General features: G+C 44.5%; 1 protein-coding gene across 1 annotated transcript; it reads right to left on the bottom strand.

Annotated features, from left to right (window-relative positions):
- Positions 1-16,551: 16,551 nt before the first annotated feature.
- Positions 16,552-68,108, bottom strand: LOC136612853 (intercellular adhesion molecule 5-like). The gene is made up of 7 exons (XM_066593570.1): positions 68,044-68,108; positions 61,216-61,303; positions 38,820-39,110; positions 26,206-26,439; positions 23,686-23,943; positions 21,395-21,655; positions 16,552-16,752 (listed from the first exon to the last, which is right to left on the bottom strand). The coding sequence occupies exons 2-7, from the start codon at positions 61,274-61,276 to the stop codon at positions 16,661-16,663; spliced, it is 1,197 nt and encodes a 398-aa protein (XP_066449667.1). The 5' UTR covers positions 61,277-61,303; positions 68,044-68,108; the 3' UTR covers positions 16,552-16,660.
- Between the last annotated feature and the right edge of the window lie 1,511 nt (positions 68,109-69,619).

The raw sequence follows: 69,619 nt of genomic DNA, 5'->3' as shown, positions 1-69,619 counted from the left end.
GATGTTGTGCACCCTTTTCTGTTGGGAGAGCCCCAAAAGGCCTATTACGACCTAAGTGAATTGGACTCCTGTAACTACGCCAAACTGAAGGCCGAAATCCTGGCACGACTGGGAGTGACCATTCAGTTGCGTGCAGGCCAGGTACATGCCTGGAGGTACTCGGAGAGCCTACCACCGCGGTCCCAAATGCATGACTTAATACACCTTGTCTCCATGTGGCTTCAGCCAGAGAACTGCCTTCCTGCTCAAATGTTAGAGAGGATCGTTTTGGATATCTTCCACCGTTCCTTGCCACCTGCGGGGCAGCGTTGGGTGGGACAGGCAGGGCCAACTGACGCCAACCACCTTGTGAATCTAGTTGAGAGGTACTGTGCCACGGAGGAACTGTTAAAAGCATCTACCAGAGGAAGTCGCGATAGAGAGGCTAAGGGCTCCCGTCGAGTTGGTAAGACTATGCCATGTTCTACTCCCAGTGGGCCTATGTGGAAGAAGGGAGGGGGCTCAGGGGGCGAGCCAGTGGTTGGTCCACATCAGGGCGCTCGAGAGCGGGACTCCAGACGCCTACAGTGCTGGCGGTGCCATCAATGGGGTCATGTTGCGGCACACTGCCCCCTAGGCTCCGAGCTCATGCACTGCAGCTCCGGGCGGAAGGTCTCCCTGTACACACGCCTCGCACTAGCCGCCAAAAACCTGTCCGGGGATGAGCCGCAGGTATGTTCAGTGAACATTGGGGACTTTGTGGTACAGGCTTTGCTGGACTCCGGAAGCCTTGTGACACTAGTGCATGGTTCGTTGGTTAACTCAGCGTCTTACAATGGAGGCCAAGTGGGTGTACTGTGCATCCACGGGGACACTCGGGAATACCCCACCACTACCGTACAAATAGCCACCCCTTGTAGCACAGCTACCCACGAGGTAGGAGTGGTTAAGTCCCTAATGCATGAGGCCATTATCGGAAGGGACTTTCCACTGTTCTGGGCCATGTGGAGGAAAAGGACTTTGGACAATAAGAATGTTGCTAATAATGTTGTGTGTCTGGAGGTAAGCCCTGAGCCATATGACCCAGACACTGCCGTGCCCGCAGTAGGGATGACCACAAATTACGATGTTGATTGTCCCCTAGCTGGACTGGTTGGTGACATTGAAAGCCCGGCAGAAGTTCCTGGTGTTGCGTGCAAATTTTGGGTCTGCTCAGTTGAAAGACCCAACATTGACCCGGGCCCGTGAGGCTGTAAAAAAAATTAACGGTGTACCTCAAACTTCAGGTGGGAGTGAGGCCTACCCTTATATGGCTGTTAACAATGATATGTTGTACAGGGTGGATAAGGTGTGCGGGGAAGAACTGGTGGTACCCCAACCATATTGCCGGGTAGTTCTCGACCTGGTTCATAAACATGTGCTGGAGGTCATCTGGGGAGTGAAAAAACTTGCGAACGAGTGTTGCAAAGGTTCTATTGGTCCGGGGTATACGAGGAGGTTAAGCGGTATTGCACCTCATGTCCTATATGTCAATTAACTGCCCCTAAATCTCAATTCAGGTACCATTTGACCGGATTGCCATGGATTTAGTCGGTTCAGTAGTGAAGTCCGCTAGGGGACATCAATATATACTGGTCATCCTAGACAATGCCACGCGGTATCCGGAGGCAATCCCTCTGAGAAACACCTCCTCCAAACTCATTGCCCGAGAGCTGTTCCAGATGTTCTCCCGCATCGGTATTCCCAAAGAGATCCTTACCGATCAGGGGATTTTGTTTATGTCAAAAGTAATGAGAGAGATGTGCAAACTTCTAAAGATTAAACAACTGCGTACCTCAGTATATCACCCGCAAACTGACGGCCTGTATGAAAGGTTTAATAAAACTTTGAAGAGTATGTTAAAAAGGGTGGTTAGCCAAGATTAGAAGGATTGGGATTGTTTGTTGCCAGCCTTGATGTTCGCAATACGTGAGGTTCCCCAATCCTCTACAGGGTTTTCTCCGTTTGAACTGCTGTATGGTAGACACCCACGCGGTCTCCTCGACCTCGCCAAAGAAATTTGGGAAAGTGAACACACCCCCTACAAAAGTGTTGTAGAACATATTTTAGTGATGCAGGACAGAATAGCAGCTGTCATGCCCATCGTGAAGGAACACTTGGAACAGGCACAAGTGGCACAGAGTCGAGTCTATAACAGGTCGGCCAAAGTCAGAACCTTTTGCCCGGGAGATAAGGTGTTAGTTTTGGTGCCTACAGTAGAGAGCAAGTTCTTGTCCAAATGGCAGGGGCCCTACGAGATGCTTGAGGGCATAGGAGAAGTCAATTATAAAGTGTACCAACCTGGCAGGAGGAGGCCGGGGCAGGTATACCATGTGAATTTGCTTAAACCCTGGAAAGAACAAAAGTCTCTGGCAGCTGTGAATGCGCCAAGCACCCAGGTTTTTGTGAAGTCCATGGACAAAGATCCTGAAGGGGCCATCTCAGGGTCCTTATCTAGGGTGCAAAAACAGGAGGCAAAGGAGTTTGTGCTTCGAAACACGGATGTGTTTTCGGAACTACCGGGACGTACGTCGGTGATCAAACATGACATTGTCACGGAACCTTACGCACGGGTCCGGGTAAAGCCATACAGAATTCCTGAAGCTCGTAGACAGGCTATATCAAAGGAAGTAAAAAAGATGTTGGACCTAGGGGTCATTGAAGTGTCAAAAAGTGATTGGTCTAGTCCCATTGTCCTGATTCCTAAGCCCGATGGCACCTTAAGGGTTTTGCAACGACTTCAGGAAGTTGAACGAAGTCTCGAAGTTTGACTCCTACCCGATGCCACGAGTAGATGAGCTAATAGAAAGGCTAGGTTCTTCTCTACCTTGGACCTGACTAAAGGGTATTGGCAGGTACCACTTACCAACGAGGCCAAAGAAAAGACTGCCTTTGCTACTCCTGAGGAACTCTTCCAGTATGTCTGCCTACCTTTTGGGTTACATGGAACACCGGCTACTTTCCAAAGAATGATGGATATCATCATAAAGCCTCACCGTTGGTATGCCTCCGCCTATCTGGATGACATCAGTGGGCTTTAGAGTCCCTACGGTATTATCTGCTAGGAAGACATTTCAGATTTGTGACAGACCACTCCCCTCCCACCTGGATGAGTCAGGCCAAAGAGCGAAACGCTCGGGTGACGAGGTGGTTCCTTACTTTACAAAACTTTAAATTTAGAGCACAGGGCGGGGAAGTTACAAGGCAATGCTGATGCATTATCCCGAACTCACTGCTTGGTTAGTAAAAATGTTCGCCCCTACGGGTTCGAGCAGAGGGGGAGGGTATGTGAGGTACTGAGGGGCGTGATAGTGGATGGTCGCTACGTCGCCCCTAGGTTCCGTTATTATGCCTAGTGGGGCTGGAGGAAGTGCATGTCCCGTTATTAGAGACATGAAACTCCAGGAGGGCAATGTAATCTCAAGCAACTACTTTAAAAATATTTGGGCCTGGATTTTTGGAATGGATGGAAGGTTGATAGTGGAGCCATCCATTCCACTTCCTCCACTCCGGGGTAAGTGCAAGGTTAAGCAGCACAGGTGCTGAGGGTGGGCCAGGAAAAGGTGTATATAAATAGCAGTGTGCACTGACACAGGGAGAGACTGGATGGCTGCTGGATCCAGGCAGCCTGATATACCTGCTGGAGGTAAAAGCCCTGCTGTGTGGTGCACCTGCAGAATGTGACCTGTACCAGCAGGGACTGCCTATTATCCTGGACTATTGTTTTCTTGCCTGAAGCTAAGGCTGGATTTGTTTGATTTTTCTGGACTAAAATTAAAAGCAGGTCACGCCTGTACTTGGACTTTAAATACTTGTCTCTATCTCTGCCGAAAACCCGCACTCTATCGAGCTGTCTTCCCACATAGTGTATATATATATATATATATATATATATATATATATATATATATATATATATATATATATATATATATATATATATATATATATATATGTGATTGTTCTCAGCAAGAGAAACCAAGTAATCTTGTAGATATGATACCTTTTAATGGCTAACAAAAATACATGATGTAATAATAGCGAGCTTCCGAACCAACGCAGGGTTCTCCTTCAGGCTTAATGGATTGGATCTGAAGAGGCATGGATATTTATGTACACTTATGACACAGATACTTATGACAAGGCACAGATATAGATGTGATTGGTTCGCACTTAAAAGGAATTCTGCAACAGCAAACAAACTTTTTTTGTTTAGGCACTGATAGCGGAGTGAAAGTTTTATGGTCCCTAAATTACTGTTTGGGGGCGGGGGGAAGGTCGGGCAGGCTAGAAATGCTACAAGAGGTACACAAACATTTTTAGCTAAACACTGATAAGGGAGTGAAAGTTTATGGTCCCTGAATTACTGTTGATGGGGGTCTTAACTGTATAATGTCTCACACTTCCCATTCACGCATAAATCCTGGGGAATAATTTAACCCAGTATTCAGCGTGTCAAAGGTTGTTATCAATTTATATTCCCAAATGCTTCTGTGGTTTTGTGACTTGAAACCACTCTTCAATATCAAAACTCTCATATCTCCTATGTTATGTCCATGGTTAGAGAAGTGCTCGGCCACAGGTAATTCCCTTTTTCTGTGTTTAATTGTGTAGCGATGGGATCTCATCCTTGCTTTCAGTTTTTGTCCTGTTTCTCCAACATAAAGACCCCCAACAGGACATTTACTGCACATGATCAGGTACACAACATTGGAAGTTCGACCGGATGGCTTTTGAGCAAATTGTGAGCGATAATTGTTGTGTCTAAATGGGGCTTAAGTTAGTGGCTCTTTAATGCAAATCTGTGTCCATGTTTCAAAGTTATGACACTCCCCAATGGGTGTTTAGTTTAGACCCATTACTGTATATTGTGGGCCCTTTCTCCCAGGAATTACTGAGGTCTCAGTGTATTGACTCCCGCCAACATACAGCCCATATAACCAGGCCTTATAAATGTAAACTTAGACTTTAAAATGTGGACAGTCACTTTAAGTTGGAGAAAAATTTCACATACATCAACGTAGAAGTCTTAAGATGAAGATAAGGTGAAGCTCCTTGCATCGTGATATCACAAACAGGTACAGAAGGTTCGGAAGCAGATGTTCATGTTTTTTTAAGCAGTTCTGAAATCTTTTCTCATGTTCCTGCTTTGATTTATGATGGTCTTATGTTTAGGCACCATGATCTCGCCTACACATTTTTTACTGTCTTAACAATTATTTCTATCCTATGATGGTCTAGATTGACCAAACTGTTCTCAGTTACATTTAACCCCTTTTCACTAAATGATGTATATGTACACACTTTGTAAAAAAATCCCACCCCTAGAAGAAACTGTCATTTTGTGCAAAACTCAGCATGCAGTTCCATCTCAGGCAGATCTGTAAATAATGAGTTGTGGTGATTAGATGAACGGTTTTGCCACCTGCAGCCCTAAATGTGGTTCCACCTTGGCCTATAAAATGCTCTCAGAGGCTCCTTGTGTGTAGTGACCTCTTCTTCCGCTTGTGTAGAGCTTTTTGACTACTAGACGCCTCTACGGCGCAGAGAAGAGATTTCACCCCATTACCAGAGTCTGAGAGGGGCGCATTATTGGGATGTAAGAAGCTGGATGATCGTATCAATGAATTGTCCCCCACCGGGCCGTTCTGACCAGACTGTTAGGAGGTGTTGGGACCAGTGGATGTGTGAGGGCACACAAGGTGACCGGGCTCAGGACCACGACAGACCACCAGTAGAGAGGAGCATCTTACCAGACTGTTAGGAGGTGTTGGGACCAGTGGATGCATGAGGGCACACAAGGTGACCGGGCTCAGGAGGCCCCGACAGACCACCAGTAGAGAGGAGCGTCTGACCAGACTGTTAGGCGGTGTTGGGACCAGTGGCTGTGTGAGAGCACACAAGGTGACCGGGCTCAGGATTCCCTACAGACCACCAGTTGAGAGGATCGTCTGACCAGACTGTTAGGGGGTATTAGGGCCAGTGGATGTGTGAGGGCACACAAGGTGACCGGGATCAGGACGCCCCCTACAGACCACCAGTAGAGAGGGGCATCTGACCATACTGTTCAGAGGTGTTGGGACTAGTGGATGCGTGAAGGCACACAAGGAGACCAGGCTCAGGACGCCCCCTACAGACCACCAGTAGAGAGGAGCATCTGACCAGACTGTTAGGGGGTGTTGGGACCAGTGGATGTGTGAGGGCACACAAGGTGACCAGGCTCAGGAGGCCCTGACAGACTACCAGTAGAGAGGAGCATCTGACCAGACTGTTAGGCGGTGTTGGGACCAGTGGCTGTGTGAGAGCACACAAGGTGACCGGGCTCAGGACGCCCCCTACAGACCACCAGTAGAGAGGGGTGTCTGACCATACTGTTAGGAGGTCTTGGGACTAGTGGATGCGTGAGGGCACACAAGGAGACCGGCCTCAGGACGCCCTCTACAGACCACCATCTGATCGCCCGACAAGTACCAGCAGCTCCAACTGTTTCATTGTCTGCCATCCAGAGACAGGTGGTGCCATCGTTACACCCCTGTGTCTGTCAGAACCATTTCCAAGCACTCAGCTGAAGGACATTGGGACTAATGGCACCCATTACATGTACGGCTTCTGACACCCACCATCATCTTGGTTTGCAGTGGTGCTGTGAACTATGGAACTGGAGTGCTACAGGGTGGAACCGGGTTGACTTCAGCAACGAATCCAGGTTTTGTTCAGTCACTGAAGACGGCCATGATTATGTCTGGAGACCTAGGGTCTCAATCCTGCCTTTGCTGTGGAGTGGCACACTGCCCCCTGCTGGTGTTATGGTCCAGAGGGGCCATCACATACGACAGTCGGTCCCCACTAGTAGTGGTACGAGGAACAATGACAGCTCAGCGATATGTTCAGGACATCCTGCAGCCACATGTGTTCCTCTCATGGCGGCTTCCAGAAGGATAATGCTCGGCCAAACACACAAGAGGGTCACAGGAAGCCCCCACAACATTGTCACACTTCTGTGGCTGCCTGGGCACCAGATTTATCACCAATAGGACATGTATGGGAACATCTGGAATTCCAACTTTCACAGCCTAAGAGTTTGCACGATCTAGAGGCTCAGTTACAGCAAATATGGAGCAATATATCACAGGATGATATCATGTGGAACCTGTATGCATCTATGCCTGCCCATATCACATCTTTTATCTAAGCTAGAGGTGGCTCAACAGGGTACTAGAGCTTCCATGTACATCTTATATCCAAGCTAGAGGCGGTACGACAGGGTACAAGAGCCTCCATAACTGCCTGTATCACATCTTGTATCCAAGCTAGAGGCAGCCCACCAGGGTACTAGAGCCTCCATGCCTCCCGTATCACATCCTGTATCCAAGCTAGAGGCAGTACAGCAGGATACTAGAGCCTCCATGCCCACTCATATGATGTATTGAATCCAAGCTAGAGGTGGTACAACAGGGTACTAGAGCCTCCATGCCTCTCGCATCACATCTTGTATTTAAGCTAGAGGCATCCCAGCAGGGTTCTACAGCCTCCGTGCCTGTCCATATCACATTTTGTATTTAAGCTAAAGGCATCCCAGCAGGGTTCTAAAGCCTCCTTGCAGGCCATTATCACATCTTGTATCTGCAGTGACTAACCCAGTAGTAGGAGGTATTGAGCAGCAAGGGGAAAAATGAGATGGTAGTCACGGTGGCTCCTCCTGGCAGAGTGGACAAAATGCCAGTCTTTGGGTCAGACCACGGCAATGGTAAAAATACTAAATAAACTAGTTGTTGTAACCTGCTACCCACGGAGTCGGATAGGGTAAGATGTTAGTTTGTCATGACGCCAGTCCGTATATAGGTAAGGACCCATTCCGGACAAAAACTAAAAATATAAAAAGTGGATAACTAAACAATGATGGGAGTAGTAGTCTTTGCCCTCCTGTAGTGTCGTGTGGTACCTTAGTGCAATATATAGATGATGGGAAGGAACTCCAGGAAGCAGACTTTAGATGGTAAACCAACGTTTAACTCTTTTTTGTAGGGAGAGAGGGACATGTAAATCTTGCGGTAAATAAACACAATTTGCATTCACTTACAATAGCTGGCGACATTGAAGTGAGGTAGTTGAAGATTTGGAATTACATTAGTAGATATTGCATGGAAACACTTTCTCAGGGGCTGTGGGAACACATTGCAGTAAAACACTTCCAGTTTTCATCCCTGGCTTTGACTAATGCTTTGCAGATAAAATACTGACTTGCTTCTTTCTCCTTTACCCTTTTGCTTCTCTTCTCATCATCTATCTCTCTCTCTCTTCTAATTCTCAGACAACGTGATTTGTAGTACTCACACTTAGATGTTCTAGCTGCCCATCACACTGACTGGTGTTTACTCCTTCACCCTGGTCTCCATCAGGCTCCTGGATGTTAGCTAACCTTGAAAGACTACTACAATTGACTAACTAACCACGCCCACTCTCTACCTTTTATACTCTCCCCTCTAACTAACTAGCCAACCCTGAACTCACTAGGGATAACTGACAGGTATTAGAGCAGATTAGGGTGGATTCTGCATATTCATACAGTGCTAGGTAGTGAGAACACCAACAATTAACCCCTTGCTGACTCTGAAGTCACAACCACATAATTATACACATTTATACATATATTTATACATTTACATTACTTAGTGCTAGTAATGCTGTCGGACCGCAACTCTGGGGTACTACATGTTCAAGCTAGTGGTGGTACAACAGAGTACTAGAATCTCCCTTCAAGGTGTCAGTTCTTCACAATAAATGAGTTTTTCGCTCTGATATTGTAATCACTTACTTATATCAACGTTACAATCACACAGAGAAAGTTTCATTCGATTCCAACAACTTCTTCTGTATTAGTGTACCTTGACACCACCAGGAAGCTAGGGGTTTGAGAGGACTTGCATGCAGGCAAGCCCCTGTCATACCCCTAGCTCCTGATTGGCTAGTTTTCAAAGGTTCTAGCAGCACAGTGTTTAGTACATGCTAGGCGTACAAGATACACCACCCACACTTCAGGTGGCGTCAAGATACACTAATACCAGGGGAGGGCAGAGGTCAGTGCAGCAGTGCTGCAGGGAACCACGGTGCCGACGCAGGGGAGAGTCACAGCGGGAAGAGTGACAGGGAGAAGCTGGCGGGGGCACACAATGAGTGTATATCATTGATGGGACACAGTTCAGTGCAATGCCATACATCACCAGTAGGAGTATGCCTTTCTCTGGAGCTGGAGTCAAAGTGCAACGCATTGTCCCAGAGTGCTGCTGACGGTTGCAGAGACTATGTAACATAGCATGAGCCTGCTTGACTGACACCGATCCCGGGAACCAGAATCCAAATAGTTTACAATGCAGCAAGTGACAACGCTCTGGTGTACAGTCCTTAAAGTTGTTCGAGCATCATCCCTGTGTGAGTGTATCACTATGTGGTCCAATCCCTGTAAATCGGACTCCTCCAGGGAGCTGTCTGTCTCAGGCTGCATGCAGACATATTTTTCTTGAACCGCAATTAAAAATGTAAAAAAAAATCAGTCCGCCTTAGGCTACATTTACACTTGGCGTTATGAGCTGCAATTAAAACCGCATTTTAAAAAAAACGGTGTTTTTCAAAAAATGCATGCGTTTAAAAATTTAAGAAGCATGTGTTTTTAAAAAGCCGCATGTGTTCTTTAGAAATCGCATGCAGTTTTTAATAATACTTGTGGTTTTTAGAAACAAGCACAAGCATTCTTTCAAAAAATGCATCCGTTTTTTGATGCAGTATTTAATTGTAGTTCAAAAACGCAACAAAAAATGCCACGAGTGATCGCAGCCCAGGCCGGCTTTACACCAGCGCATGGGTATTTGCAGAATGAACAATGCTTTTTTGCGTGCACATCGGTGTTTTTTACTGTACTTTTGCGCCTGCAAGGCATGTACATATGCGCACAGTAAAAAAAGACGCACCGATTGAAATGGCTAATTAGTCTTAATGTGTTCCAGATGTGTACTTTTTCCTAAACAATTACGCAGTGTTTCACGCATGTCCTTGCATATGTACATGTCCATGCACGTACATTTGCGCACCCCCCTTTAACAAGTCATTAAAACTTTATGCATTGCAATCAGTACTAATTATGGTGAGGAGGAAGAGCACCCAATGGGGAATGCTGGCAGCCTTTGCCCTCTCTTGGTCCGCGTAAAGGTCCCTAAGACTGTCTAGTATTAATGATTGTTAGAGAGTACCTTAGCTATGTGCACAAGCAGTAATGTGCTGGTCACATTACTGCTGGGACCCTGGTTGAGAATGCACTTGCACTGCGGTCGTACATTGAAGAGATATGGGCGACTAGGGACAAAAACGATTAATCCTAAATAAAGTTACATCGCAATAAAAAAAATTGCGATATTAAAAAATACAAAAATCATATTACAAAAATACAAAAAACACAAAAATCCATTTTATTTTGCATGAATGTGACCTAACCACCCCATCAGGGACATCAATTCAAGAAAGTTGCACCTGTACAATTTCAGGTGTAACTTTATTCAATGCGATGGCTGTTATTCGGTTTATCGAGTGCTGCAGTGATTGGCTGAGCCGTGGTGCTCGAGAACCAATACGAGCCAGCGCCTCCTGGAGGCGGGATTTTTTGAACCCCCTGACCAGGAAGCGGATGACTGAAGACTACAAACAAGTGCCGTGAAACTGCCGGAGGAGAAGTGCGGTGGAGTGGACCGTGCCTGTTAGGTGATGTATTGTTTTTTTTTTCAATTCAGCTAGGGATTATTTTCAGGGTAGGGCTTATATTTCAAGCCCCCCCCCCAAAAAAAATCTTGGCAAAAGAGCGCTACAAAGTCGCATGACTTCAGGCACAAACCAGCCAATTTTTCGAATGTAACCCCATAACGTCCCTTTGTCTTTTAAAGTCAGTGATGAAATTCTGACTTTTCTATGTCAGATATTTGTTGATTTACTGCAGGCGTATTTATCGCCATTGCATAAAACTGTAGGAGAAATAGAATGCTCTGAACTTTGGGCCATTTCTGAAGTTCTGTAATTTTTTGTGCCACAGTTTTTTTTGCATGTTTCTCACATCACCGATGGAGGGAAAGAGGAGTGATGGCTCCTAGCCAGAGAGGACATTCCAACACGAGGAGTCACTGCATTTTATCCGATTCCTACCCAGTTATGGATCTGTAGTCACGAGCACCGAGTCCAGACCTGGGAGCAGCGTTCCTTCCCTGAACTTACTTATCTGGAAATTCTATGATTTAGTGGAAAGCGTCTACACATAATAAAGCATTCTGCACTCCAGCTATGGGTAACTAACTTGTAACACTTCCCCGGAATCGTAGGAACACAGGATCTGCAGCGGCATAGCAGTGGTACTGTACGACTTCATTATTTATGTGCTTATATCAAGGCACTTAAGCCTGGTTTACACGGCCCGATGATCGTTCAAACGACAGTTTGAGTGACAGCTTTGAGCGATCATTTTGCATAAAGTATTCAGTAGCTACTCAGCTACTTAAATACCAATTAGGTGTGCAAATAAAGCCTTAGGGTGAAGTCACACGAACGTATATCGGCTCGGTTTTCATGCCGAGCCGATATACGTTGTCCTCGTGTGCAGGGGGGGGGGGAGGATGGAAGAGCCAGAAGCAGGAACTGAGCTCCCGCCCCCCTCTCTGCCTCCTCTCCGCACCTCTGCACTATTTGCAATGGGGAAAGTTGGGATGGGGGCGGGGCTAATTCTCAGAATTTAGCCCCGCCCCACCTCTTCCCTTTACAAATAGTGCAGAGGGGCGGAGAGGAGGCCGAGAGGGGGCCGGGAGCTCAGTTCCTGCTTCTGGCTCTTCCATCCTCCCCTCCCTGCACACAAGGACAATGTATATAGGCTCGGCGTAAAAACCGAGCCGATATACGTTCGTTTGACTTCACCCTTAACTGAAGGCCTGATGCTTTGTTTTCCAAGGGGAAACAATGCTATCAGCACTCCCCGTGGAGAACTACCAGGATTTTTAGGTTAGGTTGAATTTAAGGATCAGCTAGCAGTGCCCGAAAATCGGACAATAGGCGCACATTTACACGCACCGATTATCGCTAAAACGATCGCTGATTAGTGATCATCAGCTGGTGTAAATGCATCAGGCTCAGGCTCACCCACAGAGGAATAGGTGAGTCTCCCAGTGGGCCACAAGCCGTGAGTAGGCCCAACACTTACTAAACTTCATACATTTAGGCAACATCTCAGCCAGTCTCTATGCCCAGATAATTAACTGGCTTGTTTATCTATTTACATAGACACATAAGCTGGTGTTGTCTTCCTGACAACATTCTGGTGGCTCCTACCATTAATCATCTTGCAGCCTGCAGCCTAGTGCTAAATGAGCACATAGACCTGCCTCATAGATTGGACATTCAACCTAGAGCATTATTATGGAGTGCGAGCCTATATGAGGCATTATTACTGAGTAGGAGCATATATGTGGCATTATTAGTGAATGAGGGCCTATAGGAGATTTGCTTACCCCTACCTACTTGTATTCGCCCCACTTGTTGCCAGTTTGCACCCAGCTACTACATGGGATGACCTTATAATTTTTTTCCTGGGCCACTTCGATTTCCCAATCCACCCCTGCTTATAAAGCTGAGAAGCCACTAGTGCAAGGCAAGAGACAGGCAGCGGGATACTGAGGGGCTCCCAGGAACAGTTTAACCCCTTAGTGACGGCCCCATCAGGATTCTACGTCCCGACCTGCTGGGCTTTATTCCTAGAGGACGTAGAAATATGCATCCTCTAGGAATGAAAGCCCTGCAGGCTCAGGACGTGATAGCTCCATGCTGCCGGTTACCGGAGGTAGCCGACAGCATGGAGCTGTCATCCAGGGCCGCGGGACCCCACCCCCGGTCAAGCGATCGCCGAAATCCACTGGAAACCGGCGATCACGTTAAAGTCAATGTAAAGTAAAAAAAAGGTAAGATTTCAGCTCCCCTTACGGATCGGATTCGTAAGGGGAGCTGAGAGTACTCACCCCCGGTCCTCCTTCAGTCTTCTCCCGAACCCTGCCGCCGGCGTCTGCGCATGCGTGCCAGACACATTACGTCACGCGCATGCGCAGAGAGCCGGGAGGCCCGGGAAATTTAAAAACTCCCTGCTCCCGGCTTGTATAAGTAGCCGAGAGCAGGGAGCTGTCACCAGGAGCCGCTGTATGCGGTTCCCGGTCACATGATCGCTGCTATCCAATGTAAAAGTTAAAAAAAAGTTTAAAAAGTGTAAAAAAAAAAGATAAAAAGTTTGTTTCATCTTCCCTCATGGATCATATCCATGAGGGGAGATGAAATTAGCTACCTTAAGCCCCCAGATTTATCCACGGACCTTGCCTGGCTACTGCGCACGCGTCCGTCGCCAAAATGGCGGACGCAGGCGCAAAAGCCGCAGATTGGCGGGGTAATTTAAAATCTCCCCGCACCTGGCTACTAAATGTAGCCAAGAGCCTGGAGATTTCATGGGGTGCCATGGTACGCTTTTTCCAGTCACGTGATCGCCGTTATCCAATGGATAACGGCGATCACGTAAAAGTAAAAAAAAGCTAAATTTTCATCTCCCGTCACGGATCGGATCCGTGAGGGGAGGTGAAATTACATAAATAAGGCCACCGGCGAGGTCCCCTGATGGGATCCTTATCCGTTTTGGCACCTACGACCATCGCCAAAATGGCGGACGCAAGCGCAGAAGCTGGGGAGGGCAAGAGAAAATTTTAAATCTCCTTGCTCCTGGCTACTAAAGTTAGCCAAGAGCTTAGAGATGTCACGGGGGGCTGCGGTGAGCGGTCTTCGGTCACGTGATCACCATTATCCAAGGGATAATGGCGATCATGTAAAAGTCAAAAGTTTGACGCTCCATTCAGTTTGGGCCTCGTTGTGCATCCAGACAGAAAATTAGGCCCACAATGGGTATGTTTCTGAATACAGGACAAATGGGGGTATACATTTTGGGGTGAACGTCTTCATTCCTATGTATGCTGTACAAAAAAACTATTTTTAAAATGACATAATTGCCAAAAAAACTAAAATTGTAATTTTTTCCATCTGCTTTGCTTTGATTCATTTAAAAACTGTTGGGTCAATATCTGCAGTACACCCGTAGATTAATGCGCTAAGAGGTCTAGTTTCCAAAATGAGGTCATTTGTGGGGGTCCTCCGCGTTTTGGCTGCTCGAGGGGTCTACAAGTGAGCAATGGGGCCTAAAATGCCTTCAAGCAAAATGTCTGATCTGAAAGCCACCGGCTGCTCCTTTCGCTTTTGGCCCCGTTATACATACGGACAGAAGACTAGGGCCACAATGGGTATGTTTCTGAACACAGGACAAGCGGGGGTATGCATTTTGAGGTGTAAATCCTCATTTTCATGTGCACTATAGAAAAAATTCCTGTGTTAAAAATTATGTATTAGCAAAAATATTACATTTTATTTTTTCTACTCTAAATTGCATTTATTCCTGAAAAGAAACTCTGGGGTCAAAATACTCCTGCCCCCCTCAGTGAATACACTAAGGGGTGTAGTTTTTAAAATGGGGTCATTTGTGGGGTTATCTATAATTCTGACACCTATGAGCCTTTGCAATCTTGGCTTGGTGCCGGAAAATAAAGTGTTCCTCAAAATGTTGATAATTGATGTTAAATTTGTACGTCTCCTAAATGGTTAAAAAAAAACGAAAGTTTTTCAAACGTGCGTCCAGAATAAAGTGAACAGATGGAAATATATATCTGAATTTAAATTTATACAGTATTTGTGCACACATTTGAGATATTACAGTTGAAAATGTGAAAAAATGAGAATTTTTTCAAAATTTTCCCATTTTTGGCGTTTTTGATAAATATACACAAATTCTATGGGTCTATTTTTAACGCCCAAATGAAGTACAACATGTGGCGAAAAAACAATGTCAGAATCACTTGGATATGCAAAGCCTTTATTAAGTGACACGTCAGATTTCCAAAATTTGGCTCCATCACTAAGGCGCAAACAGGCTTTGTCACTAAGGGGTTAAAGCAAAGGTCAGGTAACCAGAGACTGCAGAAAAAAAAGTTTCATATTCCAGTCATTCACTTCTCCTCCATAGATAAGATTAAGGCCTCATGTCCACGGGAGCCTGCAGTGGAATTTACTCCGCCCGCGGCCAAGGACACTGCGTGTCTTCTGCTTACCCATCCGGGTCTTCATTTTCTTCACTGCGGATATGTGCAGTGGAGTTTGTTTTTTTTAAACTCTTGCTTTTCCATGGAAGTCATCTGTGTGGGATCCGCACTGAAACGGAGCATGCTGAGATTTGTTTTCTGGACCAAAAGGTACGCAAATCAAATCCGCATGCTTTACTTCATTTGCGGATGCCCATCAAACTACTAACGACCACTTGACTGTGAGTATGTATGTTTGTGTGTGGGTGGTTCTAATGTTCCGCCCCTGGTGACATCATTGCAGATCCTACAACATATTTAAAACAAAGAGCCTAACCGACAGAAGAAAAACAAAGTTAGGGCTCTTGGAAGGGGAGGACTAAAAATACTAAAATGAGAATACAACTAAGCCTTTATTATCTCAGACACAACTCAGCAGTCCTGACAGGAGACACTGACCTACCGCCCCCACAGAGATACGGTGGGCTGAAGGACCTGCGGTGACGTCACTACTGTGGGAAGATCAGGATGGATGTAGCAGAGCTGCCCTGTCCTTCTTGCACATAGGTCCTGCCCTGTCCTTCTTGCACATAGGTCCTGCCCTGTCCTTCTTGCACATAAGTCCTGCCCTGTCCTTCTTGCACTTAGGTCCTGCCCTGTCCTTCTTGCACCTAGGTCCTGCCCTGTCCTTCTTGCACTTAGGTCCTGCCTTGTCCTTCTTGCACATAGGTCCTGCCCTGTCCTTCTTGCACATAGGTCCTGCCCTGTCCTTCTTGCACATAGGTCCTGCCCTGTCCTTCTTGCACATAAGTCCTGCCCTGTCCTTCTTGCACATAAGTCCTGCCCTGTCCTTCTTGCACATAGGTCCTGCCCTGTCCTTCTTGCACATAGGTCCTGCCCTGTCCTTCTTGCACATAAGTCCTGCCCTGTCCTTCTTGCACATAAGTCCTGCCCTGTCCTTCTTGCACATAGGTCCTGCCCTGTCCTTCTTGCACATAAGTCCTGCCCTGTCCTTCTTGCACATAGGTCCTGCCCTGTCCTTCTTGCACATAGGTCCTGCCCTGTCTTTCTTGCACTATCTTCCTGCTTTTTTTAATTTCAAATTCGCTTACAATAGCGCAGTTTGAATAGTCAAAAAAAACATCAAAGAATCCGGCGCTAATATGCTCCATAGCAGCCATCTTTCTAAGCCCATAGAGAAAGGTATTCCAACACCTGAACAATTCCATTAGGGTTACACATTTGATCATTTACTTAAAACTTTATTGAAATTTGTTTTAAAAATATAATTTAAAAAATATTTCACTAAATTGCGTGAATTAAACCAGGGAAAAAAAACAAACAATAAATATAAATTTTTCCCAAATTTTAATTCCTTCAATTTCTGGATTTTTAAAACAAAAAAACAAAGGAAAGACCAATAATCCACTGGATGCCTGCTGTTGATGAGGAGGAAATCTTTAAGACAAACAGAACATCAGACTGATGGTAATCAGCACGGTGAACATGGTGGTGATGCTGCTTTCCATTCTGTCTCCTCCGTTTTTCTCGCCTGAAAGAGATAGCAACATTTCCTTTAAGGTGAGCCACAGTCCTTGCTGATATTAACCTTGACCATATATTAGACATTCTCTATTTCATTAGCAAAATCTTTTTTTTTTTTCAAGTTCATGTTGCCAAGGAAATTTTTTGCTATTCTTAAATTTTCCTCCCATCATGCCTTAGGGTGACTCAAATTGTGTGTTCCATTCACTCTGGGAGGAGCTTGTGCTCACTGTTGCCCTCTGTTGGATAATGCTCTTAAAGCGACCCTCCGATTTCAGGACAAAAGTCCGGACCAGGGAATGAAGGGGTTATATTAGTTGTAGTTAATTTTATCCACCTTTTTTCTGGTTCCGGGTTCTGTTTTCAGGCAACCAAGATGGCCAACACTATCTTCTAATTACACTTTCTGCTGCCCTGTGATTAGCGAGCTCTAATTAGTTTCATCATTTTACATACAGGTCATGTTGTCTACAAGAACTGAGTGTTATATTTGGCCCCCTCACCAAATAGTAATTTGCCCCAGCAATAAGAACCCATAGACAGTGACACCGATTACATTGCTTTACCCAAACCTGGGCACATGAGGGTAACCGGATAGGGTAATCCAACCCTCCAAAATGAAAAAGCTGTGTGTCCCTATTTATATAGTAAATACAACTATGGAGCTTACATAATTCTTAGCGAGAACAACAATTACGACAACTGAACCAGTATTCCTAATGACTCAGGATGGATTGATGATGATGATGATGGACATAATCAATATGAAGATTCATTCTGTTCATTGTGTTCATGCAAATATGAAGTAAGTTTTGCAACCTGTCAACTCAAGAATGGTTTAGTAAATTCCAACTCAAAACTAGAAACTGAGTGACAATAATTAACATTAATTAGATGGTGCATTCCAAATCATCCTTGTAGAGCCTCCTGATGGCTTACATAGGCCTGTGTTATGAACAGTAGACAACTCCAAGAACTTAGATAGCTGGACGATCTAAAAACCACTGTGTGGCCTATTTATTAATGCCTGAATGCCAGAATTCTGATGTCCAAAGTTGCAACTTTGGTACTTAGGCTATGCGACGCCAATTTTTCAAAAAGTGGGCAGGACTCAGTTTCTGCGGGTGTGGCAGCATGCAGCCCATCACTTTTTCCATAATCTTTACCAGAAACTGGTGTAAATTATAGCAAAAATCTACTCCAGCTCCTAGCTGAAGTAGGTTTTCACCTGGCACACTACAATGCCGCCAAATGAAAAAAATGTATTAATACATTTTTTCAATCACAGCACATGGTTTAGGCTAAATTCACACGGCTGATATCGAGCTCGATTTCCACTCAAAAACTTCCTCCTATCGCTTCTGTGAAATTGCGATCCTCAGGCTCGTGTTTCATGCGAGTCAGAGGATCGCAAGTGTTTGCTATTGACTTCAATGGGAAACATCACATTGCACTCACACGCACATTGTATGGCATGCACGTACCATGCAATGTCTTGTAAGGTCCCATTAAAAACAATAGGCAAGGCATTCCGAGGAAACGTCAAAAGATAGAGCACGCTGCGAAAAAGTCACTCATGTGAATAAGTCCATTCTAAAGAATGGCGTTCATATTCGCGCAAGTTTTGTGCATCTTGCATCTTATTCTGTGCGAATAAGGCCTTAAGGTACGTTTACACCGTGCGATTAGTATTAGAATAATCCTTGGAAACTGCAAATTTGGGCGACAGTGGTGCCGTGTACATGCGGCCACCGGCAGGGCACTGAACAAGTAATTGCTCACTTGTCAGAGTCGCATGGGTTTTAGCTCACCTAAAAACCAAGCGACTATCAGCCCATGTAAACTGGCAGTCGTTAATTTATGAGCGACTGTCTGTTTCCAATGAATGGAGGGGTTTTCTTGTTTAGGAAGTGTTCTTTCCTACACTCTGTCAGGAAATTTAGAGTTAATAGAGTGGAGTACTCTGTTCAGGTTCCTCATCACTTGCCCAAAGACCAAGCTTAGCTCTGGATGACCCATCCTGTCCTGAATCACACAGACAAACCATTGATGTGAATGGACATTGTGTAATACCTAACTTCGCCTGCAGGGGTGCTAAAGGGAATCTGTACACTTACAGCTAGGTTTCTCCACAGTTAGGCATCCCAGTAGGGGAAACCTTGTGTTTAGGTTATTGTTAGGAGGCCCTTGTAACAAGTAGGGATTATCCAAAATGTTGAACCCTTTTAACAAGGACCACTCATGATTAAGAATATACAATATGCGTCTAATTAGCATCTATGCTCATTATGGTTGTTTTAGTTGGCTTATATGACTTTGGTAATGTGGATAGAATCTACCCCTTAGTTTTATCAGACTTGGATTTGAAACTACATAGACGTGAAATTATAGTGCAGGCTGAAATCTTGAGTATTCTTGGACACATCGGTGCTCTCCTCAACCCCATCTGTTTTTTTGAGCTATGGATAATATGGTAAAAAGTCCAAAAATCTTTATTTAAAAATAATAGGGACTATAGCTTTGCATTTCTAATGAGCTTATATAACAAACATGAAACAAAGAATAACTCTTTCCTCAAGTCTTGGGAATTATCCACAGATGACACATTGATTTCAGTGTGCAGTTGGCCACCATGAATGGTTTCATTCTTCCTGTGGCTGTGCTATAGGTAAAAATGTATGTAGAGGTGTGCAGGCAGCAAAGATTAAAATGGCATTGTGGGACAAAAGGGTATTAGTGTATCTTGACGCCACCAGGAAGTAGGGGTTTGACAGGTGGGACGCCCCTGTCACACCCCTAGCTCCCGACTGGCCCAAGGTACGAAGGTGCTAGCTGCACAGTGTGCAAAGCTTGTAGCCGGCACAGGTGGATAAGGGTGAGGGTAATGCTTCGATGTAGCCTTACAATATAAGTTGTATGAAGAAAAGCAACCATCACCCTAACCTACCAGGGAAGGCAACAAGCAATGAACAGGCTTCTCCTTTGACTCGCTCACCTCTGTTCACCGTGCTGCTTGTGTGGGGGCTTCCTCCCAGTCGCCGGAGGGCGAGGGATTCCTGAGCACAGGCGCCAATGTATTGCGTGAGTCTAGTGGCCTGGGTGCACCGAACAGCCCAATGCCTGTGGGCTCCATTACGCCAGTTCCCCCGCGCATACTTACAAGCCATGTTCTGCCGCGGATGCAGAGGCTCCTGCTGATGTTCCGCGCGACACAGGGATCTGTCCACGGATCTTGGTGAACACTTGATCCGGCCGTCTGTCAGAGTCCTCAACGACGCTGTGCCTTACGGACCTGAAAGCCGCTGGCTGCAAGGAATCTCTGAGCCAGCGGCCGGCAGTGTGGCAGCGCGAGATAGACATCTCACACTCCCTGCAGCGGGAGTGCGGCAATTTCAGTGGCCGAGCGCCGGGAATGGAGCAGACACTCTAGGCGGCAGACAGCATTTCTTTTCAACTCTGCTGTTTAGCAGCCTTCCAGGACCTACTTTTCATGTGCAGCCTATATCAGGGATGGTCACCCTACTGTCAGTCTTGACTCCACCAGGAGTTCCTGGTGGCGTCAAGATACACTAATACCGGACAAAAGTATGAGGTGCTTGTTTGCCCCCATCTCCTTTACTTGATCCTTTGATTAGTTACCCAAGCCATTGTTGAAGATGTGGTGTCAGGAAGATTTGACTGCTAACAGTGAGAGTCCTGAAGGCCCTAAAAAGGTTGTGTCCCTATGGTCCTGTTCACATGGTGCATCAAATCTGCGTCAAGTGTCTGGCTGTTTGATTTGCGATCGATGTTGTGGAAAAAAAGGAGAGTCCTCTCGCTTTATGACTGGGATTCCATTCTAAGCCAACCCACTTTTTAAAAACCTACAAAAAGTCTCAATTGCGCCAGATTTCTGGTGTAAAAGGAAGGGGTTTAATACATATGCCCCAATATTTGCATTAGTAAATAGAATGATAGTTCTTAGTGGCAGATGTATCCATGATATTACATATAATATTAGTGACACGTGACCTCTTACTTCGTAGATGACTATGAGGGGTTATGTCTTCCCTAGAGCCTCTATGTTATGGAGCCTCTCTCCGAGGAACGAAGCATCCCAATTCTCATGTCATGCATTGCAGTCCTTTCCTGTGACAGTAATTGTTTTTGTCATTGTGTCCCACCCATGCTTATTTTGAACTGTACAGCTATAATCTCCAGTATGTATTTCTGGGCAGCAAAGATACTAATGGTGGAAACACATTAGGGCTTGGAAGGTGTCAGCTATAGGTTGGAGGAAGGGGACCCTTTGTCCCACACAAGTCAAGTCAAGTTTTTATTTCCAACACGGGTGTTGATGGGTTCACGTTAATACTTAATAATTTAAGTTTGATTAGAAATAAGCAAAAAAAATCACAGATTATAAAAAACAATTAAATTGATATTGGCTAAAGCCCCAAAATGTATTACTGACAGACATATAGGTATTGCCATCACATGGTAGTAGAGGGGCCATGTTGTAGATTTTACAACGATGTCCAGAATCTTTAGGTTTATACCTCTACTTCAGGATTTGTTGGTGGGCCATGGGTAGCCAATAGAGACAGCGTGGGGGGAAAAAACAACCATTTTTAATTGGGCACACCCTAGGTCTAGATATATAATATTACCTTCTAGAGTGATTTTCCAGCTTTTAATGGCACTACCATGTTTATTCCGAGCAGTACAGGAGTAATTTCCCATGTTTTCCTTCTTTGCATTCCATATTTGGAGAGTGCTCTTATTTGGAGAGATTTCAACCTCAGCATTTGGATAAATCCAGTGTAATGTAGGTGCAGGGAATCCACTGGCTTGGCAAGATAGAGTGAGATTATCACCTTGAAGCACATTCGTAGATGGTTCCACCTCTAGTTCTGATATTGTAGGCTGAGCTTTAAAAAATAAAAATAGACAACAATACAAGGGTTAAATAATATATCATAGTAATCTTGGGCAGATTATCAGTTAAGACAATGGGGAATTGCCCAGGACCTCCACCATGTATGAGTCCTTTCTATGTAGTCTTCTCGGGTACCAGCCAGACAGTATCTCCAATAGCTTAAAGGGTTTGTCTAAGGATAGAATAGGTCTGCTGGCCCTGCCTGCGGGGGAGCCTCAGAACTACTACTGGCTGTGCCAAGGGGACATGGAGCATCCTCCACGCTGGACCTCTGTTCTGCTCATACAGCCAGCAGAGAAGTTTCCATCTGGTGTTCCCTAACTAGATGTAAGTGGAAGGGAAAGGGGAGACTTGTTATTTGTATAGCACCAACTTATTTTGCAGCGCTTTCAGGTAATTTGTTTATTACCCCCCAGCAAGCCGGGGACTCATTTTACCAACCTCGGAAGGATGCGTGAACCTTGAGCCGGCTACCTGAACCATGGGGGGATGGAAACCTTGAGGTCATGAGTGAGAGCTTAGGACTGCATTCTGCTGCCTTAACACTCTGCGCCACATGAGGCACCGAGCTAAGGAACACTGGGAGGCATTGATTCTCTTGGGCACGGTCAAAGAAATAGGTAACAATTGCCTCTTATGACTTATACCTTGGCATAATGCCCATAGAGAATGTAGAAGCATAGGTAAATGAATGACAAGAACCACATCCAATCCAATAGATGACATTTATTGCTCCTTGGTCTCAGATCCACTGGATTCCAGTCCTAACCTAACTAAGCCTTAATGTTCACCTGCATCAGGACGTAGGGTCTGAGGTTTTTTTTTTTTGCTCTGCTCTGGGGTCTGTCTTTTTTTAGGTCTCTTTTGAGGTCTCCACAGAGATTTGGTCAGGGGTCAGTATTGATTTTGGGTCTAGCCTGAGGTCTCCATTTATTCTGGAGATCTGATCTGCGGTTTGAATTAATTTTGGAGTCTGGGTTCTTATTTAGGGGTCTGGTGTGTATATTAGTTTAGGTGCTCTGGGGTTTTATTTAGGGGAACTATTTGTATTGGCTAAAACCATCTTCGAAATTGTGTGCAGTGTTCAAGCCTAGATCCTTATCACCTTAGGATCTCCATATGACAGAATCAGCGAAGAAGAGAACCGCACCACCGACTTGTTTGATGCAATTAAAAATGATAAAGCTTTATTAAATTTCACAAGGGTTTCTTCCGAGATTAGAGCGGTAGGGACTAGGGCTCCTGTGCTGGACGGAGGGTGCTAAAGGAGGTGAGAATGCCTTATTTCTTTATTTTACACTATTCCCTGCCCCTAAAATTTCTATTGTAGTTCCTTTAAATCTGTTTTCCATGAAGTCAGATGTTTTCTACAATCCATTGACTTGTGAATAATAAATAACTAACAGATGACTTTATTACAATAATTTGCTTATTTTGAAGCCAATTGGAAGGCCAAGAAGGAGATTAATGATCTACAGATGCCTTCCAGCTCCACATGGATGAGCAATGGAGAGTTAGGCCTCATGTCTACGGGGACAGATCCGCAGGTAGTTACATACCTGCGGATGTCATTTTTCCTTGAGGCGCGGATTGCGTGTGCGGGAAATCACACGCAGCATGCTCCATTTTAGTGCGGGTCTCCCGTGGGGACAGCTCCCGCAGGCTTCTATTGAAGCCTATGGAAGCCGCCCGGATCCGCGGCACACCCGCAGCGGAATTCCTAATCTCCAGCGCGGGAGCGTGGAAGAGCGAGAGTTCAAAAAAAAAAATGTATAGTGCACGGCGCATGCCCAGGGCCCTGGAAAGAAGATATGCCCGCGACGGAGGGAAGATCTGCAGCATCCGAACAGGTACGTAAATCTTCTTTTTAGGCATCATGTCCGCGGGAAAGGAGGGACCTGCTGCGGGATTCTGCTTGAAGAATCCGCGGCGGGCCTGATTTTCCCCATGGACATTAGGCCTAATGGCAGAACCTAGCGCCCCCTTATTCCAAAGCAGAACATTCTACTTATAACTAATAACCTTCTCTGGAAAGCTCTTCCTCCCGACTGTGGTTTCCATGCTTGTTACTCGCTACGCACTGGTACTTTCCAAGGTGACTGCTTTTCATGTTGTGGACTGTAATCGTTTTGTTGTCCGGAGAAAAATGGACATCAGATGATGCAGTTATCCAACAGTATGTAGGAGCTGGCACTCCATCCGCCTCACAAGTCATTGTCACATCGTCACCGTAATTGTGCAGAGGGGGGGTCATTGTTATGTTTAATACTTCCGGTTTATCTGAAAAGAAGAAAATGGAGAATTGGATGAAAAAGAACCAGATGCTGTACTTGTAAGCCCGGGGTGGAAACTAACTGCAGATGGTGCCTTTGGACAACGTGTGTGCGTCACTCTAGTCACCCCTCTGTGGTCCCACTTAGTTTATTGCCCTTCTATGCCCCCACTTGTACCTCCTGTTCCCCTGCTGGGTTCTAGTTTCCTTTTACAGATGCAGCGATACCACTTACATTTATTTATTTTTCAATGAGCCTGAGGGCGGTTTTCCACTGGCGATAAAATCGTGCGATTTTCGCCTCGCGGTCAGTAAAAAAGCAGATTAGGAAACCAATCATTTTCAATGGTTTCCTTCCCATCTGCGATGTTTTCATTGATGAGATGTTGAGAGAATAAAAAAATCGCGGCCTGCTGTATCTTTCTGGGATATGTATTTTTTTAAATTTCCCATGTTTCCTTTGGAGGCTTCTTTTTATCACATCGCAAGGCAACAAACGCACAATTTTACCATTAGAAAGTCCTACTGACTTTTGCGATTTAAAAAAAAACAAAAAACACACGATTTTATCGCTGATGACAGCAATGCGATGCAAGATTATTCTCAGAAAAAGCAGCGCCCACGCTCAAAAATCATGGGAAAAAAGTCACGCTTTTGCCGCGATTTTCTTCCTGCAATATCGCGATCACCCGTGTGAAACTAGCTTTAGTCTATCATAAGACTGCCTCACTTGTTATCTGACATCGTAGATTCTATTCTCTGCACTTTCAAAAAGATCATAACTTTTCTTCAGTGTTGTAGCTACATGATGGCTTATTTTTGCTTGACGAGTTTTAAGACAATACCAAACTTATATCTTTTTTCATGTAGTACTACTTAAAAAAAAAGCTTTCTGTCACCAACTTTTGACCCCCATAACCTTTTGATTTTTCCATTAGGCACAACCTGTAGTTTTTATTGGTACCATTTTGGGGTAAAGATGCCGCTTCTCTCTCCCACCCACTCCATGCCGCTTCTCTCTCACCACCTCCATGCTGCATCTCCCCCCATGCATGCCGCTTCTCTCGCTTCTCTCTACCCCTTCTCCATGCCGCTTTTCTCTCCTCCCCTCTCCATGCCACTTCTCTGTCCCCACTTCTCCATGCTGCTTTTCTCTTCCACCCAATCCATGCCGCTTCTCTCTCCCTACCACTCCATGCCGCTTTTGACGGGTCACTGAATGTACCCGCCTCAAATTTTGGGATTTTATGGCTCTGGCCAGCATCTAAGGAATTGAATGACACCAAAATCATCCTCCTAAGGTGAGGCAGACTGGTCAAAGTATGGTGCAAGAAAAAGCATATGGGCTTATTTATATTAGATTGGACAAATGCAGTAATACCAATTTTTACATTTTTTTGACACGCTGACTGAGCAAAGGGGAATTTTCAAACTTTTAACATTTTTCATTACTTGTAATAATCCCCCATAAGGGAATTTATACTTGTGATGGTTTGATAGCTTATATAATATAATGCATTACTATTGTATTGCACCATACTGTATTTTAAGAGGCATCCTATTAAGACATGCCACAGACACGTCCTAATGGCAAACGTTCATGGCAGCCCTGGGGGCCTTCAGAAGACCCAGGCTGCTATGAGCCCTGGCTGGCACCAGCAATTCTATCATGGGGGGGCCATTCAGGACATTTCAACCATGATCTATTGGAACATCTAGATGCCGCTGACAAAATGAACCATGACATTTAAAGTTTAACAGGCATGTTCGGAGTGATCTCTGATTACGGCTGTTACGGACAGGTTTGGTTGTCAGAAACAGCTGACACCCACCGTGTATGAAGCGGGCTCGGCTTCCGAATTTGCTCCATAGGCAGCATATACCGCAGATGCCCATATTCGTCCTAACTACTCAGGGCATAGCTATATGTGTGTAGGAAGCAAACTCTATCACTTGTGTTTTTGTGGAATAATGTTCCCCACAATACTATTTTCCAATGCAGTGTCTATAGCAGTAATTCTAGGACCATTTTCTCAAACAATTCCTTTAAAAGAACATTTACTCTAAGATCAGACATGCTGTCAGGCAATTGGCTTTAGCAGGAGCTCTCCCCCACTGGTCTTCTGACAATAAGATACGCTTCACTCATCCCAAGTTGAATAGTATCATTCATTTTCTAGGTTGATGTTGATTACACCGAACATTCAACCTCTACAGTGTTTCTGAGCACCCCAAGATTACCACCCAAGCCCCAATATACAGATACTTACACTGTACAGTCACTTCTACATCTCTTGAATCTTTATCAAAGTTTATAGCGATACAGCTATAAGTGCCCGTCATATATCTGAAAGTTTTGTATTTTACTCCCTCTAAGTATTTAGCGTCGCCTTTTTGACAAGTGACGTTCGGATGTGGGTATCCTGTGGCCTTACAATGGAAACTGTTTTCTTTTTGCTCTATCCAAACCAATGTATCAGGACAGTCTGTAAACTCAGGCTCAGCTGGAGGAAAGAGAAAAGAAAAAAAAATTTTTATTATTAGCAGGAAAACTGCATTACCCAGAATTTCACAATTACCGGCCATGGCCAAAAGTTTTAAGACTAACACAAATTTTGGTTTTCACGAAGTTTTTTGCTTCAGTGTTTTTAGATCTTTAATAGAGATGAGTGAGCATACTCGCTAAGGACAATCACTCGATCGAGCATTGTCCTTAGCGAGTATCTCCCCGCTCGGAAGAAAAGGTTCAGCTGCCGGCGCGGGTGACAGGTGAGTGGCGGCAGTGAGCAGGGGGGAGTGGGAGGAGAGAGGGAGAGAGAGATCTCCCCTCCATTCCTCTCCGCCGCTCCCTGCCGGCAGCTGAATCTTTTCTTCCGAGCGGGCAGGTACTCGCTAAAGGTAATGCTCGATCGATCGAGTAATTGCCCTTAGCGAGTATGCTTGCTCATCTCTAATCTTTAAGTCAAATATTGCTGCAGTACAATTATAAGTAACCATTTCATAGGTTTTTAAACTTTCATTGACAAATACATCAAGATTAGACAAAGATTCAGTATTTACAGCGTTGACCTTTATTTTTCAAGATTTTTACAATTCTCCCTTGCATGCTGGATATCAGCCTCTGGGTCAAATCCTGACTGATGACAGCACATTCTTCCTGATCAGTGATTGAATGGGATTAACCTCTTAGCGACGGCGCTATCGTAAAACTACGTCCTGCTGTTGCAGGACGTGTATGGAGGGAGGTAGCGCCACTATCTCCCTCCATACAGCGCGGGCGTCAGCTGTTTATTACAGCTGACAACCGTGGTTAATAGCCGCGCTCGGCCGATCGCGGCTATTAACCCTTTAAATGCCGCTGTCAATTCTGACAGGGGCATTTAAATCCCACGGCGGGGTGAGATCAGGGGAGCCATGCAGGTGTCATGGCAGCCGGGGGCCTAATGAATGGCCCCACGGCTGCCTTAACAGACTGCCTATCAAGCCAGCCACACAGGGTGGCTTGATAGACTGCCTGTCAAAAAGCAGTATGACGTAATGCTATAGCATTACGTCATACTGCAGGAGCGATCAAAGCATCGCATGTTAAAGTCCCCTAGGGGGACTTCAAAGTAAAGTAAACAAAAAATCAATAAAGTTTTTTTAATTGTTAAAAAAAAAAAAGTTATAAAAGTTTAAATCACCCCCTTTTTGCCATATCTATTATTAAAAATCTAAATCATAAAATAAAAATATGTATTTGATATCGCAGCGTCCATAAAAGTCTGATCTATCAAAGTAGTGCATTATTTCTCCTGCACGGTGAACGTTGTCCGAAAAAAAAAATAAAGAACGCCGGAAATACACTTTTTTAGTTACCCTGTCTCCCATAAAAAACGCAATAAAAACCGATCAAAAAGTCGTATGTACTCTAAATTGATGCTATCAGAAACTACGGGACATCCCGCAAAAAATGAGCCCTCACTCAACTACGTCAACAAAAAAATAAAAAAGTTATTGCGCGCACAAAATGACTGCAGAAAATAATTGAAAAAAATTAAATATCTTAAAAAAAAAATACAAGTACTACAGCAAAAAAAATACTATATAAGTTTGGTATCGTAGTAATCGTACTGACCCATAGAATAAAAATATCAGGTCAATTTTGTTGCAGTTTGTGCGCCGTAGAAACAGCACGCACCGAAAGATGGTGGAATGTCATTTTTTCCACATTTCTCTCTGTTTAGAATTTTTTAAAAGTTTTTCAGTAAATGATATGGTACAATAAATAGTGCCATTGAAAAATACAACTCACCCCGCAAAAAACAAGCCCTCATATAGCTACGTTGATGGATAAATAAAGGAGCTACGATTTTTTAAAAGGGAGTAGGAAAAAACCAAAATGGAAAAAAGCAAAAAAGCTCCGTCACTAAGGGGTTAAGATCTGGGGAGTTTCCTGGCCATGGACCCAAAATATCAATGTTTGTTCACCGACCCACTTAGTTATCACTTTTGCCTTAAGACATGATGCTCCTTCATGCTGGGAAAAGTATTGTTCATCATCAGATTGCTCCTGGAGGGTTGGGAGAAGTTTTTTTTGGAAGATGTTTAGATCCCATTCTTTATTCATGGCAGTGTTCTTAATCAAAATTGTGAGTTATCCCACACTATTGGATTTTTAAGCAACCCCTCAGGAATGGCAGCAGGCAGGTGGCAGCACATTTATAAACACAGTAAGGCCGCCTGCACACGAGCGGAAATTCCGCGGCAGGATTTCCGGCGGAATTTCCGCTGCTGGAAGCCTGCATAGGATTGCGTTAGCAAACTCAATCCTATCCAGACAGCCGCGATTTGGCCGCGCGAAATATCGCATGACAAACAAATCGGGGCATGCTCTATTTCTGTGCGGGGCTCACCCGCCGCCGGCTCCGGTCTGCGCATGCGCCGGTTGCGCGGCAAGCTGGCACATCAAAGAGCTGGAGCCGGCGGGGGCGGGTAAGTACGCGCTGGTCCCTGCAGGCGCTCGGGTCGGGTCCCGCGGCGAGAATCTTCGCCGCCGGATCCGACCCGCCCGTCTGTAGGCGGCCTAGAGCGAAAGATTTTGGAGGCCGGCCTGGGGTCAAGAAGGGCAGCAAAGAAGCCACTTCTCTCCAAATAAAGCATCAAGGACAGACTAATATTCTGCAGGACGTGCTGGGATTGGACTGCAGCGGACTGGGGGGAACTGATCTTCTCTAATGAAGACTCCATAAGACTGTTTAGGACAAAAAATAATTTTTCCAGAGAATAAAACTTGAGCGCTACCATGAGTCCTGTGTCATGCCAACAGTAAAGCATCCGGAGACCATTCATGAGGGTAAGGAAGTAAGGGTGGCTGGGTCCTTAGGAGGCAGTGATCATGCTATCCTTGAATTTTGGATAAAAAGGGAAGGAAGACCTGAGAAAACTCAGACCTTAAGGTTGGATTTCAGAAAGGCAGATTTTAATGAACTCAGAAAGAGGATAGGAAGAATCCAATGGCTGGATGTTCTTAAGGACAGAAATGCCCAAGAAGGTTGGGAAATATTGCGAAATGAGATTCTCAAAGCACAATCGTTAACAATCCCTAAAAGAAGGAAGAATGGGAAGCATTTAAAAAAACCACGATGGATGAACGCAGAACGTGTACACATATTAAAAACAAAGAAAAATCTGTTTATCAAATGGAAAGAGGGGGAAATATCAAAAGAAGAATATAATGCAGTCTGCAGAAACTGTAGGACAAGGGTCAGAAAAGCTAATAATGAATTGAGGCTTGCAACAGAGGCCAAAAGCAATGAAAAAGGATTTTGGGTGTGTCAATAGCAAAAGAAAAGTCAAAGATGCTATTGGATGCTTACACAACGAAAATGGTGAATTGGTTAAGAATGATGTTGAGAAGGCCAAACTTTTAAATTTCTATTTTGTATCTGTTTTCTCTCAGAAAGTAGATGGAACATCAACTGATCTTCCCTGCACTATTGGGGAAATAAAAGAATGCAGGCTATCTATAAGCAGAGAGATGGTGAGGGAACACTTTGCTAACTTAAATGAATTCAAGTCTCAAGGTCCAGATGAATTACATCCTAGGATACTAAAGGAAGCAGCGGAGGTAATTGCTGAACCACTCGCCATAATCTTTGAAAATTCCTGGAGAACAGGAGAAGTCCCAGAAGATTGGAAAAGGGCAAATGTTGTCCCCATCTTCAAAAAAGGGAAGAAGGTGGATCCAGGAAACTACAAGCCTGTGAGACTGACTTCTATACTGGGAAAGATCTTTGAACGAATTATTAAACTGCATGTATGCAAGTACTTGGATGAAAATGGAGTAATTAACCAGAGCCAGCATGGGTTTGTAATAAGTTATGCCAGACGAATCTTATTTCCTATTATGATAGTATCACTGACTGGGTTGATCAGGGAAATGCGGTGGATATAGTAGATCACCGAGGGAACCACTAAATAATAAATAAAATATAACCTTTATTCATATAACTTTAAAATTATAGATTAAAAGGGCGTGATCAATCCTTTATGGATATCGTGCCTGTCACGACCAATCGGCACTGTACTTGGAAATCTGATGCCTTGGACAGAAGAACAATAGTCCTTTACCATTAACTTATGCAGCTATCACGGTAAAACTTTCCCACACTCCTATTATTATCTCAGTGTGTGTTCACCGTGTGCATACAACCACTGTATAACCAACAGTCTGTTGGGTCTCACTCAACAATATTGGAATAGGTCTTTTTATGATATTCGTTATGCACGCATACAGACCACCATGTGACCATATGTCATATATTCCTGAGGTGTCTTAATGTTAAATCGACACACTTAAAGGACACTTCCAATTTTATCTTTATAGCTAAGGAAAGTGGTGCATGTACTGACATAGGGATATTTATGTTCATATCACCATATCCTCTTTCCAATAGGTATGTCAAAGTACTGTAATAAAGACAAAGAAACTATCTCCCTTTTGATGAAATAGTCGTAGGGATTAGTGTATTCATGTGATACCTATGACATACACCTAATCCTATACCACAACTGACTAATAGGACAGTGGGGATGCCTGGCCAAGGTATCAATTCATATGGTGTATAACTGTTTAGCTCAGATGTACTGCTCACAGTGTTCCTACACCCTGCTGCTTAAAGTGCTTTTTATGATTTTATTAAAAAAGCACTTTATCAAATACTCATAGAAGATCCAATATAAAGGGCAGGACCGATTTATGGTCCATAAAATGCCCATAGATTGATCCTCTAAGTAGTACTAGAACCCGTTTAAGTAGCACAAATAGATCAGGCGTAACGGGCAGGACTGATTAATTCTAAGTCCACAAATGGCGCCCAATGCTTGATCTATTGATAGCCAAATTTGCTCACTTAATCGCACAGTGGTGAAATGACTTCAGCAAAAAGTCTATATTATGTTACACCACTGGTTGCTTAAACAGAACGAACCATCTACGCGTTTCAACAGCTCAGTATATAAGCTGTATCATCAGGATGGTATATTACCATGCAATCAAGATGAATAGATTGCATGAAAAAACCAGCTAAGTATTGCACCAATCATTAAAATATAAGACTGTGCTATACTAATAGCTAGAATTAGCAGATAAATTCAGCTAAGTGTTGCACCAGTCATAGATGTATAAGACTGTGCAAGCTGAGTAGCTAGAGTTAGCAGATAGCGATGTGAACAGCCTGACAGGCTGTGTGTAAATGAGCAGCAATGGTCAGTAGCCCGATGACAGGGCTTAAAAAGACCAAACCACGCCTCCCTGTGTAGAGGGCTCGTCCCCGCTCAGCCAATCTGCTTCATTTCTTCCCCTGACGCTTGTCTTACCGAGATCTCGCGATACTTGAGATCCCGCGCATGCGCAGAACCACACAGCGTCCGTGAATGCCAACCAACGCCAACCAGGAAGCCGGAGGACGCAGCGGCATCGGGACACTGTGCAGAGCTAGCGCACGTAGTATGCAGGGGAATGCGAGGCACAGTAACGCCCAAACCAGGGCGATATCCATATAGGTGTGACATCAGTATGACTCCGGAAAAAGGATGGAATAAATCTTATTTTTGTTGTTATTGTTATTATAGGGCATATATCCATATATGAAAGAAGGTAAGTATATATGTGAATGGGATATAAATTACAACATGACCGGGATGGTGGCATGTTAAACAGGTTATACAATACCTAATGGTATATTGATAATACCCCCAACAAAGAATGATATAATGGGTGTATACAAGAGATTCAAGTTAATAGATAATGCACCATAGGTATATTTGATTAACACACAACACCCAAACAGTGATATGATAATACAGCATCACTAATATGGCAATGATAGGTGGCATACATATTGATTATAAGGCAACAGACACAAATGCATGCAAAGATAGATATAGAACACCATAGATGTAATCTGCCATTTAGAGGGAATTTTTGCAAAACAAAGATGCACCATGGGTATATTTGATTAACACACGGCACCCAAACAGTGATATGATGACACAACATCACTAATATGGCAGTGGTAGGTGGCATACATATTGACTATGAAGCAAATAGTCACAAATGCATGCAATAATAAATATAAAGCACCATAGATGTAATATGCCATTTAAAGGGAATTTTAGAAAAACATCCCTATTTAAGCCATGATGTACTTATATAAACGCAGCAAAAGATAGCTGGTCATTTAAGCCCTTCGGACTACAGCAATCCAGACGGTGAATCCACCTTGTCTCTTTCTGTAGCAACATTCTGTCTACGTTGCCCCTTCTTCCATTAGGTCTGATAATCTCAACTCCTTGAAACTGAATACACTCAGGGTCATTGTTGTGTACATCCCGTACATGTACTGCCAAGCTTGTCTTATCCCCTCGATTGACGTTCCCGATGTGTTCCAGTATGCGTCTACGTAGTTGGCGGATGGTTTTGCCTACGTAATCGAGTGGGCAAGGGCAGGTCGCTTTATATATGACACCACTGGACCTACAATTAATAAAATCCTTTATTTGGTAGGTCATACCAGTGGAGGAGCTGGAAAAGACCCCTCCTCGTTTGATGTACTTACATGCCTTGCAACCTGTACACTTAAATGTCCCCTTGAGAGGATCAGAGCCAAGCCATGTTCTCGTAGATGTCTGTACCGATAGGTGGCTATGGACTAGTCGATCCTTCAGATTGCGTCCCCTCTTGTAGGTGATCAAGGGTTTGTTTGGAAGATATTCTGCTAGATCCGAGTCTTTACACAGTATATGCCAATATTTATTCAAAATCTGTCTGACTTCGATGGATTGGTCGTCATAAGTGCCAATTATGCGGATCTTTGCATCACCATCACCTCTCTTTTTTGGTTTCAAACAATCCTCCCTCTTAACACTCTTCGCATAGATGTTTGCTTTGTCCACTACCTCTACTTGATAGCCACGGTTGGTAAATCTGCGGCTCATCTCCTGGGATTTCTTCAGGAAGTCGTCATCAGCAGAACAATTACGTCGTGTGCGAATCAACTGTCCCTTAGGTATCCCGCGTTTAAGGGAGATGGGATGATGACTCTCCCAATGCAAAAGAGTGTTTGTTGCTGTTGCCTTTCGAAATATAGATGTTTGCAAAGATCCATTTGGCATCTTATTTATGACGAGATCCAAAAAAAGTGATTTTGAAAGGATCAATTTCAGCTGTGAAGTACAATCCTAGATCGTTGTTATTCAAATGATTGATGAATGTATGAAAATCGTCTATTTCACCAGTCCAGAGGATAAGCACATCATCTATAAAACGGACCCAAAGGTCAATAAATTGTGTCCAGGTCTCATTGTTCTCACTGAACACGGTGGTCTCCTCCCACCAGCCCAGGTACAAGTTGGCATAGCTGGGGGCACAAGGGCTCCCCATAGCCGTACCCCTGAGCTGGTGGAAGTACCTCCCCTCAAACAGGAAGTAGTTTTTCGTGAGAACAAAGGACAGCAGGGTCATCAGCAAGTTGTTATGCTGTTTCAGATGTGTGCCCCTCTGGTTCAGGTAGTATTCTACGGCTTTGAGTCCACCGCTATGCGGTATCGAACTGTACAAGGCCTCGACGTCGAGGCTTGCCAGTTTAGTACTCGGGGATAGGACTATATCCTCCAGTTTCTTAAGGACATCCGTTGTATCTTTAATGTAAGCCGGTAGCGATTCCACAAATGGTCTTAATGCAACGTCTAGGTATGTACTGATTCCTTGTGTCAGGCTATCATTTCCTGCAACAATTGGTCGGCCTTTCAAAGGCATCAGGCCTTTATGAACCTTTGGTAAACCGTAAAATGTCGCTATTTGAGGTGTAGAAGAGAATAGGTACTGAAATTCTTTATCATCAATTAAGTCATCCGTTTTTGCTTGCATCAAGATGTTCTTGAGCTCCGTGAGAAAGGTGTCAGTAGGGTCGTCCTTCAGGATCTGGTAATTGGATTTATCCAATAATATCCGAAGGCACATTTCCCTATATGTATCACGATCCATCAAAACTATGTTGCCCCCCTTATCAGAGGGCTTAATGATTATAGTTTCATCCCTTTCGAGCGTTTGAAGAGCCATTTTTTCATCGAGGGTAAGATTTTGATGCTTAAATTTCTTAACCTTGGACAACCTCTCAAGATCCTCAATCACCATTGTTTCAAAGATCTCTACATACGGTGAATCCCCAGATGGGGGTAAACTCGTATTTTTTGATTTCAAGTTGGTGAAAGGACCCTTACTGGGATCTCTCATATTCTCATTTTCCAGTGCTTCCAAGGCCAGAATAGCTTCGAGGTCCTGACGGTCCAGACCCAAATCTGCACACTTTTTTCTATCACGGATGGCAAAATACTTTTTCCATCGCAATTTTCTTAAAAATAATGCGATGTCCTTTGTCCATTCGAACAGACAAAATTTATTCGTAGGGATAAATGACAAACCCTTCTTAATCACGGATTCTTCTTGTTTTGTTAAGTTTCTGGATGACAAATTGATGATTTGCAGTTCATTCTCATTAGTGGTTAACACAGCGTCATTTGCGGTTCTATTTCTCTCCAATGTCGGTGATATGACTAAGTCTGATGGTGTGCTGACGTTTCTACTGGGCCCCGATTCCGCGTCATATAGTGGGTGATGGGTTGCCCTAAAAAATGATGACTCTCACTATTATTACCTCTACCTCTACCCCTTGCTCTCATCCTTTGGCCACCTCTACCCCTTCTTCTATCACTCTGACCACCTCTCTTCGAATAATCGTTGGTAGAATGTTCACTTTCCGATGAACTTAGTTCACTTTCAATGTGTGGTCTCACTTCATAAGCTCGATTTTCTGTAAAGTCTCGCAGATCTCTTTGGTATTGGTTATGTTTGCGCTCCTTGAGGAATCCAGTGTATCTTTCAATTGTTAATTTTAAAGAATTCTCTCTTTTCTCATAATCCGCCTCAGCGGAGAACTTTTTTCCTTCTTTGATTAATTCCTCAAGGGTTTTGCCCGCTTTATCAAGGTTGATTTTTTCCTCTTCTAAGAGGAGATTCATCAACCTGAGCGAGCTATCCGTAGACTCTTTCTCCCATCTACTCATAAATTCTGTGGTTCGCAATTTGGGCGGGGGCATTATATGAATTCTGAGACCTCTGGGGACGATTTTATTCTCCAAGTAATTAGTGAGAGCCTGCACTTCCCACCAAACTTTGACAAAGTCTTTGTAGGCTCTTGTTATGTTCTTAAAGGCCTGATTTAAAGAGGTAATTTGTAATGAAGTATCCATTTCCCTGTCTGAAAACACCTTTTTTGCCTCCGTAAGCCAGGAGGCCGTATTAATAGTGGATATAGTTTATCTTGACCTTAGTAAAGCATTTGATAAAGTATCTCATAATATACTTATTGAAAAAATGACCAAATATGGGATTAACAAGGCAGCTGTTAGGTGGATTCACAACTGACTGGGTGATCGTACTCAAAGAGCAGTCATAAATGGCTGCACATCCAAGTGGAAGAATGTATCAAGTGGGGTACCACAAGGCTCTGTCCTAGACCCAGTGTTATTCAACATTTTTATAAGTGATCTGGAGAAGGGAATTGATGGGAAACTGATGAAATTTGCTGATGACACAAAGCTAGGAGGGATAGCTAACACTAGGGAAGAGAGAGAGACAGTATTCAAAAAGATGTAGAAAAGGGAGCAACAGCCTGCAGGAGCACCGCAGAACACCAGGAGGGAGCGACAGCCTGCAGGAGCGCCGCAGAACGTCAGAAGAAGTGAGTAATGATTTTTATTCTTTGCTCCACTGTATTCCCGGCGTATAAGGTGACAGTTGGGGGGTCGTCTTATACGCCCCGTCGCCTTATACGCCGGTATATATTTTTATTGTAACACATTTCTGGATGAATTGCAGGGAAGGGGGTTATATATTTAACCCCTTCCCGACAATTCATCCTGCGATCGCCGGCAGCCCATTGCTTTCAGTGGAACCTGCTGTATTGCTGGTTCCATTGAATTCAATGGGCTAACATCGTTCTTCTCTGCCACAGCTGTTACAGCTGTGGCAGGAAAGAAGGATTTGTCTTCTATATGTTCTCAATGGGGTCGGCGCTGCTGCCGCCAGCCCCATTGAGCGCATATAGAGAAGATTTATGGCCTTAAGAAGGACCGTTGGGGTTCTTGAAACCTAAAATACTCCTAACACTCTCCCTATAGCAGCTCCACCAAGATACCACTTTCGCTGAACTAATGTCAGAATGCATCTGTGGCGAGCCGCGGGAGGGGCAGATTTTAATACTCGGGTGACACCTGATCTCGCCAGCCACTCACTGCAGGGGGGTGGTATAGGGCTTGAACGTTGCAGATATTTAACCCCTTCCCGACAATTCATCCTGCGATCGCCGGCAGCCCATTGCTTTCAGTGGAACCTGCTGTATTGCTGGCTCCATTGAATTCAATGGGCAAACATCGTTCTTCTCTGCCACAGCTGTTACAGCTATGGCAGAGGAGAACGATCTTTACGCTGACAGTGCGGGGGGGGGGGGGGGGGTTGGGCAGCATGTAACCCAGGAGAAGTGGCAGCGGAGTGTCATGCAGGCAGTGATTGTGCTTTGTTGGAGGTAGTGTGGTGCTTAGCTAAGGTATGCATTGCTAATGAGGGCTTTTCAGAAGTAAAAGTTGTTGGGAGGGGGGGGGCCCACTCTTGCCGCTATTGTGGCTTTATAGTGGGACCTGGGAACTTGAGATGCAGCCCAACATGTAGCCCCTCGCCTGCCCTATCCGTTGCTGTGTCGTTCCCATCACTTTCTTGAATTGCCCAGATTTTCACAAACGAAAACCTTAGCGAGCATCGGCGATATACAAAAATGCTCGGGTCGCCCATTGACTTCAATGGGGTTCGTTACTCGAAATGAACCCTCGAGCAACGCGAAAATTTCGTCCCGAGTAACGAGCACCCGAGCATTTTGGTGCTCGCTCATCTCTAGATGAGACACAAATTAGACATTAGACAGTGAGGGGGATGAATGAGTGGAACAGGTTGCCATGGTAGGTGGTGAGTTCTCCTTCAATGGAAGTGTTCAAACAAAGGCTGGACAAATATCTGTCTGGGATGATTTAGTAAATCCTGCACTGAGCAGGGGGTTGGACCCGATGACCCTGGAGGTCTCTCCCAACTCTACCATTCTATGATTCTATGATTGTATAGTTGCTTTTCCAAGCACAATGGAGCACTATTTCACAAGGCAAAAGTGATAACGAAGTGGCTCAGTGAACAAAACATTGACATTTTGTAACAGAAGATCAAAGGCTTGGATTTGTTCTCCCTACTAATACTACTATAAAAGGCATATGGACCTCCATGATCCACAGTGAAGCACCCCAGTTGTGGTATCCACCTTTACGCTATGAATGGGGTTGTTATTAAAACTGATGAAATTTCATTCAACACGAACATAAAGAGATGAAATTGCAAATTTGCCAATGGTTGAGCAAATAAAGAGTCCATTCTTAATTTCTGGGAAGACCTCTGGGTCACATGATTTAAAGCATTTTCATACTAAAGACATTTAACCCTGTATCCACAAGATAGGAGATAAATGTTTGATCGCTGGGGATCAGACCACTAGGACCTCCGGTGATCCTGAGAATGGTGCACACCAAATAGGTTGTAAATGGAACAGCGCTGTGACCACCGCTCCATTCACTTTTATTGGGTGGAGGAAGACAGACGAATGCATCAATCTACATAAAAATCAATGGAGCGATGGTTGAGCATGCACAGCTATGCTTCATTCATATCCAGGATTCAGGGTGGCCTATTCTCAGTATTGCTGGAGGTCCCAGTAGTTAGATCCCCAGCAATAAGACACTTATTGCCCATACTGTGGATAGGGGATATATAGCTTTATTGATTAAAAAAAACTCTTTAAATGGGTTTTCCAGGACTAAAATATTGATGACCTATCCTTAGGATAAGTCATCAGTATCAGATTGGTGGGCTTGCGCCCCCCACTGATCAGCTGTTTGAATAGTCCACAGCCTTCTAGCGGATGCTGCGCTCTCTTCAGTGCATACCAGGCACAGCGCTATACATTTTATAGTGGCTGTGCCTGGTATAGCAGCTTAATCCGATTCATCTGACTGAGACAATATCGACTTAAGCCAACTGATAAATGAACGTGATGTCACAGAACTGAGAAGAGGCCATGTATCTCACCAAAACACAAGGCCTCTTGAAATAGCTGGCCGCTGGGGGTCCAAGGTAGTGGACCTTCACTGATCTGATATTGGGGGTCTCTCCTGAGTATAGCGCAACAATATTTTTGTTCTGAAAGCCCCTTTAAGTGTCTTAGCCATTCATAAGCCTTATACTTACTCTGTAGATACATCTTCTCTGGCTTGCTTTGGGTTTTAAGATAAGCCTCACATATGAACTCCATCTTGTGCATGCTCCTGGTGACTTCCACTGTACATGTTTTCTTGGTGCTGCTCACCTGCTTGGTCTCGGTTACGGTCTTCTGCTGACAGTTTTTTAAAGTTGTTGCATTGCTTTTTATCTCCAAGTTCACATCTATGTAGTTGGTGTTGTTAAATGAGCATGAGATTACCGTGTTAACGTCTTCAATGATCTTATCTTCAAAATGCAATTTGGGAACAGGTGGAATAGCTGAAAAATAGATAAATTACTTACAATGGATTGGGCCAATGTATACAGGTTCTGTTAAACTGAATGGGCAAAAAAGGAAGATAAGCAGGGACATAATCATAGTGGATTCAGAGGGTGCCGTTGCACCCAGGCCATGGAACCTTAGGGGGCCCATAAGGTCTCTCTTTCCTGTATGAAGAGACCAATGCTGTAAATGCATAATGTAAAGCATTATGTTAGGTTGTGCTCCTGGGACGTGTAGTTCTACGGGTTTCCAGGAGTATACGGCAACAGGTGTGGCAGGCTTGAGCTTGCTGGGTGTGGAGTTCTCCAGCCAGCCAATCACCACTGGTCTGTTGCACATAAATACCAGCCCCTCTGGCTAGACGGTGCCGGTTTCCTCATTTTCCTCACAGTACCACTGTGTTTGCATCCATGCATGGTTTTCTGAAGGTGTGAACAGCGACGTGTTCTCTATGTCTGTGCAGGTGGTGGGACATGTGGTGTGAACAGTCCTGTTCAGTGTGGTATACATTCCCTTGTGTGTCAGTGTGAACTGTGCCCTGTTCTTCTTGGATTATTTTCCACTAAGGGTGAACCAAGTCCTTAGGTTCCAGCGTGGGGCCGTCCCTATTGGGACGATTGCCCCGCTTGCAGGCAGGATTCATGGGGTGTATTATAAGTGGAGAGCCCTTTTACAGATTTTACATAAGGGTCTAGCAGCTTCAAGTTAAGCCGCTGCGGATGAAGTTCACTGACGAGTGTAAGGTTATACATTTTGGGGTCAAAAAATATGCAAACTGTAAAGAAAGACCTAAGTGTACAGTAAGTATTGATGATAAAGCACAAGTAAGGGCTGATGCCCACAGTCGTACGTGTTTAACGCTGCAGGTCTCCCCACAGTGTTTTGCACATTCGGCAGCCATACACAGGCAGCTGGCAGAGACCGCGTATGGCTGTGTATGGCACTCCACATGCCCGCAAATCACACGTTCATGTGCAATTTTTTTTATGCGCTGTTCTGTTTAGAGAAGGGATGCGTATGAAAACACCGCCCATATGCAATGTATTGTGTGTATATGACTCACGATGCGTATGTATGCAGAGGAATAGAGCATGCTGCGATTTTTTTCTCTTGCGTATGTATACACAGTGTCCATACGCCGGTGAGCATGGATCAATGACAGCCTATTGACCGCGTATCACGCATCCGTGCAACTCACAGTGATACGCAGTGAAAACGTAGTCGTGGGCATGAGCCCTTAGAGGTGAAGAAATGGTGACAGAAGAGAATGAAAGAAGAAAAGTAGAAAGTTTAATCTAGATCACTGGAAAGAAGAATAAGGCATAAGGGACAATGTTCACACAACCACAAACTTTTCTTATTTGCTGCTGAAGTTAGTCCAGGTGAAGTGTGGCCTATGCCAGGTTATGCTATTGGCCCAATGGTAGCATGTTACAATGGTGCTCATAATAAGTAATGCAGGGATATTAATGTGATAAGTAATCACACCAATAACCCACTCAAATCAGGACACCATTATACAATAAAAGCACCGAACAAAGCAGAAAATAAATCTAATAAGAGCTGCACTCACTATTCTGCTGGTGGAGTCACTGTGTACATACATTACTTATCCTGTACTGATCCTGAGTTACATCCTGTATTATACTCCAGAGCTGCACTCACTATTCTGCTGGTGGAGTCACTGTGTACATACATTACTAATCCTGTACTGATTCTGCGTTACATCCTGTATTATACTGCAGAGCTGCACTCACTATCCTGCTGGTGGAGTCACTGTGTACATACATTACTTATCCTGTACTGATCCTGCGTTATAGCCTGTATTATACTACAGAGCTGCATTCACTATTCTGCTGGTGGAGTCACTGTATACATTACATTACTTATCCTGTATTGATCCTAAGTTACATCCTGTATTATACTCCAGAGCTGCACTCACTATTCTGCTGGTGGAGTCACTGTGTACATACATTACTTATCCTGCACTGATCCTGAGTTACATCCTGTATTATACTCCAGAGCTGCACTCACTATTCTGCTGGTGGAGTCACTGTGTACATACATTACTTATCCTGCACTGATCCAGAGTTACATCCTGTATTATATTCCAGAGCTGCACTCACTATTCTACTGGTGGAGTCACTGTGTACATACATTACTTATCCCATACTGATCCTGAGTTATATCCTGTGTTATACTCCAGAGCTGCACTCACTATTCTGCTGGGGGAGTCACTGTGTACATACATTACTTATCATGTACTGTTCCTGAGTTACATCCTGTATTATACTCCAGAGCTGCACTCACTATTCTGCTGGTAGAGTCACTGTGTACATACATTACTTATCCTGCACTGATCCTGAGTTACATCCTGTATTATACTCCAGAGCTGCACTCACTATTCTGCTGGTGGAGTCACTGTGTACATACATTACTTATCCTGTACTGATCCTGAGTTACATCCTGTATTATACTCCAGAGCTGCACTCACTATTCTGCTGGTGGAGTCACTGTGTACATACATTACTTATCCTGCACTGATCCAGAGTTACATCCTGTATTATATTCCAGAGCTGCACTCACTATTCTACTGGTGGAGTCACTGTGTACATACATTACTTATCCCATACTGATCCTGAGTTATATCCTGTGTTATACTCCAGAGCTGCACTCACTATTCTGCTGGGGGAGTCACTGTGTACATACATTACTTATCATGTACTGTTCCTGAGTTACATCCTGTATTATACTCCAGAGCTGCACTCACTATTCTGCTGGTAGAGTCACTGTGTACATACATTACTTATCCTGCACTGATCCTGAGTTACATCCTGTATTATACTCCAGAGCTGCACTCACTATTCTCCTGGTGGAGTCACTGTGTACATTACTTATCCTGTACTGATCCTGAGTTACATCCTGTATTATACTCCAAAGCTGCACTCACTATTCTGTGAGGCATTATTAGAAACAGGCACAAAGCTAGTCCTCAGGCACCACAGTGATAACTTAGCTGAGTGTCTATAATGTAGGTGTAGTGGCCCAGTACATGCTTTTGTCATGGAATATAAAGTGTTAAGTTTCAGAATGCAATAAGTGTATGTTTCTTACCTTGTTTTGGACTATTGACCTTTAAATAGAAGACTAAAACCTATGCTTTGTAGTGCCGGGAACTAGGATTTTAAGATAAGAAGTCAACAGACAAATTAAATAAGGCTAAGCTATGTTAACAGAGAAAACACACAATTCATGCAGAACTATTGTCTAATGCAACAGCAATATCCTGACTTAGGTAATTCTGTGTTTGAGACGGGCCTTAAAAGCTTTGAGACTATTTGGTAGATGTCAAGAAGTCTTATGATCAATAAGTATTTTCACCTTTGTAACAGTACGCTACGTAACACTAATCTTTGTACCAAGTAACTTTTGTATACGCCCTCTTCTTTCTGTATAAGAGTTGGTTATGTTGATAATAAAGTAGAATTCATTGATTCTCATGGAGAAGTGTCTTGACATAACATGGAGTGATTTCATGCTATTGATAGATGATGCTAGCAAAATCTCCTCATCACGGGCTTCCATATCTACCAATTTGGCACCTGGCAACGAGGTCATCAGATCGGTACCGGTGTGGTCCGATAACACTTTCCTGGACCCCTCCATAATGTCATACATCTATGTCTTATGTTGATGCTCGGTGCAAATTTGTCTAGTCATTCTGCCATGTGTATTGCACAGCTGCAGTGTGTGATGGGTTAAGTGTTTGCAAAGCCTGGAGACTGTCTGTAAATGTATCAATTTATGTCCTGTCATGTGGTATGAATGAGGTTATAAAAGTGAGTGCTTGAGAACAGGAAAGAGTTCATGTTTTCTAGGGTCCCATTCAAGAGGTTCAGCTACATGTGGGTACCTTTAACCCTGATGTAGCGAAGAATGGAAGAGAAAGAGAGGTTTTCCCAACTTGGATGTACATGTGATGAGGAAGGAGTGAGCCCGACCTAAGCAGAGCGAGAGCAAGAGCAACCGTGAGTGAGTGCTTTGCAAGGCCCAGTGCAGAGGTACTGTAATGGATTGTAATAAACTAAGTAAAATGTCCATTGCAAATATGTGTTTCTTTTCCTCACTACTAACACAGCTGCCTGTCTGAAAGTGCTGACTAACCCCCTCTTCGCCCCTCCCATCATCTACTCAATATGGCGACTCCCTAGTCCTGGAATTCCAAGATAAGGACGTCAGTGTTGCAGCCGTTCGGAGGTTCCCACCTTGCTTTCAGGCCAGACCAGGGTTTAGCAGTATTCCTACCTCTCCTGGAGCTGAGGGGTGTGGTGGTTGCAAGAGTAATGTCAGTCCTCACCTGGTGCTGAGTAGCTCTGCTCCTATTTAAGCAGTGCTAGTATTGACCCCTGTGCTGGTCAATGCTTCAGTTGCCGCTGGATAGCTGCTGAGGAACACATCCTGCTTGAAGCTCCTCCGTGCTAGCTAAGTTCCTACATCTGTTTTGTTTGGTCTTCTGTTTCCCTTTCTTTTGGTTTTAGGGCTCCCTGATAGGGACTTGTCAGTGGCCCAGGCACGAGTGCGGGTCCGCACCTATCGGAGCGATCGGCCCGCCGAGTAGGCAGGGCCTCCTCCTGGGTAAGGGGTTTATAGGGAGAGGTTTTCCCGTAGTTTTATGTTTCTTTTGCACAGGTGTGCCTTTTCATTTGTTTTGGATATTGCATGTCCGGTTGAACGCAACAGTCAGCTCCGGAAGGAAGAGACCCATACAATGCAATGACCAATCAGCTACAGATTTGTACTTCATGTCGTATTAACTATGCACACTATCTATAAAACCCCATGCAGCTCGATCAGAATAAAGAAGTTTCACTGTGATTCTTCTGTGCATGCACAGGCCTCAGGCCTTTTAATCAGGAAGGGGGCAGATATTCATCATCGGCTACCCTAAGTACCAATCCATAACAAATGGCACCCCAGATGGGGCACCAGGTTGTGGACCGCGAGAGCAGCCGTGAGAAAAGTCGCTGGGGACGAACCAACCAGACGGACGCAGTGGAGACTGATCACCTCCCTGAGTACTGTGGGACACCTTGTTACTTACGAGTACGCCTGCCTTCCCGGGCAGTTTCTGTAACTTATACGGCTGGTCGGCAGCCATCAAAGACAGGTGATATTCTTGCCCAGTGTTTGATAACCCCAAACCTGTCATACTGAATATCTGCTGCCCGGTTTTATGTTACGTGTGCGTTGATGGTTGAAAGAAAGTTGGAGGATTCAGTGAAACGGCAGTTAAGTTTACAGGGAAATTAGCGCGGGTATACTACCTTAGTGACATTGCGGTAAAGCAAGTCACGGAAGCAGGGCGCTGGATACACATAGCGGTCAAGCGAGAGCGGGGACATCCTTAGTAACAGGTATCCTCCACAGTCTCCTATGACTGCTATTGTTTAATGTTATATCATGTCCTAAGAATGTTACTGGGCTTATGAGGTTGCCCGAAGGCCCCCTGTCCACAGCCGTGACGGAATATTGCTAATGATGTGGGAGAGCTTTCATGTCTCCGCGATGAACCTATCTGACAGATAGGCTCACCACGGTGAATCGCGGCATGCCGCGATTTGAATCCTGCAAGCAGAGAGTCGCTATCATTCTCCGCTCGTGGATGTCGGGACTGCGCTTTACTGCATTACCCGCGGCCGGATTATCGCCAATGAACTATCGCCCATGGACAGGAGCCCTTAAGGTGCTTTTACATGTAACGGTATTTAAACCGAACGATTAGCAAACAAGCCAGCGATGATTTTTATGCTTGCATGAAATGAACGATAAAAGATGAGCAAACAAATTATTGTTCATTGTTCGATCGTTGGCCATGTTTACACTGAATGATTATCGCTCAAATTCGAATGACCTTGTGATTTAATTGAATCATATCCTAATCATTGCATATAAACGCACTTTGGGGGCTCCTTCACACGGGTGTATTTGTGCATTTATGCACGAAATAGGCAGAGAATAGAACCAAGTGATGTCAAGGGGTTCATTCTCATTTCCCGTTTTTGCGGACACATTTCTCCAGCATGCAGAAAAAAAAAATTGAATGCACTCTATTTTGTGCACCAAAGGTCCCCATAGAAGTCTATGGGAGGTGAGCAAATGCGTGCACAGATGTGAAGTACGCTGCGCAATTGAGTGAAAAAAAGAGCACATCTGGACCTCATTAGGCTAAATAGCCATCTAATTCAGGGCGGGTTCATCTGCTGCGCGCAAATAAACATGTCCTGCATGCGCAAAAAATACTGCAAATTGCACCAATGCACATGCAAAAAATCCTTGTACATAAAGCAAATATGTTGCACTTAGTTGTGCGCAAAAACACGTACGCTGGTCTGAAGGCGTCCTAAGGGTGCTTTTACGTGTAACAATTTATCGTTCGCACAAGTGAACCCGCAAACAATGACAGAGTTCGCTTATACAGCCTGTTTATACAGGCAGATAAGTAAAGCGTTCAGTTCTTTGATCTAGTGAATGAGAACCACTGAATGATCAGTGTTTAAACCGAATGATTAGGGAGTGAGCCAACAGTGATTTCCATGCTTGCATAAAATGAATGATAAGGAAACGACTTATTGTTTGAATGTTGGCTGTGTTTAAACTGAAATTTGAACAATCTAGCGATTTTTTTTTTTTTTTTATGCTAATCATTCTGTCAAAATGTACAATAAGATTACAGCAGTGTTTTCTGTGTGAGTGTAAAGGTCCATTTACACACAAAGATAACTATTCAAACGATTGAAAGATTGAAATTTTTAGCGATCGTTATGCTTAAAGTGACACTAATGTCCATTAACACTTTATCATCTTCATTTGCGTGTAAAAAGGCCTCCAGGAGCTGTTTGCAGAGCACAGCATGTTGCCTGGGCTCTGTGCAGAGCTGCATTGTTCTCCTCAGGGATGTCGGCAGAATACAATGCAATCTCCTAGCTCCCCCAGAGAACACAACATTTGGTCTATTGACAGATACTTTATCTCTCTGCAGCTGAATGATGGATTTTAAGCTTACCTTAAAATCCTCGTTCAGACGAAAAGTGCACGATGGGCGCATTTAAGCTCAACGATTATCGCTCATTTGCGGTCGTTTGAATGAATTTTGAGTGATCGTTGAGTGTAAATGGGCCTTAAGAGGGAGATTGCTGTATATTGTTTATGCAAAAATACTGTGAGGTACCTCACTATGTGGTGCTGGTCCTTCAAGGCAGTGGTTGAGGATGGAGGGACAGGACCTTCTCTTTGGCTTGTGGATATAGTGGGTGTTTGTCCGGGTTTCGGGACAGTGTGGTATAGCAGTCGGAGCAGCGGTGTGTGGAAGCTGACTTTTACATGGCCACCAACAGAAAGCCATATCGGGCGGTCTTGCTGTCATTTTGCCACTGCTAAGGGTCGGTCAGACTCCTTTAGCCTTCACCATTGGGATTCCACTAGCGATGGAAACGGGACTAGGCCTGTGAGTACCTTAGTATATGAGTAGACAATTTCTAACAAAAGGACTTCATGCGCAAGACCTCGGCTGAGGCGCCTAAGAGGGGACCGAGAACCAGGCCTTCAGTTGAGGAGACAGCGGGGTACAAGATATAATTTTAGATTATAGTCATAACGCCAGTGTCCCTAGATGAGTCATCAGTTACTCGCGATGAATAAATGTGGTTTCCTTTTACTCACTTTACAACTTTGACTTTCCAATATAGGCAAATTTACTGGTACTTCTTAACATGAAGTTATAGACTTCGGAACAGTTTCCTGAACTCTACTTCTCTGAACATATTTAACAATAGGCGTTCTTCTCCCAGAGCACACACATCCTCAGACGCTGTTATCTGAAGGGCACTTGCTTGGTTTACACGGTCTTTCATATCACTCTCACTTTAGTCATTAGCTGTAACAGACTTCTGCGCTTTCCCGCCATATGCAAGTCAGTGGGGCGCGTACAACTCTCGCATTCCCATACCGACTGTTAAACAGCATCTCCTGTACTTTCATTCTCGGAGGAAACAAACGTTCCAGCAGCAGAAACATAGCTGTGGCCTAGCCCCGGCAGGAGCATCAACGTGCGCCTCCTTCTCTGACGACACACACCACACTACTCAACTCTCTCACTAACTAACTCCTCCCCTATTCTACTCAAACCACCAATCACGACACACTAACAGGACAGAGAGACAAACGAACTTACTTAAAGACAAACAAACTTACAAATAATGGACAGACCCTACTGTGGTCCACTTCATTATTCACTAGACTGTGGAGTTACTGTACGGCCCAAGTAAAATATTTAGTCTGAGTCTGTTTCTTAGCGGCCCGATTAAGGCCACTTGTGCTTTTTGTTTAAGGATTTTATTGAGTTCATCTGCCACAAAATGCCCAATCTGCATCATTCCAGAGCTACCCGCGTAGTATCAGATGGGTGGCCAGGCTAAGAAATGAGTATGAAACGGAGCGGCACCCTTATAGGTTGACAAGGCCACCATGAGTCCCACCAGGGTCTGTCATGCAGACAGAGTCTGTAGTGTCTGTTCAACTTGATTCACCGACACGTACCACCTCAATGGAGGGAACCCCAGTTCTGAACGTTAATCGGGTTCCCCATGCATGAGGTCAAAATGTACCAACACAGTGCCCATGGGGAAACTAATACTGGTGGGCATCTTGAGGATCAGTCTTTAGTTGTACAGATAAACTATCGAGTAAAACCGATGTAGGCACAGAAACAAAACTCAAACCCTCGTCATCCATATTCTGTAGTTTTATGAACTTTCATAACCCACGGCTCCAGCCCTGGAAGGTGCCAAGGCAGACTGATTGCGGGGCACCGAAGCAGCTTTTCCAGGAAGTCTGTAGAGAGAGATATCATGTAATTGCTTGAAGAAAATCAGAGAAGTTTATCCAGGTTGAATGTTGATCTTACAAGAAAGCTAATTGTCTTTTCTATGTCAGGAAGCGATGTTTGTACATAATGTCCGGCTCACTTGCCAGGTTTGTCAGCGGGAGATTGTTTGCCATAAAACTGAGAAGTAAAGAAAAGTTCTTCAAGTTGGACTATGTGAACAAGATCTACACTAAATGGTGCCCTGCCCAAAACCCGAGCTACCATCATCTATACTCAAAGATGTTGGAAATGGCGCATTGCTCACTGTATTTAGCACATAAAGGAAATTATCTTTAAAGGGAACCTGTCACCTGCCTAAGGCCCCATAAAATTACGGTAACAAAGAAGTATTTTTATACTTACCGTATCCCTGAATCCCGCGGTGCCCACGGGGTGCATGGAAATCTGACTCTCTTTAGATTGCCATGCGCATGCCCTCCCATACAAGTCAGTGTTGTGTAGTCCCTAAGGCCCGCTTCACACGGAAAAGAAAATTGTAGGAGATTTGTGCGTTGCGAGACGCACAAAGTTCACACCACTATGAATCCCATTCTTTTGAATGGCGTCATGCGAATGAGCAATTTTTCTTGCATAGCACCATGATGCGATGTGAGAAACAAATTACAGCATGTTCTATCTGTTCTGTGTGATCTCACATCACAGCCTCATTGTTTTCAATCAGGCCAATGGCAGCAGCGCCGGCCCCATTGAAAGCAATAAGAGAACTCCATGATCCTCTGTGACTCCACATGAAAACATTTCGCATCCCTGGGGCTTGGCCTGTGATTCATGGTCCGATATCGCCCCCCCCACTGTGTGAAGTTAGCCTAGCAGTCACTATACGTTATGCACACATTCAGCTTTTCTGGACGTTGGCCCCACTTAGGCTCCCTGTCCACGGGCGTTGTGGTATCCCGCCACGGGAGCCGCCACCCAGGAGCAGGAGCCGCAGACGGTTCTCCGCAGGTCAGCCTAATCTGATAGATCGGCTGCGAATTGCCGTCCGCGAGCGGAAAATCGCAATGATTCTCCACTCGTGGACAAGGGGCCGGCGCTTTCTATAGCAATGCTATGGAAAGCTTCATATGGTGTGATTCACACAGAGCAGATTTGCTGTGGAAATTCTGTCCGGAATTTTGCCACTGCGGCCACTAGTCCCGGGATTAGCCGGGATTTCTCAGAAATCTCGTCCACATGGGATGGCAAATCTGCCGCGGCAAAGTCGTCAGAAGCTGGCACTGCGGCGCGGATTCGCCGGCCGCAGCATGTTCATTTTTTTACTTCCGCTGCGACCGCGCTCTTCTCTATGGGAGCGCGGTCCGCAGCGGAAGAGCAAGCGGCCATGCCCCTTCAAAACCCGCTGCTAAGTGCCGCGGGTTTTGAAGCAGTGCTTCTCCCGGCGGAAATCTTGCGGTTTTTCGTTGCGGCCAAACCGCGAGATTTCCGCCGGGAATCCGCCCCATGTGAACCCAGCCTAAAAGTCTGCTGGTAACTCCTGATACGAAAAACGACTTGCTCTTTTGCGGGGTGTTGCTCCCTCTAGGAGTCTCTGTAATGGTCCCTCCAGCAGCTCCAACTGCTGTACTGTAGCCTCTTGTAGACAGTAGTCCTCTGGGTTTGCAGCATGGCCTCCTGCAGACTATCGCTCCCAGCAGTGCTTCTTGGGTCAAGCAACAGCTCACATAGCAACACCTCAGTGGGCTCACTCTCCTCAAGGCTGCTGGCTCTAGTCCACCTGGCAAACAAAGTCTCTACTCTGACCCTTCCTCTTTTACAAGGAAGCTTTGTTTCAGCAGCTACACAGTCCTTTTTCTTTCAGGTGCAAGCAGCCCTCCTGCCAACTGTGCTGCGCCTCACAACATACCCAACAACAGCGCCCCACACCATACCCAGCCACAGTGTCCCACACCATACCCAGCTACAGTGCCCTACAACATACCCAATCACATTGTCCCACAACATACCTAGCCACAGCACCTCACAACATACCCAGCCACAGTGCCCCACAACATACCCAGCCACAGTGCCCCACAACATACCCAGCCACAGTGCCCCACAACACACAACATACCCAGCCACAGCACCCCACAACATACTGTAGAGGTGCACTACAGAGAATGGCCTGTAGGGGGCAACAGACAGGCAGTCTGGTGCCTGAGACAAAAGGAAAACACCCACAGGTGTGGTCAGGAAGTGGGCTATAGGTGTGCATTCCTCCTACAGTCAGTGGAAAAGTGGGCTGCAAGCCAGAGAGGGACCTTGGCTGTGAGCCAGAGACCGGTCTAGAGAGGGACCTTGGCTGTGAGCCAGAGACCGGTCTAGAGAGGGACCTGGGCTGTGAGCCAGAGACAGGTCTAGAGAGAGAGAGCTGAACACTGAAGAGACTGTTCATGTGCCTCTAGAAAGTTGGGTGAAGCGTTCCTGAGGAAAACTGTGAGTTTTGAACTGAGGAGAACTGTATGAAGTTGCCCTGGAGAGTGGGTGAGAAACACAGTTGGACTGTTTATTAAAACCCTGACGTAAAAGGACATTTAGGTTTACCTGCATAAAGGGCTGTGCTGAAGCAAGCTGCTATTGCTGTGAAGTTTAAAATAAATAGGCATTTGGAGTATAACCCATTGGTGTCTACCTGTGATGTGAGCGAATGATCTCCAGGTTGCTACAATACCCAGCCACAGCCTCCCACAAAATACCCAGCCACAGCGCCCCACAAGATACCCAGCCACAACCTCCCACAAAATACCCAGCCACAGCCTCCCACAACATACCCAGCTATAGTGCCCCACAACATACCCAGCTATAGTGCCCCACAACATACCCAGCCACAGTGCCCCACAACATACCCAGCCACAGTGCCCCACAACATACCCAGCCACAGTGCCCCACAACATACCCAGCCACAGTGCCCCACAACATACCCAGCCACAGTGCCCCACAACATACCCAGCCACAGTGTTCCCATAACACAATCCATTACAATGCTCTATGTTGCAGTTATCGATAGTGTTATACAGGGTCAGCCACAGAGAAGTAGGCCGGCACCACACTCTTAGGCCGGCTTCACACGAGCGTGACGGGCTCCGCCGCGGAATATTCCGCAGTGAAGCCCGTCACGGCGCCCCCCAGAGACCCCATACTTACCAGCGGAAGATAACGTGAAGACGCTTCCCCGCCCACCGCCGCCGCGTCATGTGACACGCCCACAGCGGGAGATAGCGTGAACGGACGGCTTCCATTGACTGCAATGGAAGCCGTCTGCGCGTACACCCGCGGCAAATAGAGCATGCCGCGGGTGAGGACGGGAGATTTCACGGGAGATTTCGCATCGTGAGCATTGAGCTATTAGGTTCAATAGAACCTAATAGCAGGGGGCAATGCAGCAGATTTTTGCCGCGAATTTACGCGGCGTAAATCCGTTCGTGGGAAGGAGGCCTTATAAAAGCTGTCTAAAAGAAAATCTGTCTTTGCTGCTCTTAGCAACCAATCACAGCACAGTTTTCATTTTACCTCAGCAGGAAAAAAAATAAAAGATGTGCTGTGATTGGCTGCTAGGGGCAAGAGAAAGCTTTGCTTTCAGACATTTTTTAGAAGAGTGTGGCCGGCCCCGTGTAACACAAACACATTACCCCATAACACAGACAGCTGCAGGCCTGTATAATACTGAAAGCTACAGTGCCCCATAACAGTGCTCCCATAGAAGAGCACACCACCAATTACCACATATCATTACCAACTCCAGTGTCATAACAATGAAGACAACTGCAGAGCCCCCATGACACAGGCAGCCATTTTGTCCCTACAACACTGTGCCAGTCACAGCTACCCCACAACACTTAAATGGATGACAATATAAACAGCCAGAACAATCGCAAGTTCATGTCCCCTAACAGGACCCCGAAAAAGTTACATAAAGTTTAAAGGGGTTTTGTCATTTTAAAAAAAGAATCAATACTTATCTATCCCTCTCCTGTCAATCTTCTTACTGCATCATCTTCCCGACGATCTTCTCCTGTCTCCTGCATTCCCCTGGATCACCTCACTGCTTCTTATTGTTATGAAGCATCCATTCTCTGCAGTCTCCTTCCTGCAGGTCAGTGTAAGTTATGTTACTAGTGATGTAGCGTTCACTGCCTAGGAAGGAATGCCGATCTATGGCCAAGACTGTGCATGCGCTGAATATCACCACGTGAGTTCGTATACTATTGCAGAGGGACAACGCGCTTGCGCAGTCTCGGCAATAGATCGGCACTCCCTGCTAGGCTGTGAATGCTATGTCACTAGTGACCAGGTACATTGCCCTGCAGGAAGGAGACTGCAGAGAATGGACGCTTCGTCACCGGAAGATGAAGAATCGGCCGGCTGGAGGTAAGGTGACTCGGGTGCTGCAGGAGCCAGGAGAAGATCAAGGGGGAGAAGATGTGGTAAGAAAACTGACAGGGGAGGAATAGGTGAGTATAGAATTTTTGTTTTCTAGTGGCAGAATCACTTTAATGTAAAAAACTTACTTTTACTATGTAAAAAGAATGAACTGTTTAAAAAAAGCTATAACTATTTCCATATAGCACCCTTGTAGCAGTACATAGAATAAAGATAACATATCATGTACCGCCACATAGTGAATGACTTAAAAAAATGAATGAGGCTTCATTCACACGGGTGAGCATGATATCGGGCTGAGTTTCTTGGCCCAATATAGCGCTTGCCAACTTGCAATTTTTGCTGCGAGGCGATGAGTTTTTTGCTTAAGATTCACATCGCCGCCTGTGAAAAGATAACGAGTGCTTCCTATTGACTTTACTGAGAAAAATCACACTGGCATACACATGAATGCCACACGATTTCTTTCAAGATCCCATTGAAAGCAACGGGCGATACATTCTGTAATACATTTTCTGCAAGGGAAAAAATTGCTTGTGTGAATAATTCCATTTCAAAAGAAAGCATTTCATATTCGTGTGAGTTTTGTGCATCTTGCATCACATAAAACGAGATATGCGAGATTATCGCTCGTGTGAATAGACCCTAATACAGAATGGAATTGCATTTTTTCACATTCCTGCCCCCACAAAAGAAATAATGAAAAATTAGTCTCTAATGGTGCCTACCCACTAGCGATATGTTTTTTTGAGATGCGAGAGCGAGTGCTTCGCAGCACAGAAAAAACTCGGCGATATTGATCAGTGTCCTCAATGAGGCCAGCGGCAGCAGCGCTAGCCCTATTGAACACATAGGGAGTACATTGCGGATTTCTGCCACAGCTGAATGGCTAAGCGCTGCCTGTGATTGGCTGAGCGCTGTGACCAATCACAGGCAGCGCTCAGCTGACATTCAATGGCTGAGCGCTGCATGCGATTGGCTGAGCGCTCAGCTAATGAGACCAGCTCTTTCTGGGGGCGGGGATTTTTCAATCCCTGGCTTCTAGAAGACAGAAGACGACTGCCGGGGCCGGAGAGAAGAGCCAGACGGCTGTTCTAGGTGAGCATAATAAAAAAAATAAATTTTTTTTTACAGCAAAGGATGATTTTCAAGCAAGGGCTTCATATTTCAAGCCCTTCCCCGAAAATCATCGCTGCGGGGATTGCCTGCAACCCACTGCTTTCAATGGGGCTGCAGCCCCAAGTTTTATGGTCCCTAAACTGTTGTTGGACACCAGGCCTGTGTGTTATCTCTGCTCCAGATTTCTCAGATAGTCCATTCTGCCATGAAGCCTTTTGGGATGCTTAGTCCGATCTTGAGAGTGTAAGATGGTTATAAACTTGTACCCCCAAATTCTTCTATGATGTTGAAATTTGAAGTTGCCCTTTAGTATGGCAACCTTCAGTAAATGGCTTTGTACGATGATATAAAAGTTAATCCCTGCTTGTAGGGCTAGAGCAGATCTGGTTGTATTTGATGTATGTGGGCCGATCAATGGGCTATTGTGTTTGAGGTGGAAGTTGTCCCAGAACATCTATACCATCCTAAAAGGACATTTATAAATCAGGGCTGCCATCCCACCTCAAATGATGATCAAATCACCAGAGCCACCAGGATACCCAGGAATCAACTACTCCAATACACAGAGAAGGAAGGAAACAATGGTGTACCTCTAGTAGTGACCTACAATCCACAGCTAGAAGTACTAAGGAAGACTGCAAAGAGACTCCACCATACCCTACACAAGGATGACCGTCTGACCACTATATTCCCGGACCCTCCGCTTCTGTGTTACAGGCAACCTCAAAGTCTGAGGAACTTTATAATCAGGAGTGCATTGTCCTCCGACACCCAAAAAGGAACTTATCCCTGTACTGTAAGGAGCTGAAGGACCTGCGGACATGTACGGATCGCGGACAGGATACAAATCCCCAACACACAGCAGGACTATAAGATCCTGGGGACATTCACATGTTCCACGTCCGATGTCGTATACCTGATCCTGTGTAGTAAGGCTTTATGTCCACGGGGAAATTAAAAATTAAAATCCAGAGCGTTTTTCCCCATAGGGATGCATTAGACACCCGCAGGTAGTTAAATACCTGCGGATGTCATTTTCCCCTGCAGGCACGGGTCCCGCGTGCAGGAAAAAATCCGGACATGTTCCATTTTAGTGCGGGTCTCCCGCGGGGACGGCTTCCGCAGGCTTCTTTTAAAGCCTATGGAAGCCGTCCGGATCCCCGGGAGACCTGCACCTGAATTAAACTCACCTGCTCCGGACGGTACAGGTCTTCCCTTCTTCATGACCTGATCTTCCTTCTTCGCGGCCGGATCTTCTTTCTTCGGCCCGGCGGATGTGCCCGGCGCAAGCGCGCGGCACGCAGCCGGCGTGCCGAGCACATCCGCCGGGCCGAAGAAAGAAGATCCGGCCGCGAAGAAGGGAAGACCCGCAGCGTCCGCAGCAGGTGAGTTTATTCTTATTTAACGCCTCATGTCCGCGGGGCAGGAGGGACCCGCTACGGATTCTCCATGGAGAATCCGTAGCGGGCCTGATTTTCCCCGTGGACATGAGGCCTAAATGTCCTGTTCGGGGGCTTTATGTTGGGGAAACGGGACAAAAACTTACAGCGAGGATGAGGTCTCACCGCCGTACTATTAGACCTCAATCATACAGATGTTTTTCTCAGCGTTTAGCGCTGTGCTAAACACTGTCAGCGGCTCCCATGGTTTTCAATGCAGCCTCTCAGACAGCCGCTCAATCGCGACGCTTTCTAGCGGAATCTGTTCTATTTTTGGGTGTTTAGCGCACCACATCAATGATGAGGAGAGATAAAAGCCGGCATTGAAAACTAAAGTAAAATGTGGCAAAGCCTTTCAACAATGCCCGTGTGAGGGAGACCTTAAAGAAAGACCCAAATACCTGTGGCTGAGCATTTTTCTAGTCACAGACACAACATAGAACATATGAAGGTTATTATATTAAAAGGCAACTTCAAATCTTAACATCATAAAAGAGTTTGGGTGTTCAAATTTATAATCTTCTTTGAGACTCTCAACACAGGCCTAAACATCTCAAAAGGTTTCATATATAGAGCAGAGATAACACGCTGGCCTGGTGACCCCCTCAACACCAATTTGGAGACCATAAAATGCTCACTGTGGACTAATTAACTATGTACTCTTATGCTCATCCTGTTTTGTTATTGTTTTGCACACTGCACAGCTGGATTCCGCATGCGGCAGCGGCGTCCGTGCGTACCTGCTTTTCTTGATCTTCATCTGTACTGCAGATGGTCCGCATGGACATTCGCAGTAAAGATTTTTTTTAAATGCCTGCTTCTCCCGCAGAATCTGCGGACGGGCCGTGGGTTGGACGGCTTCCATTGACTTCAGTGGAAGTCGTCCTTGCGGACACCGCAGGAACATGGAGCGTACTGCGATTTTTTTTAATCCGCGAGCAGTAACTGCAATTTTGTTTCCGCTCGTGTATATAAAGAATCACTTTTGCATAGCATGCTATGGGCGGTATTTGCTGCAGAATCCAGAGGCGGTCACACACTCCGGATTCCGCCATTAAAATCCACCTGTGTGCATTCGGCCTCAGTGCAATTAATGAGAACCCTGTGAAGGTTCGCAAAAACGCAGTAACATCATGTATTTTTGTTAGCCATTAAAAGTTATCATATCTACAAGTCTACTTTGTTTCTCTTACTGAGAACGGTCACATTTGGCTCTACTGGCTAACACCGGACCAAACCTTTTTCTTTTTACCTAATGGAGAAATACAAATGTTACAGCTCTTGGAGTGAGGTAACATAAAAGATGACACGTTTTGCGGCCCTGGGCTTGGTCTTTAAGGGGTTACTTATATCTGTCTCTTTCATTTCCTGTGTAATATCAGAGTCAATCGTATGCCAACCAGAGGAAGTTAGTTCCTTCACAGTCAGCATCTAGTTCTACAGAGCATTATCTCTATTCTAGCACAATAGCAGGTGGGGCTGTTAACATTTTGCTTTGTGGTCCAGGAGATAGAAGTTACGCCTCTGACCAGTCCCATCTTGTGTTGAACCAACTGCAGTACCGGGACAGCAATCATACTACCAAGGACGTCCCTGTTTGATCAGCGACATGATCAGTATTGGTCATGGAAGGGTAGAATGGAAAAATTAAGAGATCCAGCCAATTAGGCTCAACTGTATGTTGGAGGGATTAAGTCTTTGGACCCGGACATATTTATGTCATGTGCTTTTAATTCCCAGTATGCATACAGCACATGATTATATCTCTAGCAAAGAACTCACCATAGACCACATATTTTATTCATATGACTATAGACCACATTATTTGGCGATTCTACTTGGAAAGGACTCCCCTCAAATTAGTAGTTTAAGAGGTTATCTAGTTGTAAAACTATCGAAGGCCTATCTACAGGATAGGACCTCAATAGCAGATCAACATGGGTCTGCTGCCCAGGCACGGCACTGATCAGCTGCTCGACAGGCCTTTGTGCTTGTGCACCAAACTGATTTTTGCAGGAAGCAGACAGACTTGGTATTGTAGCCAAACTTCCCATTGAAGTGAAAGGCCTGTAATCCCAAGCCTGACCACTACAGTGGGAACGGAGCTGTCTGCTTCCTGCATAAATCAACTCAGTGCATGAGCTCACCAACCTGGTGAACAGCCAATCATCAGTGGTACTGCGGGGTAAACCCCGGCTGATGTACTATTGATAGCCTATCCTAAGGATAGGCCATCAGTAGTTTATAACTAGACAACTACTTGTAACTACATTTACAACCACGTATAGATAACATGGTCAGATGCATCAGAGAGGAGTATGAAAAATAAAACCCCCTTTACAACAGCGAATTGTACATTAATTGTCCGATATTATCATAAACAGCAGCCTTTGGTTGGTTGTCTATTTGGGATCGGTAGATGCCATGAAAGAATATGACCAATAAATGGGGTAAATGGTCAAAATCGTCCGTTTGGATCAGTATTTATTTTCTGTCTATGCTTTATACAACTTCTCAAAATTATACCAGAGTAACGATAACCCCTCCAAGTGGGCCACTGGTTTGCTGCGATTCTACTCCACGCACAGATAGTCCCAGTTTTATGGCTGCTGATTCTGCACTTGGCCAAAGCGCAGTACTTGATGGTGTGAACAGGAGCGTAGTGGAACGACAGGCTTGGGACAGGCCTGGCAGAAAGCAATAGCACAGTTCAATATACATCCAATATACATCCAATCAGTGGCCCGAACCTGTCAGCTGCACCTCAAGAACATCTCAAGAATCAGCTCTTTTCTCACCATAGACACGCTGAAAACGCTTATTGTTGCACTCATCCACTCATGGCTCGACTATTGCAACTCATTGCTGATCGGCCTCCCCTGCACCAGACTCTACCCTCTCCAATCCATCCTGAATGCGGCAGCCAGGCTCATCTTCCTGTCCAGCCGCTACTCGGACGCCTCTGCCCTGTGCCGGTCACTGCACTGGCTGCCCGTTAAATACAGAATTCAATTTAAACTTATTACCTTAATCCACAAAGCCCTCCACAGCGCAGCGCCCCCCTATATCGCCTCCCTCATCTCCATCCATCACCCAGCCCAGGCTCTCCGCTCGGCAAGCGAAACTAGACTGCACACCCCTCTAATTCGAACTTCTCACTCCCGCCTCCAAGACTTCTCCAGAGCAGCACCGGTCCTCTGGAACGCATTACCAAAGAACATCTGGGCAATCCAGGACTCGAAAAACTCCAGGCGTGCTCTAAAAACGCACCTCTTCAGGGATGCATACCGCATTCCCTAAACAAACCCCTCTGTACTCCGCCTGATAACATGCTCCCTGACCTACTGACTGCAATCCCTGCTAGCCATCATAAACCGCTCCTGTAGTCATATTGATCCTGCCGTCGCATAGCTAAATGTCTGACTGTTGTCTGTATATAGCATCCCTCACTCTCCAGCACGCGATACTGTGCACACCTCCAGCCATTTTACCTTCTGTATCACCCCTTTACTTGTAGTATGTAAGCTCGTTGGAGCAGGACCGGCACCCCTATTGTTTCCATCAACTGATTACGATTGTAACCGTGGTTCTGTAATGTTTGTACTTTTGTCTTTCTGTATTCCCCCTGTCTATGTAAGCGCTGCGGAATATGTTGGCGCTATACAAATAAAGTTTATTATTATTATTTATTATTATACAGAACCGAGGTCAAGAAGGACAGAAGTCAGAATGGTCAGTAATCAGGCAAGGGTCGGGACCAGGAATACAAACAAACAAAGGCTTTGTCACAATTGCTAATGAGACCAATTGCTTAGGCATCCCCCTAGGGTGTTGATGCCTAATATAGCAGATGCCAACTGGCAATTTGTGGGAGATAGAATTAGGGAGCGCATGCTGGCCCTTTAAGATAGAGGGTGGGGGCGCAGGTGAGTCCTACAGGCAGAAGCTTGGGAATGAGCAGAGATAGTAGACGACCATGCAACATTTGGCGGTGTGCGACTGCAAGTCCTAGAACCAGTGGGCGATGGCACATAAGCATGCTCAAATAATACCCCCATATATATGCTATCAGGGACGACGGATTTAATGCTGACCTGAAGTCAGCGATGAGCGAACAGTGCATGATAAGTGCATTATGGGCGCGTATTTACATGCAACGGCTATCGCTCAAAAGCCGTCGTTTGGACCCATTTTTCAGCGATATAATTCTTGCATGTAAATGGGGCTTATGCCTCTGGTAGCGGGGTTGTGTTGAGAGGTAGCTGAGCCCGCTCCACACATGGCAAGTGTAGACTATCTTTAACTGCTTACACCCGGCCTCAACACCAACATTCAAAGCTAACTCCAATGCCAACTATTAACCAATTAGATGCTGCTATCAAATCTAATAGCAACATTTAAATGGCCCTACAAAGGCTCCCTCTGTCTCCCAAACAGCTCCCCTCCCACCCTGCCAATGAGATCCCAGGGTACCGTTTGGGTGTCATGGTAGTCCAGGTCCTTGTATAGTTCTGCCTATTATGATGTATCTGTGGCCTGTGACATGTCTTAATAGAATGCCTGAAGAAATAAAATAAACTGCAATACTGAAGCATTGCTGTGAATTGTGTAAGAGATCAGATGATCACCAGTTCAAGTCCCCTACACATCTCCAAAATTGCATTTTTATTTGGTTAAAAAAAAAAAAAAGTTATAAAAAGCAATCAAAAAGTCGTATGTCCCCCAAAATGGTGCCAACAGAAACTACAGGTTGTTCAGCAAAAAGCAAGCCTCCGCGCAATCCCATCGGCGAAAAAATAAAAAGTTATGGTGGTCAGAAGACGGCGACAGAAAAACACTATATAAATTTGGTATTGCCATAATTGTACTGACCTACAGAATAAAGTTAACATGTAATTTTTGTCGCAAGGTGTAGGCCGTACAAACAAGACAACCCCAAAAATGACAAAATATGTATATTTTTTCATTTAATCCCACTGTCCATGGCCCAGTAGAATATCAATAGCGATATTCCGCCACGGGGGAGGAGCTGGGAGTGCTGTCAGGTCTCCGAGGTGAGCCTATCTGATAGATAGGCTCATCACGGCAAATGTGGCATGCCGCGATGTAAATCCTGCGAGTGGAGAATCGCTATGATCCTCTGCTCGTGGATGCCGGCACTGAGCTTTCCATAGCAGCACTATGGAAAGCTTCACACTGCGTGATCCGACAGTGATTTATCGCCGGCGGATCATTGCCCGTGGACAGGCAGCCTTAACACAAAACGGAATTAGTCCATGGGGACATTTCTGCGTCACAATGTTATCCTATGGGGCTTGAATTCCGCACCTGTTTAAATCCGCGCAAAACTGCAAAATTCAATTCCGCAGCAGGAAAACTTTCTGCAGGACGTCTTGCGGAATTGTCACTGCAGATTTCTAACATACCGGAGATGGAATTCTGCAATTAAAGTCTGCAGTAAAAAAACACAATAAATTCCGCAAGACGTTTCGCAGAACACATTCGATACTTAGAAACGCAAGAAAATGTGCGCTAGTTGACAAAATCCGCATCTGTGCTGTGTCCTGCCGACAATTCCGTCCCGTGTGAAAGGCCCCTGAGAAAGTTTTTAAAAGCTTTTCGGTACATTAAATAATGCCATTAAAAATACAGCGTATCCAGCAAAAAACTATCTCAGAAAAATCAAGAAGTTGTAATTTTTTGATTATGGTGAGAAAAAAGCAAAAACGAAGAAACAACAAAATGGCCGCATCCTTAAAGGGGTTAAACACCGTACGGAATTTTTGGCTGCGAGCTGGAGACACAAACACGCAGACTAAAATTAGTTTCGTTTCAGGTTTTTCCCTGCAGATTCCCTGAAAAACCGACGCACAGAGATAATACATTGTGACTTGTCAGCGCAAATTCTACTTATACAACCGGGAGAAAACCGCATTCTGACACCTTAAAGCCAGATCCTTATTCCTATGCATACAGACGTGCAGGAAGCTGAGACATGGGGGGCTGTTTGAGTTTTCAGAGTTGATGTTTTTATTACTCTGGTGTCTGTAGACCAGCGCTTGGTTAGTAGAGTAAGACCTCCGAGATAACACCAACTCCCTGGCACAAGCTCCCTGCCAAACAGCTCCCCGTATCTCAGCACCCTGGACTCCCACATAACTCAATTGCATTCATGGCTACTAGGTGAAGTAGAAAGTGCCAAATGTAGTGAAAATAAAGTGATACAATGAAGGGTAAACTTACCGAATGCAGGTAATGTGATGAGGAATAGGGCGAGGATGGAGCAGGCTCCATGGAGCTCCATCGGACAGCGGTGGCAATCTCAGTGTGGCTGAGGGGTTCAGAAAGAAAGAATTTCTGCAGCTTTCTGCCTTATCACAAACTTGGTTAAAACAATAGATGGAAGGAAGTCGGTGGCGGCTGTGAGACGCACTGATGGGTTTTTTTTCCCCCCAGAGACTTATAGAATGGGAGAAACATGTGTGAAAAGAAAAGTGACGTACAAGTAGGCGGTACAATAAGACAAGACACAAGGACTTGCAGGTGTGAAGACATCTAAAGATATGTAATACGTACATAGAGAAAAACACAAAGGGACCTTTGTGGGATTTACTGTTTAATGTTAATTGTGGATGGGCTGCGGGTGGGACGACCTCCATTGATTTTAATGGAGGCTGTCCATGTGCAGTCCGCAGCAAAATAGAGGATACTGTGATTTTCCCTCATTTTGCGGAATACGTAAGTATGCAAAAAAAAACGATTTCCCATGCCTTTCAATGCGTGCGATTTGCTGCAGATCCACCGCACAGATTCCACAATAAGAATCCGGCCGTGTGAAGCCACCTTAGGCTATATTCACATGGGTGAGTGCGATTTTGGTAAGTGAAAAACTGACCGTTTTCATTCAATCTTTATGCATGTTTTTTTTTGCGCGGTTCTCTCTGCTCTACACTTCCTAGTTCTTTTTTTTTATGCGGCCTCCATAGTAATTTGCTTTAAAGATGCATCACACTCGCATGAAAATTGCATGCAAATCACATGGTATGCAATTGAGATGCATTTTTTAATGCTTCCGTAGAAAATAATGGATGATTCTTGACAAAGAATCGTGCAAAAATAGGACATGCAGAGATTATTCAATAGGAGGAATTATAGAAAGAAGTTATATGGAGTAATAAGAGGACATATAGGAGAGGTTATATGGAGTAATAGGAAGAAACATAGGAGAGGTTATATGGAGTAATAGGAAGAAACATAGGGGAGGTTATATGGAGTAATAGGAGGAGATATAGGAGAGGTTATATGGAGTGATAGGAGATATAGGGAGGTTATATGGAGTAATAAGAGGACATATAGGGGAGGTTATATGGAGTAATAGGAGGGGATATAGGGGACGTTATATGGAGTAATAGGAGGAGATATAGGGAGGTTATATGGAGTAATAAGAGGACATATAGGGGAGGTTATATGGAGTAATAGGAGGGGATATAGGGGAGGTTATATGGAGTAATTGGAGGAGATATAGGAGAGGTTATATGGAGTAATAGGAAGAAACATAGGGGAGGTTATATGGAGTAATAGGAGGAGATATAGGGGAGGTTATATGGAGTAATAGGAGGGGATATAGGGCAGGTTATATGGAGTAATAGGAGGAGATATAGGGCAGGTTATATGGAGTGATAGGAGGAGATATAGGGGAGGTTATATGGAGTAATAGGAGGGGATATAGGGCAGGTTATATGGAGTAATAGGAGGAGATATAGGGCAGGTTATATGGAGTGATAGGAGATATAGGGAGGTTATATGGAGTAATAAGAGGACATATAGGGGAGGTTATATGGAGTAATAGGAGGGGATATAGGGGACGTTATATGGAGTAATAGGAGGAGATATAGGGAGGTTATATGGAGTAATAAGAGGACATATAGGAGAGGTTATATAGAGTAATAGGAAGAGATATAGGGGAGGTTATATGGAGTAATAGGAGGAGATATAGGGGAGGTTATATGGAGTAATAGGAGGAGATATAGGGGAGGTTATATGGAGTAATAGGAGGAGATATAGGGGAGGTTATATGGAGTAATAGGAGGGGATATAGGGGAGGTTATATGGAGTAATAGGAGGAGATATAGGGGAGGTTATATGGAGTAATAGGAGGAGATATAGGGGAGGTTATATGGAGTAATAGGAGGAGATATAGGGGAGGTTATATGGAGTAATAGGAGGAGATATAGGGCAGGTTATATGGAGTAATAGGAGGAGATATAGGGAGGTTATATGGAGATATAGGGAAGGTTATGTGGCGTCCTTGAACAACATTCTGGCCCCCTCCATAATTGTCATACATGTCTGTCTTATGTGGATGCACTGTGCAAATCTGTCATGTCTATTTTCCATATGTGTGTTGCATAGCTGCAGCTTCTGAAGGGTTAACTCCCTTAAAATCATTGCCTGTCAGCTCTGCTGCATGCTGAATGTATCTATCTCACAGTGTCATGTGGTACAAGTGAGGTTATAAATGTGAGTGTCTGAGAGCGGGAGTGGTTGTTGATGATCTTCCATCTTCCCATGCTGTTGGAGGACCCACAGTGATGCAGGGAAGCACCTTTAGCTTCCCTGCATTGAAAATGGAGAAGAAGGAGAGGCTCCCTATGAGAAGCTGAGGATCTTCCCTTTTCTACAATCCATTGGAGAAACCGCAAGGGTGCAAGGAGACATCTCTGGCTTCCTTGCGTCTAATATGGAGGAGATGAAGAGACAGCCTTACCGCATGTGAAACGTATGAGAGAACGAGTGAGATCACTAAGAATCCCCCAGAGTGAGAGAGAGCACAGCAAAATCCAAATTGCTTCTGAACCAGGTACCCATTCCCATTGTGGCGGTTATTTTTCCTGTGTGGCTAATGGATCACCACACAGAAGTACGTGATTTTCACATGCATGCGCAGAATGAGGGTTGCATTTAAACTGTCTTCTAAGTAATTTTGTCTTCCCAGAGAGTATGTGGAGAGGATCTTGCCTTCTTGCCCCCTCTGGAGTATATTTTGTGTCCAGGACAGGTTACATATAGATAATATGGGCTATAGGGCTTTATTGTTCCTCTGTATTAGTGCCTCCCAACCTCTGAGCTTCTGCGTGAATGTACCTGTAAGTTCCTGTTTTTCAAAGTCAAACTAAGTGAAGTTTTACCGGGCCTCATTCGATCCTGAGGACCCGAGGTACGATAGACTTGTCCAGTGTTTATTGATCCGCCATGTATGAATGTCGGGGGGAACGTTGGCGTCACGAACTGACAACTACTACCCCCCTCTCCTGAAGACTACTGGCCCTATCCTTTGCTGCCGTAACTCCCTTTGGGAAACAGAGTTGGTAAGTGCCACTGTGACAGGTCCATGCACTACACCCTCCCAACTCCAGCTGCATTCTTGGGTAGTGAGCCACTTCCCTGCAGTATCCCATGCCTGGGTGTTGCATGAGTTGGTGTCTCCCAGGGCACCACAAATCTCTGCCCTCACAAACAGGCTATTACAAATATCTGTGTCTCTTCCAGGTTACCACAGTTATATGGAGTAATAGGAGGAGATATGGGGGGGAGGTTATATGGAGTAATAGGGGATATAGGAGAGGTTATATGGGGTAATAGGAGAAGATATAGGAGAGGTTATATGGGGTAAAAGGAGAAGATATAGGGAGAGGTTATATGTGGTAATAGGAGGAGATATAGGGAGAGTATGTATGGAGTAATAGGGGAAGATATAGGGGAGGTTATATGGAGTAATAGGAGGAGATATAGGGGAGGTCATATGGAGTTATAGGAGGAGATATAGGGGAGGTTATATGGAATAATAGGAGGAGGATATATGGAGTAATAGGAGAAGATATAGGGGAGGTCATATGGAGTTATAGGAGGAGATATAGGGGAGGTTATATGGAGTAATAGGAGGAGGATATATGGAGTGATAGAAGGAGATATAGGGGAGGTTATATGGAGTAGTAGGAGAAGATATAGGGGAGGTTATATAGAGTAATAGGAGGAGATATAGGTAGAGGTTATATGGGGTAATTGGAGGAGATATAGAGGAGGTTATATGGGGTAATAGGAGGATATATAGGGGAGGTTATAAGAAGTAATAGGAGGAGATATAGGGGAGGTTATATGGAGTGATAGGAGGAGATATAGGTAGAGGTTATATGGGGTAATAGGAGGATATATAGGGGAGGTTATATGGAGTAATAGGAGGAGATATAGGGAAGCTTATATGGAGTGATAGAAGGAGATATAGAGGGAGGTTATATGGAGTAATAGGAGGAGATATAGGGGAGGTTATATGGAGTAATAGGAGGAGATATAGGGGAGGTTATATGGAGTAATAGGAGGACATATAGGGAGAGGTTATATGAAATAATAGGAGGAGATATAGGGGAGGTTATATGGAGTAATAGGGGAAGATATAGGGGAGGTTATATGGAGTAATAGGAGGAGGATATATGGAGTAATAGGAGGAGATATAGGGACAGGTTATATGATGTCATAGGAGGAGATATAGGGAGAGGATATATGGAGTAATAGGAGGAGATATAGGGGAGGATATATGGAGTAATAGGTGGAGATATAGGAAAGGTTATATGGAGTAATAGAAGCAGATATAGGGGAGGTTATATTGAGTAATATGAGGAGATATAGGGGGAAGATATATGGAGTAACAGGAGCAGATTTAGGGGAGGTTATATGGCGTAATAGGAGGAAATATAGGGGAGGATATATGGAGTAATGGAAGATATAGGGGACGTTATCTGGTGTAATAGGAGAATATATAGGGGAGGACATTCAGAGTAATAGGAGATGATATAGGGAAGGTTATAATGAGTAATAGCATGAGATATATAGGAGAGGTTATATGAAGTAATAGGAGCAGATATAGGTGGGGATTTTATGGAGTAATAGGAGGAGATATAGGGACAGGTTATATGGGGTAATAGGAGAATATATAGGGAGAGGTTATATGGGGTAATAGAAGGAGATATAGGGGAGCTTATATGGGGTAATAGGAGGAGATATAGGGAGTTTATATGGAGTAATAGGAGGATATATAGGAGAGGATATATGGAGTAATAGGAGGAGATATAGGGAGAGGTTATATGAAGTAATAGGAGCAGATATTGGGGGAGATTATATGGAGTAGTAGGAGGAGATATAGGGGAGGTTATATGGAGTAATAGGAGGAGATATAGGGGAGGATATATAGAGTAATAGGAGGAGATAGAGGGGAGGTTATGTGAATTAACAGGAGCATATATAGGGGCAGATTATATGGAGTAATAGGAGCAGATATCGGGGGAGCTTATATAGAGTAATAGTAGCAGATATGGGGAAGGTTATATGGAGCAATAGGAGTAGATATAGGGGAGTTTATATGGAGTTATAGGGGGAGGATATATGGAGTAACAGGAGCAGATATAGGGGTGGTTATATTGAGTAATAGGAGGAAATATAGGGGAGGTTATATGGAGTAATAGGAGAAGATATAGGGGAAGTTGTATGACTTAATAGGAGGAAATATTGGGGAGGTTATATGGAGCAATAGGAGCAGATATAGGGGGAGGTTATATGGAGTAATAGGAGACGATATAGGGGAGGATATATGGAGTAATAGGAGGAGATATAGGGGAAGGATATATGGAGTAATAGGAGGAGATATAGGGGGAGAATATATGGAGTAGTAGGAGGAGATATAGGGGAGGATCTATGGAGTAATAGGAAATATAGAAGAGGTAATATGGAGTAATAGGAGGAGATATAGGGGAGGTTATATGGAGTAATAGGAGGAGATATAGGGGAGGATATATGGAGTAATAGGAGATATAGGAAAGGTTATATGGAGTAATAGGAGGTGATATAGGGGAGGTTATATGGAGTAATAGGAGGAGATATAGGGGAGGATATATGGAGTCATAGGAGATATAGGAGAGGTTATATGAATTAACAGGAGCATATATAGGGGCAGATTATATAGAGTAATAGGAGCAAATATCGGGGGAGGTTTTATAGAGTAATAGCAGATATAGGGGAGCTTATATGGAGTAATAGAAGGAGATATAGGGGAGGTTATATAGAGTAATAGGAGGTGATAAAGGGGAGTTTATATGGAGTAATAGGAGGAGATATAGAAAAGATTATATTGAGCAATAGGAGGAGATATAGAGGAGGTTATATGGAGTAATAGGATTAGATATAGGGGAGGTTATATGCAGTAATAGGAGGAGATATAGAGGAGGTTATATGGAGTAATAGGAGGAGATATAGGTAGAGGTTATATGGAATAATAGGACCATATATAGGGAATTTTATATGGAGTAATAGGAGTAGATATAGAGGAGGTTATATGCAGTAATAGAAGGAGATATATATAGGAAGCTATATGGTGTAATAGGAGCAGATATAGAGGAGGTTATATGCAGTAATAGAAGGAGATATAGGGGAGGTTATATGGTGTAATAGGAGGAGATATAGAGGAGGTTATATGCAGTAATAGGAGGAGATATAGGGAGGTTATATGGAGTAATAGGAGGAGATATAGGGGAGGTTATATGGTGTAATAGGAGGAGATATAGAGGAGGTTATATGCAGTAATAGGAGGAGATATAGGGGAGGTTATATGGACCAATACGAGGAGATTTAGGGGGGGTTAAGGGAATAATAGCTGGAGATATAAGGAAAGTTATATGAATAATAGGAGGAGATATAGGAGAGGTTACATGGAGTAATAGGAGGAGATATAGGGGAGGTTATATGGAGTAATAGGAGGTGAAAGAAGGGAGGTTATATGGAGTAATAGGAGGAGATATAGGGAAAGTAATAGATGTTTAAGTGGAATCGTAAGAAGAGTTTTACAAGGTGACAGAAGTTTTGGGATATAAGAATCAGAGTATTAGGAAGGAATTATAATTGAATATAGTGAAATAGATGAGGACATCAGATGTCTGGTGTATAGTTGGTGCTGTAGATCATATAGAGCATGATAAGGCATATTGGAAAGCTGAGATGTATAGCTATATAATAGGAATTATCTACCTTGTTCCTGGAATATAGATTACAAGCTGTAGTTTCCTTTTCTCTGTGTCTTATGAAAAGCTGAGTAGAGAATGCAGGGAATACTTGGCAGATGTTTATACTTTTCCCAGCCTCCCAACTTCCCAGCAGGATTTACTTCCCCACATAGCCCTCTTCTTATTTACTGCCGCATTATTCTTTGCTTCACTGAATCTTATCTGTCATCTATGCAGAGGCAAATCCAGACCGAGACTACTGACCTCTTCTTCAGAACTCTAGGCCACTTCTTATTAAACTGATTATTAGCAGAAAAGGCAAAAACAGGAAGCCATTGATGTTAATCCTCACAACATAGCTTCCTCTATGAATCTGGTGACTATAATGATGTTATTACATTATTACCCATAATATCGCTATTTCTAGGATCATGCAGAAATCTTGGAGTCACTATGTAATAATCCGGTTCTGTTGCTTTTGGTGTTGGACGGATGACCGGCCTTAGATGACTTACGTAGTACCTACTATTTATAATCCCCCTTTAAGTTGTGCCATATAGTGCCAAATAAAATAATCATTGTAAGGAAAGGAGACAGCCCTCTACCTGACTAAACAAACAATTACCAAGAAAATTACCAGAGGCAAGAGAATAGCCTAATGGTTATACCTTCCCAAACACAAATGATAAATTGTATACTTTATTATTATTAACATATATGTGCTCACAAAAGGACAAAGTCACTTTAAAATAAAGGAATAGGTGGCTGAACTAAATCTGGAATATGTCCATAGAGGAACTAAGTGTATGTTACAGTAGCTAGGCAAGCTGAAAGGGTATAATACCAAAGTGTGAGTTATTAGAGGTGCTATGCAAGCAGCCTGATTATACGTTTCCTAAGTAAGCTGAAAGGGCAGTCATTTATAGACACTCTTATATTCACACAGCATACTGTCCTCGGGGAAACGACATAACTGCAGGTAGCCATGGGATGCACAGGGCCCATTGGGCTTCACATTAACCAATCTTTCCTGAGAAGAACAGATGTGTCAGTAACCAGACTTTGTGTGCCTTTATTTAATGGGCAAAGCACCTGCGAAAGCCACACTTCCAATCTCATTTGCTTAATTAAACCACCTCTTGCAAATTTGGCAAAGTCAATAACACAGAGATTCACTTACTTTTTCATCCGGCATTGTGGATGATTACTCAAAGTGCTCAATAAAAGCCATGAATGGTAGGACTGTCTGTTTTATTAGTTACCTTGTGTCTGTCTATAATTGGAAATTAGATAACAATCAGGGCATTTTCATTTACTTTATTTTGCAACTGTATATACCAGCCCCACATGCCAGTGTTGCAGACTACAGACATACAGCATGATATTTACATGTGAATATGGAATGCTGGCAGTGAGAATCGCTTTGTAGTCCAGGTTTATAGTACCTGCACAGAATGGTGCTACGGAGACAATAGTGGCTTTACTCTAGATGGTAGGAGGACTCATATTTCCTGTACACTTCCCCGCACAAGTACCCATTTCCTGTGTTTGGGAGTAGGCCACTGCTCATATTTATACCACGACGTGTGTGATCATAATAC

This window comes from Eleutherodactylus coqui, chromosome 2, assembly GCF_035609145.1.
Source record: "Eleutherodactylus coqui strain aEleCoq1 chromosome 2, aEleCoq1.hap1, whole genome shotgun sequence".
NCBI classification, from domain to species: Eukaryota; Metazoa; Chordata; class Amphibia; order Anura; family Eleutherodactylidae; genus Eleutherodactylus; species Eleutherodactylus coqui.
The sequence above is the reverse complement of the archived record's forward strand: the minus strand, read 5'-3'. Positions and strand labels throughout refer to the sequence as shown.

Bases quoted from the DNA above. Each gene is read 5' to 3' on its own strand.
- LOC136612853 (XM_066593570.1), bottom strand. From the start codon at position 61,276: ATGGAGCTCCATGGAGCCTGCTCCATCCTCGCCCTATTCCTCATCACA. The intron at 23,944-26,205 runs GTAAGTATCTGT...TCTTCTTTTCAG, and splicing joins TGTAGAAGTGACTGTACAGT to ATAAACCGGAAGTATTAAAC. The intron at 21,656-23,685 runs GTTATTAGTTAT...TATTTTTTAAAG, and splicing joins GGAAGAGCTTTCCAGAGAAG to CTCAGCCTACAATATCAGAA.